The sequence below is a fragment of the Silene latifolia genome, chromosome X (genome assembly GCF_048544455.1).
Source record: "Silene latifolia isolate original U9 population chromosome X, ASM4854445v1, whole genome shotgun sequence".
Lineage (NCBI taxonomy): Eukaryota > Viridiplantae > Streptophyta > Magnoliopsida > Caryophyllales > Caryophyllaceae > Silene > Silene latifolia.
The window spans coordinates 125,525,674-125,590,162 of record NC_133537.1 but is presented as its reverse complement, the minus strand read 5'-3'; the positions used below and the strand labels follow the sequence as shown (position 1 = coordinate 125,590,162).

At 38.0% G+C, this 64,489-nt stretch overlaps 2 non-coding genes across 2 annotated transcripts; one reads left to right on the top strand and one right to left on the bottom strand.

Moving 5' to 3' along the window:
* Positions 1-14,166: 14,166 nt before the first annotated feature.
* On the bottom strand, positions 14,167-14,273 carry LOC141624365 (small nucleolar RNA R71). The gene has a single exon (XR_012534171.1). It is a non-coding gene; the product is annotated as a small nucleolar RNA R71 (small nucleolar RNA).
* Positions 14,274-52,062: 37,789 nt separating this feature from the next.
* LOC141624547 (small nucleolar RNA R71) lies at positions 52,063-52,169 on the top strand. The gene has a single exon (XR_012534354.1). It is a non-coding gene; the product is annotated as a small nucleolar RNA R71 (small nucleolar RNA).
* The last annotated feature ends 12,320 nt before the right edge of the window (positions 52,170-64,489 follow it).

Here is a 64,489-nt window from a genome sequence, read left to right as displayed (position 1 = left end):
GAGAATATGTTTGTAATGATCAATTCCCATGAATCCCCTATGATCCCATGACACTCTAGTGCCTTTTATCAATTGTTTACACCCCTTTTTAATCATCTTGCTTGTTTATTTTCATTGCTATTTAGTTTAGTGATCTTCTACTTCAAACCCCAAATTGTGACACCCTTAGACACCGCTATTTGCAATTGAAAATCTCATCTCAATTCCCGTCCCTTGGGATCCGATCTTTACTTGCCTCTTTACTAATTGTAGAGTTGTTTGTGGAGTTATAAATTGTGTTTTGGTTTAGGTGCTCCTGACGACAAGTACCGAAAACTAAACCTCCAAGTGAGTCCGACCACTTACCCAACGTAAAAAGAGTGTACCTCAGTGATCCGAACCTACCTCTAATGAAGAAGTGATTCATAAGTGCTAATTCTTGGTAAGGCTTAATCTCAATTTTTTTTAAAGGTGAGAGATCTTATCAATTTAATTTTCTATCACTTTTAAGTGAATAAAATTGGTGAATGCTAGACAATTATATCGATAACAACGAAAATAAATCAAACATGTAGCGACGATTTGGCATGAAAACAAGTAATCAAAAAAATCCGTATATGGCCACCTAGCTAATCTAATGAAGTAGACTATTACACTTCGAAAACCAACTCCTTGGTCCCTTAAGTCTTCAATGAAATAGCCTCCTTGTTTAGGATTTCGGAACTCCTTTCCGAAAATAACGTCGTCTTTAGGATACTCCGTCTTGAGAGAAACTCAATAAAACTACTAATAATTAAATTACATAGCAATATCCTATTATACAACTTTTAATAAAAATAAAAACTATTAATTAATTACAAATTGGCGATACGAAATCGCAATTAATTACAAACCAAACCGATATTCCCATACATTGCGGTTAATACCGATTTCTATCTACGGCCATATAAGGTAAAATTACATAAATTAAAATACATAAAATTCATTTATCCTAATGAATAACAAAATGCATTAAATTAATGTCATGCCAAATCGTCCAACTTACAAACAACGATCATGCGAGCTTGTTTAGCGGCATTTTTTTACCATTAAAAATTCTTAATCAATTCTAAAAACAATTTTAAGATATATTTCTCATTATAATCTGGTATAACATCAAAATAACTAGTTTCACTAATTACTTTGAGATTATATGGGTTTAAATACATTTTATGATAAAAACCAACATAATAATTCATAATTATTTTGAAAACATTTCATTAAATTAAAATTTTATGGAAAAATAAATTTGAAAGTTTTGTGCATTCTGGTCTTGTACCAAAATGTCATGCATGATAAAAAATTTGGTTATAAAATTTATTTAAAACAATTTTACAATTTTCTCGGTAAAACGATAATTTTTATGATTTAATTCTAAATTAAATCATGAAAATTGAAACAACTTCAAAATAAAAGTTTGTACATTTTGGAACAATTTTCAGGAGCTAAAAATCAAAAAATTTCGAGCCCAAAATTTAAATAAATATTTATTTGTAAAATAACCATTATTTATAAATTTTTATCAAATAAAAATCAATAAGCTACCTAAATTAATCACATTAATTTAAAATTTCTTTTTCTCATAAATAGAGCATGCATGTGATTTTTTTAAAATAAATATGCATAAAATTAACATGCAACATAATTTAATTAACTCTTAATTAATTTTAGTGCATTTTTACTCAATTTTATGCCATTTTAAGTCATAAAAATTACGGAAAATTCACGTGGTACCCTCGAACTTTGTCATTTTGCACGTGGTACCCAACTTTTTAAGTTTGTGTACATGATACCCTCTTTGTTTGATTTTCGTGCACAACATGCCATTTTTGTCGCTATAAAAAACTCAATTGCGCATAACTCCTAGACCGGAATTCAGAATCGGACAATTTTTTTTCCTAAAATGATTATCTCTTCATAATCTACGAGTTGAGGAAAAAAAATTGTCGACTGACATTTTATAGGGTTTTTTAAATGAAAATCTCAAATCAAACATATTTTTGATCTTAAATTTCCGAATAACCATTTTCGTTTTATCAATCTATAGATCGCGAAGAGATAATTAATTTAAAAAAAAAAAATTATTCAATTCTGATTACTGGTCTATGATTTATGCTCAATTTAAAATTTTAAAAACGATAAAATGAGTACATTGTGCTTCAAAATGAAATCTCAAGGATAACATGTGCACAAACTTAAAAAGTTGGGTACCACGTGTAAAATGCCAAAGTTTGAGAGTACCGCGTGAATTTTCCGTAAAAATTAATTATAATTGATTAAATGTTACAAAAATCAAATTTTTGACCCATATCATTTTAAGACCAGATTATATACATGCAAGACCATATTTTGTGATAAAATTAATCTTAACAAAAAAATATCAAATTTTATTAATTTATCTCATAAACTCATAAAATCGTCTTATAACTACATACATGTATGTAACATTTGCTCTGATACCACTTTTTAGTATTTAGATCCTCGTTAGACTCTTCTAGTGATATTAAAATTACTAGCTAATTTCATAAGATGGTCTAAATCTACATGCATGCAAACTAAAATAAAAATAAGGAAGAGAAATCCTCACAATGTAATATGGCAATATAATGGGCACAACAAAAGACTCCTTCTTTTGTTGTTCTTGAGCTAAAATTTTATAGGATGATCCTCCAAGAACCTTAGCTTTTAAAATAGAAAGTCTCCTAAGGTGGCACCCAAGAATCAACCCAAAATTACTAGAATTACTAACTAGATAATTTTAGTAATTAACCTTGTATTTATTACTACAAATATTATTACAAATAATAATATTTTGTGTATATTATTATATGTGAATTTATTGATGATTATAATCAACTTTTTATCAAGTTTTAAGAGAGAAAAAAGATGAAAAAATGGTCTCCTTTTTCACTCGACTAAAACCGGCCAAAAGCAAGGGAAATGGGTTTTTTTTTTCTTAAAATTTCATCCCTTGTAACATGTGAATAGTTGGGTATATATAGGCAAAAATAAGAGACCATCCATAGTGGATAATGACAACAACATGGACACTTGTTGCGCCCACAAAAAACTGGTCCACTAGGGCCTTATAAGGTCCATTTCGATTTTCGACATTTGCCTCATAAAATCTTATTAGTCTCATATTTGATTATCTTATATAATTAAATATTAATTTGATTATTTAACACTTAAATAATACAAATTAACTATTAATGACCACTTAACTATTAAGTAATCATTAGACCATTTTATCAATATAAAATGTGTCATTGGAACCCTTATTAGCTAATTTACAACCCCTTGTAAATTTAAATAGCTAATTACCTCCGTCTCAAAACATATACACATGTCGTAGAAATTTAATTAATGAACTATGAATTATTAAATTTCAATTAATATTTATTAATCAATTATCGAATAATTAAATAATAAATTCCCTTGGCCCGAGTTCGTAACTCGTCGTCAAATAATATTTACAAATAACTTAACTAAAAGTTAATTAATACAAGAATTAAATAATTTATATCTCATACAAATAATTAGTTTTTCCATTTTGGCATCATCCTATTGGTGTGACCTAAAGGGATCAGTTGATCACCGTCGTCATACGACAGTAATGTTAAACTCTTATCAGCCAATCATTACTAATTAACGATGACCAGCTGACAAATAAATAAAATAAATCCCTGATATTCCTTTTCTGAGATTTATTATGTAGACACACTGTTGTGGAGGACACTCACTCCAATAATTCCTATGTTAATGGTTTCGGTATCTTCGATTACCGAGCTCCTCTGATCATATTCTTCTAATCCCTTGACCAATTGGGGACGTGGGTTGTCCTCCTCTTCACTTCCGTCATGCTCATTCTAGACCTCATTCTCAATGTCACTACTAAAACAATTATTTTCAAAAATTGAATTGTAATGTAAATAAGACAGGTCGTAAGCAACTCGGTTCATATTATTATTAATAACTAGTTTAAAACCCGTGCAAAATTGCACGGTCATATATAAAAACATTTTAAGTATATATAATTAAATTATTATTAATAATTTTAAATTCCGTGAAGTGCACGAACATTCAAGCCAATTGATCAGAGGCCAGAGGTGGAATATCAAAAGTACCTGAGACTGGCCCCGGAATACTAGAACTGGGAGGGGGTACATTAAAAGGAAAGACCAGGGATGGGGTGGCTTCGACACCTAATTCCTTAGACGCAATCCTAGGACCTTTGTCAAACTCATACTCGGAATCAGACACTGACTCGGGATCATCCTTAAGTTTGAACATTTCTCCCTCTCATGTTGTGAGCTTAAAAAGGAGCCCTCTGTTGTCGGTCCACTTGATGGTTTTCCTCCATCTCATGATAGTCCTCATAGGATCTACATCGGTAATGAGGGTATAAGGGTCAAAACGATCACTCCTTATAATCATAGTCACCAAATCTTCGTTTGGTATCACTTCTTTCTTCTCTTCCCCAAAAAGGAGGCCCGTAGCCATACCGTCTTCGACAGGGGTCGGCATGTTCTTTTCTGGTGGCACAGTAAGCACGTCGTCTAGGATATAGTAGCAGTCCGGAATACTTCGATCCCAGGTACAATTCTTTTGTTCCTCCAGTCATAGATAGGCTCGGGAAAATCTAAATACGGTTCTGTTTCCCCAGCTTTCACGAAATACCAGTTGAGCGTTATTAGATACGGTTCCATTTCAAATCCTTTAGCCGATCTCGTCTTCTTCTTTGCAACGTCCTTTTTCTGTAGGCTCGTATCCAAGCCCAAACATCACTCCCTTTGGAACTAGTGGTTTCAGCATGAAGGCGTTTTCCCTTCGAGGGTTCATAGAAAAACCGAAATACTTTCCGGTTCTTAATATTGTTTCATATACATGGCTAGTAGTGTACAGATCCATACTTTCTATCACAAGACTGGACTCGATTGTCCTTAGTACTTTGAAACCACAAGTATCGTCAGTGGTTCCAACCTTAACTTCAGAGGTGATGTCTACTCCAACCACAGTGATGGGTGTGGCATCTACCACCACCATCGTCCCATTGAAGGGGATATTGATCTTCCGATGCAATGTGGATGACACGGACTCTATTGCGTGGATCTATGGTCGCCCCAACAATATATTAAAGGATGAAGCTATATCGATTACTTGGAAGTCGACCCTTCTTTCAATTGGGCCAGTTTGAACAACTAATTTGACGAGTCCAGACACCCGACGAACTTTCCCATCAAAGGCTCGAACTGTTTGAGTGGCAGGAGCGAGGTTGTAACACCCGCGAATTTTTCGTTTTGGCATTTATAATTTAATTGGCCGTTTTATTATTTTATTTATATTTTAAATACGTTTTTATAAAACTTTGGCTTTACATGTATAATAATATTAATTATGATAATAATATCCGTCTCAAGTATGTAGTAGATTATGAGACATGTTATAATGCTCATCGACTCATTTGGGCCTAGTAAATCTATTGGGCTCCTCTCTACTCATTTCCCTCCACCCAAAACCCCTAACAAAACCATAAAATCTCATCTTCCTCCCTCATTTCTCAGCACACTATTCACCACCTAACACCTCAAAACCTCCATTTTTACAAATCTCAAACCTTCGACCTTAAGACGAGAATAAAATCTTTATTTCTTATCAGTTTTCAACGTTTTTTGCGCCTATCTCTTCCTCTCCTCGTCCTCCATATTTCGTAGTAAGAAAGGAACCAACTTTCTTCCCCCACGGCACCCTTTTTCTAGTTTCAATTCTTAGTCTTAATTTGTGTTTTCTAATGTTTAGGAGAAGGATTAGTTGACCCGGAAGTGGATTCTTGCAAGTTAACGATTTCGTTTGATATTAAAGGTTTAGTAAGGTAACGGTGATGGGTTACACGACAAAGTGTCAAATTTGCATGCTTTGGTTGTTAATTTAGCCTTTCAAATGTTAAAATATAAGTTTTGGTTGTGTTTTGCTTGAATTTTAGTTGAATGGTGTTCTCATATGAATTTCTCACATGTTTGGTTGAAAGTTCCAAGCTTTCCTGTCTTAAATCCGAAATGGTTGAATTTCCGTCTCAAATACGATGTTTTTCTGAGTTAGAATCATGCTAGGATACGTAAACAATTATTGTGGAACGATTTTAGTTGGTTTCAAATTGTTTGGGAATCATTTTGGTGAAACACGAGTACTGGTTGTCCTAGCCGGTGGGCCGGCCGCCGGTACCTTACCCGGCTGGGAGGTCCCTGTAAAATTTCAAGCTTTTTCAAAGTGGTTGTTGTCCCAGCCGGTAGACCGGCCGCCGGTACCCTACTCTGCTGGGAGGTCGTTGTAACATTGTAATGGAATTTCAAGGTATATGCTGTCCCAGCCGGTGGGCCGGCCGCCGGTACCCTACCCGGCTGGGAGACCCCTGTAAGTTTTTAAAGAATTTCAAATGTATATGCGTGTCCAAGCTGGTAAGAGGGATGCCGGTACCCCAACCGGCTGGGAGATCACGGTAAGATTTGCAAGTTTCTAAATGTTGAGGTGTGCCCCGCCGGTGGGCAGGCTGTCGGTACCCCACCCGGCTAGGAGTCCCCTGTTGGTTTTTTCTTCACTTGTAACTTCTATTATTTCTTGATTTAATTATGCATCTTTCTCATGATTGGTAAGTTGTCAATTTAGGACTTGTTTACGTTATGATCATGCTAATTAATGTTGCTCTTCTTTGTGACCCGAGTGTGACGTGTTACATAGTGTGACGACTTGACATCTCTTATTTACCCCTTTCGGACCTTTGGTTATGGTTATGTGTGCCATGTTTCCGGATTGCGTTATCCTTTCGCCTTTCTTCGGACCTTTGGTTACGGTTATGTGTGACATGTTTCGAGTCCTGGATGCGATTGGTATATCGTTTGTCGAATCGGATAAAGCCCATCCCGAGAGTCTGGATCCAAGTTTATACTAGGACCGTATTATTATCGTCGTCCTACAAAGAGGTTGGAGTCTAGGTTGTTGTCTTGTGAGTCCATGCTAAGTATAGGTCTTACACTTGTTGAGTCAAGTCAATTAGAAATTGGTTGGCTTAGTTATTCTACTTTCTTGAATGCATATCTATTATTAATGTGTCATTCCTACCTCATTATGAATGTAATATGCCTATCTTATTATGATTATCATTTACATCCCCTTGTTCATTATTATTCAACCATGTTGTATGATTAATATGTTTAATTAAGTGCATGTGTACTTGTATTTTGACATATTGTGGCTGGGAGAACCCTCAGTTGCTCCCCACTGACTGTGGCGTTCATATTTACATGAATGACAGGTATTAGTTGGTGCATTTATGGGGTAAAAACATGTGTGAGCTAGCGAGCACCTTGACCGTTGGATCTTTGTCTATAGTTATGTTTAGACTTACCTTTTAGACTTGTTATTCGTGGGATATATTTTCCCCCTATTTTGCTAGGCTTGGTTTGTAATAACCTAAGTTTACCTATTGTTGCACTCGTTTCATTTTATTAGTGACTCCCGCATGTTAAACTTTAACTAGTAATAAGAAGTTTTAAAATTTTCCTAATTTTCCGCATTATCGCGGGGTGTCATAGAGGTCCTTTTTCTCGAGACCTAAGGTGAAAGCGGTTCTGAGAGGCAAGACGTTGACTGCTGACCCTTCGTCGACAAGGGTCATTAGAACATGCTTCTGAAAGCAGGTCACTGCGATATACATGGCGAGGCAACATTTCGGCCCTATGGATGGTAGATCTTCATCGGCAAAGGTTACAACATTAGTGAGTCGTGGTCGGCTTGAAGCAATGGAACTGACCATATCATTTGATGTTTTACCTGAGGGCACTGTCATTTTTATCAAAGGTTGCGTATGCTCAAAATAACTTAAAATCGGCTCCCAGATAGAGACATCTACCTTGGTCTTTTGTAGTTGCTTAATGAAGATAGCCTCTAAGGTCGACCCTTCACTAAAAACCTCGACCAAGGTGGAGTCCTTATCTCTAGCAGTGGTACCATGACTAGCTTTTCCTCCCGGAACGGACGGCCAGACCGAGTCAAGTGATTATACTCGAGGGCCTATTTCCTTACTTTTAGGATTTCATTTGGAGTAAGCAGAATAGTGGCACCTTTCTCGAGATATATGTCAGCTTCGCCATCTTCTCAAATTCCATTAACTTTGTTGGCGCTTTGGAGAAAGTATGAGGTGAAATCGATAGAAAAATCCCCAACTCGAACTTCGTTCGGTAAGCCTAGGAGAGTCAAGAACAATCAACAAATTGTTTTCCCACGTGGAAACCATTGAGACGACATATAGGTCAGATAAGGTAGGTCAAATCAGCATTGTCTTCGACAAATATTCCATTCGAGTTATCTCCGAATGGATTAGTTACATTATTAGGCTTGATACTTGCATCGGGAGCGTTCCATTCTCGATCATATCTTGGATTTCATGTTTGAGACGGTAGCAGTTTTCCGTATCATGTTATTTGCCTTGATGATAGGCACAATATGCGTCCAGCTTGTACCACCTATTTCGTTATTCTAGTGGTGGTTCAGGGGTTGGACCGATTGGGCTCCGCTTACCTTGGGCCGAAAGTCTTTCTAGAGTAAGTATAAGTGCACCCTAAATCAGTAAATACCCAGGGACTTGATCGTTAAGGGTTCCTTGGATATGATGAGTACTGGTAGGTGCTTTGGATTTGGAAGAAGAGGCCCGAGTGTACCCCTTTGGCGTTTCCCTTTCCACGGCGCGAAGGTCATCTTCGATTTTTCTTGCGCTTCTAGTCAATTCTTTGAATGTACTGAAGTTGAGCTATTTTAATTTATCAAGATAGGCAGATTGGAGATTCTTCACGAACTTGTCTACCATTTCTGTTTCATCGGGCTTTCTAGTCAACTTTACACTTTCAGCTCGCCAACTAGCAAGGAATTCAGTGAACCCTCTTTCTCTCTCTCCTCATTCACAACTACAAGGTTTCGCATGGTGGTTTGGATTTCAGAGTTATCAGCATAGTGCTTACAAAATTCTTTTGTGAGATCCTCAAATGTTTGATAGTTCTTCAAACGTAGAATGTAGAACCATGCCTTTGGATGTTCTTCCAAATATTGAGCAAAGATGGAAGAGAGCATACTAGTAGGTACTCCCTTGAGGGCAAGGTACTCCTTCTAACCCCTAACGTGCTGCAAAGGGTTCTTGGTTCCTTTGAACTAGGGAATGTCTGGGAGCACGAAGTTCTTAGGCAATTGGTCATGAATTGGAGAGTAGACCCCTAGCATTTTCGAAGGGAATACTTTGCCCTTAAGAGAGCTTCATCTGGTCTTCGATTAGCTTGAAACGCTTTTCAAGTTCAGTCAATTCAGTCGGGTCGGGTGGAGTGTCTTCCCCTCCGATCTTTGCTTCAAGAGCACCCAAACGATTTACCATTAGCTTCATGGTTTCTGTAAGCTTTTTGATGGCATCTTCCATTGTTTTTCTTCTGGTCCGAGGCGGCCTTTCTACAAGAAAACCATGAACCGATCAATATTTAAATTAAAATTCATGCGAAAACAAGGACTCGACTTGCGAACTCGACCTTTGACTCTAACTTGACCCAAAGATAGACTTAGACCCAGGAAATGAGCTAACTGGCTCACTCGAAAGAGGTCTCACGTGTGGAGAGGGGTTCTAGACCTAACAAGGACTATTACTCGACTCAACTATCTGTTAGACTTAGACTTGACACCGAATCGGTGTGACTAACCTGTGACTGAACCAACTTGGTCCATAGGTTTGTGACAAAAACTCCCTTTGTGCCTTACTTAGGACGTTTTTATGGTTTCACTCTGACCAAATGGTCGACGTACGTGACTAGGGCCCAAGAGGTGACTTGGGTGGCCCAAACGGGTCGTGTAGACGACTAAACACGGCTCACTTGACCCCTAGACATGGCTAAAATGAGATTTTAAATGGGCAGAATTAAACACGGCTCACTTGAGCCCTAGACACGACTCACTCAACACCTATTCTAGGTTTTGGGTGAGGTTTAGTGGGAAATCATTTCATAATTAATTTGAAAGTGGATGATTAAAATGAGATTTTAAATGGGCAGCATGCCTGCTATAAAAGGCTCATTTTTGGTCAAGAAAAATCCTACATCTACTTTGGCAGCATTCCGAGTTAAAAACATGTTTGTTTTGAAAAGGCATTTTCGAAAAAAACGGTTTGGGAAAACTCCGTTTTCGAAAATAGACATGGAAAACGAACAAGTAGCACATAAGCATTCACATATTAGTCGTGCATGAACCTAGAATCTTCTAAGTCTCGGCCGGTCTTCTAATTGGGTCTATGCCAATGACCTGCTTTGTCAAAGTTAGTCAATTTCCCCATAAGCAGAAGTGTGAAATATGGTAGACCTAATACGTGAAGACCTCAATAGTGCCATCTTGGTACATAAACCAGTATAGTGGACGTCACCTCCTGACTATTGGAATCGATCCAACGGGTAAGGTGCTCCTCCTAAAGTCTCATGGGTGAGAATGCAAAATGATCATACTAGTATCCTATGTTAGGTTCATAAACCCCTTATTAGACTGAACTAATCATTTTATAAAATATCCATAATATATATTTATGTGGATCTAGTGCATGCATAACAAAATAATGGGAAAAATAAGATAATCGAGTTTTCTTACATTGTAAATGTACCGGATTTTGGGCCCAAGTAAGGTCTCCTACCTTTACTTGTTCTTGAGCTTAATACATTGGAATGATCCTCCATAAACTCAAACTTTCAAATTAGAAAGTCTCCTCTTGAATGTACCCAAAACAATCCCCTAAATGTAATAATAATATTAACTAGATGTTATTATTAGATTCCTTAAAATATATTCTATATTATTTATTACTACTTCTAGTAATGTAATATGTAATATATGAATGAACAATTTTTATGTCTAAAAAAAAATGTTAGAGAGATGGAGGAGAAAAAGCATACATGCATACTCTATGCATGAGATAGGAATGAATGAATAAGACACAAGCTCTTATTTTGAGACAAGGGGGCCGGGTAGGGTGAAAGGAAAAGGGTCATTGCATGGCCTTGGTCTTACCCATAAAATGTAGGGCAAAGTCTAGTAAGTGTAGGTAATCATTATGTTTATTTTATCATAAAATAAAACATCCACTAACTCCTTAATTCCTCTATTTTTCGGCCCACCCATAAAATGGACATCCATTTTATGTTTGTTAACTTGTCATTTGTAATATGCTAGGTCATGTGTCACACACCATGTCCATATGTATTTTAATGCATATTGAACTCTTTAAATATCATTTTATAACAAATAAATTACTTGTGACAAAATAACTAGTAATACATGATTACCATTATTAAAATGGGTCATATAAATATAATTCACAATATATTGCAATTATAATTATTTATTCATTCTTAATTTAATTGTCTCACAAACAATAATTAATTTTAGTAATAAAATCTTTTAATTACTAAAATAAATCTTATTTAATCAAATTACAAAAAGATACAAAAATTCCCACTCACAAATGAATTGTTTAAATTTAAGGAATTGATTAACTTGTATCGACATACAATTAATCAACTTATCTATTAAGGGAATTGTCCTATAGGTGTGACCTTAAGGGATCAACTGATCACCACCTGATGTGACCATAATTAGAGCATATTTAGTCCCCGAATTAGCCTTGTTCCCATGCTTTTTAGTGCATATTTGGGTCATTTATTGTCTTTAGTCCTTTGTTTTGCATATTCTTTGAGGTTTTGTGTCCTTGGTAGGAAAGAAGTGCAAACCTTGCATTTTCATGGCAAAATGAGGCTAAATTGATTGAATTCAATGACCAAGCATCAAAGAGAAGACAAGATTAGAAAGCCTTTGTACATACTACAGTAGATGGGCAACGATGAGAAAAGATTCTTGCATCCCCGAGGAAATCCCCAAGGATTTTATGAAGAAAATGGAAGAAAAGAAGAAGGAAAGAAACTGTAAGACAATCCGGGCGGATTGTCCTCAAGACGCCCGTCCAGCACCCACAATCCGAGCTTCTTCCTCCACAAGACGTCCGTCCAAAACGCCCAGAATCCGCCCGTGTTCCCCAGTTGGACGCCCGTCCAGAAATACCCAAATCCACCCGTCCCGTGCCTAAGACGCTCTAATTTCCATACAGCTATTTCATCTTCTACAAGCTTCAAGGAAGGATGCGCATCTTTTTCTAAGACCGGCGAAAAAGAGACCGGAGTCTCCCTAGAGACCGGCGATTCCTCAAGTACTTAATCGTCATTTAAGCCCTTAGTAAACCCTAATTTATGTAACTAATCCCCACTATAAATACCCCATTAGTCTAATTAGAAGAGAATGTTCTTCTTAGCAATCTTTAGTGTAGTTAATATCAATCAAATCTCTCCTTAATCTTGTAATCAACATTTAATCAAGTTGTAATACAAGTTTCATTTCCTTAATCTCTCTTTTGTTCATCCTTTGTTTTGGGTAATTGAAGACTAATTGGGTTATTATTGGGAGATTGACAACCTTCCAATCTATCATCAAGTACTTCTATTATTCTTTGCTTTATTATTGGAATCATTAGTAGGTATAATTCTCTTAATCCCTTTTTAATTATTGTTAATCACTTTCATTTATTCATCATGTTTTACTTTGCTGGTATGATTGACAACTTTGCTAGCATGTTCAACATGATAATGAGTGAGTAGTTTCCTTAGCTAGGGTTAATGGGTAAATAGGGGAAACCAACATGGGGGATGATTCATGTTTAAATTAATATGTTTTCATAGTTTATTTGCTTGCTTGTTGTGATCTCAACTTATGCACATGTTATGTTTGATAAAATGCGAGCCTATGAATCCTTGCATTTTTTACCCATCACCTATCTTTTCAATGAGACTTGTAAGACATAAACCAACTCAAGTCTCATTAGACCATGCATATATTTGAGTAGGGAAGATTAAGTCGACTTGTAGGTGTTGTACAATCTAATCGATTCGGCTCCGGGACCCAAACTTTCCTAGGATTGTAAGATATCAACCAACTCGATCCATCACAACAATAATTGCTTGCTTGTAATTTGAGAATATGTTTGTATGATCAATTCCCATGAATCCCCTATGACTCCATGACACCCTAGTGCCTTTTATCAATTGTTTACATCCCTTTTTAATTCATCTTGCTTGTTTACTTTTATTGCTATTTAGTTTAGTGATCTTCTACTTCAAACCCCAAATTGTGACACCCTTAGACACCACTAGTTGCAATAGAAAATCTCATCTCAATTCCCGTCCCTTGGGATCCGACCTTTACTTGCCTCTTTACTAATTGTAGAGTTGTTTGTAAAGTTATAAATTGTGTTTTGGTCTAGGTGCTCCTAACGACAAGTACCGAAAACTAAACCTCCTCGAGAGTCCGACCAAAAATGGCGCCGTTGCCGAGGATGGTGTTAACTTGATTTAGATTTTCTTGTATTGTTATTAGTTGTGTCTTTCTTTGCCTTGGGGAAGTAAAACTCCTCAAGGTTTGTTCTAATTATTTTCGAGTTGTTTGATATTTTGCATGTCTAGAAGATCACAAGTTAACTTGTTACCCTTTGATCACGAAATTGAAAGGACTTTGACAAACAATAGAAGACTTACTAGGAGAACTTTGAGAGGTATTGGTGAGGTTGTAGATATTCAAACAAATACTATTGAGTTCATTAACCCTTTTGCAAGAGAAGGTGAGGAGAACCCAACACAAAACCCAACATAAAATCAACCCACAATGCCTAAATTTTCATCACATTCCGTACCAACCGAGGAGAACCTACCCAATGGTACTCCCACACCACAACACTTAACTGGAAATTTTATTGCCAAATCCGCATTTATCCAATTAGTCGAAAGAAGCCAATTTGGGGGGATGCCTAGTGAAGAGCCTCACTCTCATATGGAGACTTTTTGCGACTATTGTGATGCGATATCTCAAACCGGTGTAACTCAAGACCAAATTCGATGGGTCTTATTTCCTTTTTCTCTAATTGGCACCGCGAAACAATGGTTGAAAGGCCTAGATAAGGCTACTCTCGGAATTGATTCTTGGAAAAAATTGGCTCTAGCTTTCTACAAAAAGTTCTATCCACCGGAAACGACTAACATGCTAAGAGCTCAAATTACGGGCTTTAAGCAAAGAGATTAAGAATCTTTGTATGAAGCTTGGGAGCGATTCAAAGGAATTTGTCGCTCATGTCCTCATCATGGACTTAGCGAGTGGTTCTTGGTACAACAATTATGGAACGGTCTTTATGAAGACTCAAGGAACATTCTCAACATGGGATCAAATGGAATGTTCACCGAAGTTGATGACAATCAAACTTGGAACAAAATTGAGGAAATGGTGGTCCATAACTCACAATATAGTAGACCTCGCAAGGCTACTAGAGGAGGAAAACATGAAGTGGACTCTATTACTCAATTGGGTGCTCAACTTAGTGCTCACATTGATACCATCAATTTGAAGTTTGAAAAAGCAATGGCTAGACTTGAAGAAGCCTCAAAATCACCAAAGCATCATGTTAATGCCTTGACGGCATCTTCATCAATCCCAAGTGGGATATGTGAGAATTGTGGAACTTTGGGACATGATCAAAGTGAATGTAGAGGAACAAATGAACAAGTGAATGCTTTTCAAGCATACAAGAGTGGTACCCCTTATTCAAACTATTACAATGAAAACACCAAATTCCACCCAAATCTCTCATACAAAAGCCAAAATGTTCAAAACCCTCAACCAACATACACCCCACCTCCCATGAAAAACCAAAATCAAAGACCCTTTTACAACCAAAACCAAGGTTACCAAAATCAAACTCCATACAATCAACAAAATGACCAAGGTTTTGATGTTCAAAAAGCGGTCCTCCAAATGCAAAAGAATCAACTAGAGTTTTTCACTCAAATGCAAAAGGATAGTCAATCAAAGGAAATCACCATCAACAATATCCTAGCCCACACCAAAATGTTGGAAACTCAATTGACTCAACTAGCATCTTCAAACTCACAAAGACAAAAGGGGCAATTAACACCTCAAAGTAATCCCCCAAGACATGAAACGGTTAGTGCCATTCACTTGAGGAGTGGTACAAGGTATGAAGCACCGAAGAAGCAAGTTGAGGATGAAGTTGTGAAAGCTAGTGACAAAGAAGAAATTGTGCAAAACTCCAAGGATGGAGAACCATCAAAAGAAGAAATTTCAAAGAAAAATGAAGACAAGGTCAAGGAGAAGGAGCCCATTGTGATTAGACTTCCTTTTCCGAGTCGTCAAGCCAAGCCCAAATTTGATGACCAACTTGGAAAATTTATGGAAATTGTGAAGAATTTGGAAGTCTCGATTCCTTTCACGGAATTAATCAATCACGTGCCGGCCTATGGAAAATACATGAAAGACATCCTCACGAAGAAGAAGTCGATCCGGAAGCTTGAGACTATCGCCTTCACTAAGGTGAGTAGTGCAATACTTCAAGGGAGTTCACCTCCAAAACTTAAAGATCCGGGAAGCTTCTCAATACCGTGTACCATTGGCGACACCACGATCAACAAAGCCTTATGTGATCTAGGGGCTAGTGTGAGTGTTATGCCGTACTCGGTGAGTAAAAGGTTAGAGATGGGAGAGCTTAAATGCACCAATATCACACTCCAAATGGCCGATAGATCGACGAAGACACCATTAGGGATATGTGAAGATGTTCCCGTAAGAGTTGGGAAATTTTTCATCCTTGTGGACTTTGTCATTGTTGACATGGAAGAAGACTCCAATATTTCGATCATTCTAGGTAGACCTTTCTTGCACACCGCGGGTGCGGTGATTGATGTGAAGCATGGAGAGCTCACTCTAGAAGTGGGAGATGAGAGCATAACTTTCAATCTTGACAAGACCATGAGAGCTCCCCGTTTGCATGAACCATTATTTATGGTTGATCATTATATCCGGAAGGATGATAGGAAGAAGTCGGAATTCCAATGGAAAAAGAAAATTGATGATGGTCCATTCAAAGAGCAAGTGAATTGTATCAAAGAGAGCTTGAAAAGCTCACCAAAGTCGAGCAATGAAGAAGATGGCCTCATTGGCCAAGACAAGAAAGTGGAAGAGTTGTCTTTATCAACTCAAGAGATCTTTAGTGATCAAGTAGATGAAGTTTGTGGTCTTTGGGACGATGAGTTTGAAGGGATTTTCAATCCCTACATTGGCAATGCTATCGATAAAGACCAACATAAAGGACAACAAGGGCAAAGATCTATTGAAGATCTTTATCATGATAATGAACAAGATTTTGACTACTTTTTCAAGGTGTTGAGCAACATCAACAACACCTTGGACATGCCCCCATGACATCTCACTAAGGATGAGAGTTTGGTGGAGTCCTCTCCAAACCACCATTTGTAAATATTTCTAACTCCCTAACTCGCATTTTAATTCTTACATTGCATTTTTTTGTTATTTTTGGATTTTTATGCTTTGATCAAGATAATTATCATTTTTGAGAGAAGTGAGGGAGGGACTAATGATTTTAATTGATGTGTAGTGCTTTAGCTTAGTGTGGGGATAGCAATTGCCTAGGCTATTCATGCTTTAGTAGTGCCCCTACAATGAGGAACACGGGATTTGAAGAATGAAAAATGACACGGGATATGCAAGTGCATGGATGGAACTGAATCCGGGTAGACCAGGGAGAATCCGAGCGTCTTTGGTAGAATCCGCCCGTCCAATTTAACTGCAAAATTGAAAATTTGGGACTGTTGAAGAATCTGAGCGTCCCAGCAGAGAAGACGCTCGTCTTAATGAATCCGCTCGTCTTTGCAGAAAGATGCCCGTCTTTTTGCCAGTGCAAAATAAGAAAACCTGCTGTAACAAAATCCGCCCGTCTTTGAAAGAATCCGCTCGTCCCGCAGTCGAAGAATCCGAGCGTCCCAGCTGAAAGACGCCCATCTTTAGGCGAGAATTCCTGAACCAAGAATAGGCAGAATCCGAGCGTCCCGAAGGAAAAACGCCCGTCTTCCCCTGCAGTTTCGAAAATTTCGGGTGTTTTTAAATACCCCCTCCCACATTCATTTCTTCATTCATTCATTCAAAACACTACCCATAAACCCAAAAAAAAAAAAAAAAAAAAAAAAAAAAAAAAAACCTCAAAACCCTCATCCTCTCCACCACCAAAACAAGATTTCCTCAACCAAATTCAACAAAATCAAATCCAAACTTCCTTTTAACAACAATTAATCACTCCACTTCCAACAAAAATCAATCCAAGCACCAAAATCTTCAACCTTTGAGTCGATTTTTGAAATACAAAAGGCAAAGCCTTTCATCCTAAAATCGATTTGGGTATAATTGAAAATTGAAGATTTTCAATCTTTCTTGGTATAATCATCAATGGCAAGAACAAAAGGGTCAACAAAGGCACTTAAGGCAAAGACACTCTCAAAAAGGCAACAATGCCTTCAAGCAAAGAAAGCCTCATTGGTTATGGTGGTTGCTAGTGCAAACTTGGAAGTTCAACAACAACAAAATCCTCCCTTGGAAGCAACAACATCATCAACTCCGGAAATTGCTCAATTATCAAACTATCCGGAGGTAATTTTCATTTCTAACTCCCATAGGGATACATTTGCCAAGTATGCTAGGAAATCCTTTCTACCCACCAAATTCATATGTGAAGATGCCTTGAACAAATTGGGTGTCCTCGAGCAAACAAAAGCCTTATTTGAAGCCATGGGGTTGGGAAAATTGTTTACTACAAGAGAATTGACATACCCCTCCCTTACCTTGGAATTCTTGAGTTCATTGAAAGTGACTAAGGTAGAGACTAGAGAATACATTGATTTTCACCTTGCCAATGTGAATAGGCGCATCACCTTTGATGTTTTGAGTAAAGCATTAGGTCTTAGTGATACACCTCGCTATTATAAGAAGCACGAAAAATATGACGCCGCTCCTCTTTGGGAGGCGATTTCCGGGAAGAAATTTGAGAACTATCATGCTTGTCGCGCTCTTTTTGTCCACCATCCGGGCATTAGAGTGTGGCACAAGGTCATCGGGAATAATATCATTGCAAGAAAAGACACTAACCACTTTACCAAGCTCGATTGTGTTCTACTTGAGTCGGCCTTAAATATTGGAAGGGAATTCACCAAGCCTTACAATGCTCTAAGGCTTTTGGTGGAAAGATGGCTCAATGTTGATTGTGGAAAGGAAGGCACCGCTTTTATCGTAAATGGACGTCTAGTCACTCTTTTGGCTAAGTACTTTGATCCGAATTTCAACAAGGATAGCAAGTATGTGGCAAAAAGAGGGGGTCATCTCATTGACATGGATGCCATGATTAACAAGTACAAGTGGGTCAAGCATAATCCTCTTGACACCAAATATGGGTGGCTCACCAATGATGCTAGATATTTTACTTTGCCTTCCAAGATATGCCATTTGAGTGTTCATAGAACAAACTACCTTCTTCCCCTCTCAAAGGAAGCCGAGTACATCATCTGTCAACAAAGGGGTGAAATTGAAATGCCCTCCTCCTCCATTGTCACGCCACCCTATCCATTTAAATATCAAGAGTTCAAGCCCGAAGGTGTTGAAGTGGGCAATGACTACATGACTCTACTTATGCAAGAGATGCACAAACAAGCTTATAAGGATCGGGAAGATGCATACTTAGCCCAATATCCACCCCTCCTTCATTTAGCTAGGCAAGGACTACTTGATCCTTCATGTCTTTTGCCTAGATGGGCGGATAGGGAAGTCTTCTTTCCAAATGCGTCTAGGGGTGAGAGACCGGGTGACGATGAGGTTGTCGGTGATGAGGTTGTTGATGATGAGGGCATTGTTGAAGAGGTTAATAAAGAAGAGGAGGCTAGTGAAGAAGATGAAGAAGATGATGAGGAAAGTTATGAAGGAAGTGGGCATGGAAGTGAAGAGGGAAGTGGTGATGAGTCCACTTCTATTGAGGAAGATGATGACAATGATGATATGGTGGAAGACTAGCAAGCTTTGGAGGCTCCTACCCACTTGAGGTTTGTCTACTTCTTTCTTTGTTTTATTTATTTTTATCTTGATCATGGTTGGAGAGTCCTAGCAACATAGAGGACTAACACCTCGGCCCCATTGAGGTGTTCTTATTTTATTGTTCCCACTTTTGAAAATCCAAAATGACAAATTTAGTTTCATGCATTGCATCTTGTGTGCATGAACTACCCCAACTTTTAGGACATTAGAAATAATGTCTATCTCGGTTTGGGGAAGTACATGCATACGCAACGGGAGGTAATCTAAATTACGCTCTCCATCATAAACAAAAAACATGCATCATGTAGGGTAGATTAGTATAGCTTGCATTTAGTGTAGAATTCCTGCATCATGGTTGCATAGTTTCCCATCATTTTGGCCATTGAGGACAATGCCCATATTAGTGTGGGGATGGGGAATTCTTACTTAAATTTTATTCAAAAATTCAAAAAAAAAAATCAAAAAGTTTCGAAAAAAATCAAAACAAAAAAAATGAAAAAAATTGAAAATCCAAAAACAAGTTCATTTCCTTTGTAGTGTAGTCTTGTATATATTGTTGTATATATATTGTGTTTGTTCTATCCTTGTTCACATTGATTGACTACACCACATCCAAGACTTGAGGATATTGAAGACCGCATGGTATGATCTTTCCAATCTCCTTTTTCCTCTTTATGTTAATGACTATGTGGCTTTATTTTAATTGATGCAGTAAACAATGTGAATTTAGGACTTGCATTTAGATTATATGACATACTAGTTGGTAGAAGCTTTTGCATTAGGATGTTTATATGTTAGTTGCATCATGGCATGTTAGAAAATTTTGCAAAATTGTCTACTTGGGAAGCTTGACAAGTGTATATAGGCCCTAGTAGATGCTTTTTCTTCTTAAGACTTTGCTTGTTAGAATACTTGTAAAACACCCTAGGATGTGTCATGCTAGTATCCTTTGACCCATGGATTAAGGCCTAGTCAAGAGTACCTTGTGGTGTGATAACTCCTTGGCTACCGTTTATTCCAAGGTGACCCTTGAAACCATGCATCATTCATCCATGTTCTACCACATTTTTGTCATCAAAGGGAACGGGCACAAAAAGAAATTGATTTGAGTTAAATGAAATGAAAAGTGAAAGAAAGTTTGCAAAATGCATCAAATGAAAAGAGGAGCAAAAATAGAACTCCTATGCTTCAAATATAAGGCACCCTGACTACATATGGGGTGACTTTGAAAATGTTCAAAAAGAAAATGCAAAAAGTTGAAAAGTTGTCAAGTGTGGAATTGCCAAAAATCAAAAGAAATGGCAAAAGAAAGTGTTCTCAAATGTTATATGCCACAAGAAATTGGGGGGAAAAACATCAACAAAGCAAACTCCCAAAGTGAAACTCAAATACTATCGATCCCTTTATCCATCGTATCCATTTTTGTGCATGGTAGAGAGGGGACGACCCTTCTTCTTGTCTAGGCAAGAGGGGGAATTCCGCTATCCTCCAGTGTTTCTAACACCACAAGGAGTCTATTCTTGACAAAAGCATTTAACGATTGAGGGCAAAGGTACCCTAGCTTGACACAATTTGGAGGTGATTTATTGGTATCCTTCTAGGCTTAGTAGTTTGAAGAAATTGCATCTATGAAGGAGTGTGTACCCTTGAATTGCTTCCCTTGTAGATAATTTCCGCCACTTAGATGAGGAAAGTGGCAATTATTTTGTAGATGCATCCATTACTTGATTTTGAGTGCTTAATGTTTGGATGTGTCGCCATTTTGGCAAGACCCACCTTGCCTTGCAAGAAGGCATCCTACCTCATGGTTGTCTTGTTGTGAGTTGAAGGGGCGGAGTGAGACCCGCTAAGTGTCTCATATCCGCTATGTTATTAGGATAGTTTAAATAATGGTCCTAGTCTTTGTCAACTCTTTACTCGGGACGAGCAAAGGTTCGGTTTGGGGATATTTGATGTGACCATAATTAGAGCATATTTAGTCCCTGAATTAGCCTTGTTCCCATGATTTTTAGTGCATATTTGGGTCATTTATTATCTTTAGTCCTTTGTTTTGCATATTCTTTGAGGTTTTGTGTCCTTGGTAGGAAAGGAGGGCAAACATTGCATTTTTATGGCAAAATGAGGCTAAATTGATTGAATTCAATGACCAAGCATCAAAGAGAAGACAAGATTAGAAGGCCTTTGTACATACTATAGTAGATGGGCAATGATGAGAAAAGATCCTTGCATCCCCGAGGAAATCCCCAAGGATTTTATGAAGAAAATGGAAGAAAAGAAGAAGGAAAGAAACTGTAAGACAGTCCGGGCGGATTGTCCTCAAGACGCCCGTCCAGCACCCACAATCCGAGCGTCTTCCTTCACAAGACGCCCGTCCAAAATTCCAAAAACCACCCGTCTTCCCCAGCTGGACGCCCGTCCAGAAACACCCAAATCCACCCGTCCCGTGCATAAGACGCCCGGATTCCCTTACAGCTATTTCATCTTCTACAAGCTTCAAGGAAGGATGCGCATCTTTTTCTAAGACCGGCGAAAAGGAGACCGGAGTCTCCCTAGAGACCGGCGATTCCTCAAGGACTTAATCGTCATTTAAGCCCTTAGTAAACCCTAATTTATGTAACTAATCCCCACTATAAATACCCCATTAGTTTAATTAGAAGAGAATGTTCTTCTTAGCAATCTTTAGTGTAGTTAATATCAATCAAATCTCTCCTTAATCTTGTAATCAACATTTAGTCAAGTTTTAATACAAGTTTCATTTCCTTAATCTCTCTTTTGTTCATCCTTTGTTTTGGGTAATTGAAGACTATTTGGGTTATTATTGGGAGATTGACAACCTTCTAATCTATCATCAAGTACTTCTATTATTCTTTGCTTTATTATTGGAATCATTAGTAGGTATAATTCTCTTAATCCCTTTTTAATTATTGTTAATCACATTCATTTATTCATCATGTTTTACTTTGTTGGTATGATTGACAACCTTGCTAGCATGTTGAACATGATAATGAGTGAGTAGTTTCCTTAGCTAGGGTTAATGGGTAATTAGGGGAAACCAATATGGGGGATGATTCATGCTTAAATTAATATGTTTTCATAGTTTATTTGCTTGATTGTTCTGATCTCAACTTATGCACATGTTATGTTTGATGAAATGCGAGCCTATGAATCCTTGCATTTTTTACCCATCACCTATCTTTTCAATGAGACTTGTAAGATATAAACCAACTCGAGTCTCATTAGACCATGCATATAGTTGAGTAGGGAAGATTAAGTCGACTTGTAGGTGTTGTACAATCTAATCGATTCGGCTCCGGGACCCAAACTTTCCTAGGATTGTAAGATATAAACAAACTCGATCCATCACAACAATAATTACTTGCTTATAATTTGAGAATATGTTTGTATGATCAATTCTCATGAATCCCCTATGACCCCATGACACCCTAGTGCCTTTTATCAATTGTTTACATCCCTTTTTAATTCATCTGGCTTGTTTACTTTTATTGCTATTTAGTTTAGTGATCTTCTACTTCAAACCCCAAATTGTGACACCCTTAGACACCACTAGTTGCAATAGAAAATCTCATCTCAATTCCCGTCCCTTGGGATCCGACCTTTACTTGCCTCTTTACTAATTGTAGAGTTGTTTGTGAAGTTATAAATTGTGTTTTGGTCTAGGTGCTCCTAACGACAAGTACCGAAAACTAAACCTCCTCGAGTGTCGGACCACCACCGTCAAACGACAGTAATGTCAAACTCTAGTTAGCCAATCATTACCGATTAATGTTAATTAGTTGACGTTATAATGAAGCATCCCTTACATATTCTTATTATGAGATTTAATTATGATTTTTAATCATGTGATCGCACTATTGTTAAGGACACTTACTCCAACAATCTCCCACTTATCCGAGACAAGTGTGCGTCACTGATGGGTGATGTCGTCGGGTCACATCCAATCAAACACATTTATAATACTCAACAAACAACTAGTTAGCGGTAAGTCGAGGTGGATCCATGGGACGGTGTGCTTTGGGTTTTAAGTATATCTATCTCAATTTATGCTAGTGTCACAATTTGTTTGGGTTTGTAGTTGTGTTCTAAATAATGAAAGTAACAAAGTAAAGCAAACAATGAACTAAGAAATGTAAACAAATGACTTAAAAGCACTAGGATGTCATGGGGTCATAGGGGATTCATGGTGTTGATCATACAAACATGTTTACAAAGTTGCAAGCAATTAATGTTGTGGAGGAACCGAGTTGGTTTATGTCTTACGGTTCATAGGAAGAGTTGGGTCCCGGAGCCGAATCGATTAGATTGTACAACACCTACAAGTTGACTTACTTTCCTTCTATTCAACTTCTATGAATGTCTAACAAGACTCGAGTTGGTTTATATCTTACAAGTCAAGTTGAGTAGATAAGAGATGGTTGTAAATGCAAGGATGCATAGGCTTAGCATTTCATCAAACATAACATGTGCATAAAGTTGACATCACAACAAGCAAGCAATTTGATTGTGAAAACATATTAGATTAAGCATGATTAATCCCATGTTGGTTTCTCCTAATTACCCACTAATCCTAGCTAGGAGACTACTCGCTTATTATCATGGTAAACATGTCATTAATGGTGTCAATCATCACAACAAGTATAAACATGATAATAGAATGAACAATAAAGAGTAAGAGTAAAGGAATTATACCAAACTTGAGATGATCCGAATAATAAAGCAAAGAATAAAAGAAGAAACTTGATTGATTGATGAAGAGTTGTCAATTCTCCAATAATAACCCAATAATCTTCAATTACCCAATAATAAACTTGAATAATAAACTTGAACAATAATTAAGGAAAGATTAATGTGTAATTTGTGGAAAGATTAAAGAGTAATCTATTCTAATCTATTCCTAATCTAATTTAAGAGGAATTACTAATGTGGAGGCTCTCTACTCTAAAAACTTCATGCTTTGATTATCTACAAGTGAGGCATATATAGTAGAGCTTCATCAGGTTAACTAAGGCTAAATTAGTAATTAAAATTTGTGAGTTCTAAGTAGGGAATTGCTAGTCTTTTCGGAGAGATGAGCATCTCAGCTGAAGACGCCATGATCCGCTCGTCCAGGAGGGGAATCCGTTCGGATTGTTGCAGGGGTGGACGAGCGTCTTTAGGCATATCCGCTCGGATTGTAGCAAGGGAATCCGAGCGTCTTCAAGGCTTGGACGCTCGGATTATGCTTCTTGGACGGGCGTCTTGTCTCTTTGGCCGCTCGGATTCTGCTTCAGAATCCTTCTCTTCGATTACTTCTTATTATTGTAAGATTAGTCTTTAGTTCTCGCCTCCTCTTCATACTAGTCCACCTAATGTCGTCAATAAGCTTCCAAATATGCACGAAAGACGGGAATTTCCACCTTATTATCTTCTTTCCTACAAAGCATACGAAATGCACTAGAAAACAAAATAGAAAGCATTTGACGGATAAAATGGCTATGGAATGTTATAATAGTGTGCAAAATAGGCTCAATTAGGGGACTAAATGTGCGCAAACATGAGTCACATCAAATATCCCCAAACCGAACCTTTACTCGTCCCGAGTAAAGAGGTGACAAAGACTAGACCTTTATTTAAACTAACCTACTAATATAGCCGATATGAGACAATTAGCGGGTCTCACTCCGCCCCTTCAACTCACAACAAGACAACCATGAGGTAGGATGCCTTCTTGCAAGGCAAGGTGGGTCTTGCCAAAGTGGCGATACATCCAAACATTAAAGCACACAATAATCAAGTAATGGATGCATCTACAAAAGAATGGCCACTTTCCTCATCTAAGTGGCGGAAATTATCTACAAGGGAAGCAATTCAAGGGTACACACTCCTTCATAGGTGCAATTTCTTCAAACTACTAAGCCTAGAAGGATACCAATAAATCACCTATGGTGTTAGAAACACTGCAGGATCGCGGAATTCCCCTTCTTGCCTAGACAAGAAGAAGGGTCGTCCCCTCTCTAGCATGCACAAAAATGGATACGATGGAAAAGGGATCAATAGTTTTTGAGTTTCATTTTGGGAGTTTGCTTTGTTGTTGTTTTTCCCCCCAATTTCTTGTGGCATATAACATTTGAGAACACTTTATTTTGCCATTTCTTTGATTTTTTTTTTTGGCATTTCAATACTTGACAACTTCAACTTTTCTTTGCATTTTCTTTTGAATATTTTCAAAGTCACCCCAATTAGTAACGAGGGTGCCTTATTTTTGAAGCATAGGAGTTTTCATTTTGTTACTCCTCTTTTCTTTTGATGCATTTGCAAACTTTTTCTTTTCTTTTCACTTCAATTCTTGAACTCAAATTTGAACAATTTTTGTTTGTGCCCATTCCCTTTGATGACAAAATATATGGTAGAACATGGATGAATGATGGTTGCATGGTTTCAAGGGTCACCTTGGAATAAACGGTAGCCAAGGAGTTATCACACCACAAGGTACTCTTGACTAGGCCTTAATCCATGGGTCAAAGGATACTAGCACGACACATCCTAGGGTGTTTTACAAGTATTCTAACAAGCAAAGTATTAAGAAGAAAAAGCATCTACTAGGGCCTATATACACTTGTCGAGCTTCCCAAGTAGACGGTTTCACAAAATTTTTCTAACATGCAAACTACGTGCCATGATGCAACTAACATATAGACATCCTAATGCATATGATTCTATTAACTAATATGCAAAATAATCTAAATGCAAGTCCTAAATTTACATTGTTTATACCGCATCAATCAAAATAATGCCACATAGTCATTAACATAAAGAGGAAAAAGAGTTTGGAAAGATCATACCATGCGGTCTTCTATATCCTCATGTCTCGGATGTGGAATAGTCGATAAATGTGAACAAGGATGAACAAACATTATATGTACAAACAGTATATACAAGACTACACTACAAAGGAAATGAACATGTTTTTGGTTTTTTCAATTTTTCAAATTTTTTTATGGGTTTTGTTTTTGAAACAAAAATACATGTTTTTGTATTTTTCAAAATTTTTCAATTTTTATGTGTTTTTGGAATATAATTTCCCATCCCCCACTTTATTTTGGACATTGTCCTCAATGTACATGTAGGAGTAGTTATAAAAAGGAAAACATGTTTTTGGATTTTTGATTTTATGGAAATAAAGTACAAATACAATGATATGATATGAATGAATGCATGCTCTAACTAAATGTAATTCTATATGACATATATAACAAATGAATGCAATCTAAACTACACTAGGTGATACATGTTTTCTAGTAACCTATGGTCACCTATGATCAAACCTTCCCAAACCGATTTAAACACTATTTCTAGTGTAGAAAAGAATAGGATTGGTCATTAATGATTATGCATGAATTCTAGTCTATATGCAACTATCTACATGAATCATGTGAGATAAATACAATGCAACTTATACTAAATGAACTAACTAATGCAAAAGCAATATGATATATAATACAAATGCGAGCTAAAGCTAAACTAAATGCAATGTATATACAAAAGAGAGAGGGAGAGAAAAGTATCATACAAATGGAGGTGATGAGGTATTCATCTTTCACTCGTCATCATCCTCATGTTGGGGGTAGCCATACCGGTGAGAACTTCCTCCTTGGTCATACCCTCCTCCTTGGCTAGAGTGCCCTCCACCACCAAGATTCCAAGCTTGGTCCCCTTGATTAGGGAACAAAAGGTGTGGTTGGGCCCAAGAGGGCCGAGGGCCGTTAGGGTCAATATACCCTTGTTGTGCCATTTGATAGTACTGGGGATAAAGGGCCATGTAGTTGTCGACCCTTCCTTCATGTACCCCGAGGTCAACTATATTCATAAGGTTCATCAAGTCATTAATACCCGGGGTATTGGGGATTTCCGGCCGGAATTGTGAATAAGGAGTAGGGTATGGTGGGATAGGCACATAAGAAGGTGGGGGAATAGGCCTTGCCAGTATCTCACGAGGTATTTGTTGTTGGCGGGGTGCTTATTCCATTTGAGGGGGATTGCCAATGATTTGGATATCAAGGAGGTAGCTCGGCCTAGGGGAATACGGGCTCAATCTTGGGTCGGTGCCCGGTATATTCCATCCCAAAAGAATGATGGAGGTGCACCCTTTTGTGAACCATTCTACACTCCCTTCTTGGGTGTAGGCACACCACCGGTGGTGGATGAAGACGGAGTCCTCATCGATCAAAGTACTCCCCTCAAGAGGAGCATAATTCCCACGGGAGTTGAACCCGGGGCAAAGGAAGTTAGCCAAAATAGTAATTAGACCTCCCATTACGAAGGTCTTGAGTTGGGTGCTCCCTTGAGCAAAGTCATGAAACCTTGTAAGCATCTCAAGGGGGGTGTTGAAGTTGTATCGTCTCGTCCCCCGAACATTTAAATAGGACTTAAGGAATGTTAAATCAATGAGAGTGCACCTATCTTGTTCATACCTCCCATTGATGGTGCCGGCTACAATGCGTTCGGTGATCCGAATCACCGGATGTTGAATGACAAAGGTATAGCACTGTTTTTGATGGACAAAATCCCTCCCGGAAGTAGCCTTCCAAAGTAGGTCCACATCGAAATCGGCGGGTTTATCGGTATAGTCGGTCAGCACAACAAGACCAAAAATGTGAGCGAATTGATCAAGTGTAAGGCTATGGTCTAGGTTGCACAACCTAAACTCCATGCTCACATTGGTTCGAGTGTTCGTGATAATACGAAGGCTACTAAAAAATTCCAGGGTGATAATAAGGTACTTCTCCTCATGGGCATGAAAAAGTTTTTCAATCCCTAAGCCATCAAAGAACATCTCGGTGTGGTACCTTATCCCAAGGGTTTCTAACACCTTAGTATCTATAAACTGAGTGGGTTCATAGTTCTTACCTAGCAATTCGACAAACTTCTTGCGGTGGGCATCGGAGGTGAAGAGTATCTCCGGGAAGTACTCAAGTTGCTCTATCCCTCCTCTCATGATGGGGCGGAATTTCCTTGGCGGCATTATCTCTGGTGGGGATGAAGAGGATGAACCCTTGCGTTTCCTACCGGCGGATTCAACAAGTTTCTTAGCCTTGCTCTTGAGATTCATCATCTTGAACTTGGAGAAATGGGGTTTTTGTTGGCTTTTGATGTGAGGGGAGTGTTTTTGGGGATGAAGATGAGTGATTTAGGGTTAGATAAGGTGAAGAAATGAGGGAGAAAGAGAGTGTTTTTATAGAAAAAGGGGGAAGGTGAGCGGACACGGATGGGCCTGGGCGGATAATTCGAGAAAAACACCAGAATCCGAGCGGCTTCATTGCGGGACGAGCGTCTTGCCTCAGCAAAATCCGAGCGTCTTACAGAAAATCCGCTCGAATTTTGTGACAGGAACTTTGCATTTTCTGAAGTAGGCGGAAGACGAGCGTCTTCTGTCTTAGACGAGCGTCTTACTTTGGACAAGCGGCTTCTCGAAAATCCGCTCGGATTTCGTGACAGTTCCAAAACTTTGCTTCAGGTGTCTTTCAGGACGAGCGTCAAAGATGCAAACCGAGCGTCTTCTTTTAGGACGAGCGTCTTTTGCCAAATCCGCTCGAATTCTGTCAGCGCGGAAGAGTACCGTGATGAGGGCTTTGGACGAGCGTCCAACCCTCGGGACGAGCGTCTTTCGCTATTTTTCTTCCTTTTCTTTCTTTTCTTTGCAAAATCATACCCTTTCACCAACTTGATGTTCCTACCTTATCTTTTTCTGAAATTTTCTCGATAAAAATTTAAGAAAACTCTCTCTCACTACTCTCATGCAAGAAATTAAATAAAAATGCAAAAATGTACAATATTATACAAAGTAAGATTTCAAGAAATATCATACAAATGGTGGTTTGAGATAGGACTCCACCAAACTAGTTCAAATTGTAGTAATTCTTGTCCATAGATCTCAAGGCTCTTAATATAAGATCAAAAGCCTGTGAACAAGCTCCAAATAAGCACAAGTATGGGTTGCTCCATTTAAACATGAAATTTGGCCAAGGAAGCTTGACATAAGTTCTTTGTTTCACCTTGTCCTTGGTACTAGAGCTTTCCCAATGCTTCCAATAAATAAGCCCATGATTCTTGTCAACACTAGGTACGAAGTATGGTTCATTTTCATCCGTAGACTTCCACTCACCAACTTCTTCTTCAATTTTGGTGATGATGATAGCACTTTGATTATTCAATCCTTCCAAGCCGGAAGGAGAATTGTCATGGCTTTGATGATCGAGTTCCTTAGAAGTTGTCACTGTGGGTGCCAAATTTCCACAAGTAACTTCACGTGCAAGTTTTTCTTTGAGCTTTTCCACCAAGTATCTTTTGTATGATGCCTTGACCTTTTGAAGAAGGTCCACCATATCCTCTTCAACAATCATTGGCTCCATGGTAGGTGTCAAGTAGTCCTCATGGGAGATAGGGAAAGGACATTCATCTTCATGATAGGATATCTCGAATGTCTCAAGGATAGGTTCCTCAAGCAAGGTGATATTACAAGTCCATCCCTCTTGGTCCTTGTAAGACACGTATTCTTCATAAGCCCTTTCTATGGTTTTGTCATCATTGCTATCTTCATATGAATCATAAATAGGGGCTTCATGCAATTCTTTCTCCAACATCTCAACATTCACATTAAAGGACACACCCTCATACTCACAAAGGCTAAAAGTATTTGGCTTACTCAACCTCGTGTCTTCTTCATCAAACATCACACTTTCATACTCACAAGAGCTTAAGGAGATTGGCTCTTCCCTCTTCTCATTTTCCATGTTAAAGGTTACTACTTCAAATTCACATTCATGATGAATGTCCAAAGAACGGTGGGGAGTGATTGCTTGGGATTCTTTCATTTGGGCGATTTGAATCTCCAATTCCTCACCTTGGGTAACAATGCCTTGAAGAACATTGTCGCTCTTTTGGCTCACCTCTAGCATTTGTTTGAAGAATTTTTGTTGATCTCCCATCATTTGGAGAATCACATTTTGAATGGGTTCATCTTCTTGTTGTGGGTGGGTGTGAAAGTGGTTGTATTGTGGTAATTGAAAGTCATTATGAAGTGGGTATTGGGTGGGTGGTTGTTGTGGATATTGGATGTGGTGATTTTGGTGGGAAAAATTGGGGTAGTGGTTAGGATTTTCATTGCACAAATAGTAAGGTAGGTTTGTGTTGACTTGCTTCTCAAACTCCCCATACCCATAATCATACTCAAAAGATCCACCACATACTCCATATGTAAAGTCTTGAGTCATCATAACTAAGACAAGGAAACAACTACAAGCATGGAAACTACACAAAAATGGTAAGAAAAATCCTTGAGGAACAAGTTTCTTGAGGTGAAAGCACAATTAAAATAGACAAACAAGTAAGAACTTAATCACATAGCACCGTCCCCGGCAACGGCGCCATTTTCATGGGTGATGTCGTCGGGTCACATCCAATCAAACACATTTATAATACTCAACAAACAACTAGTTAGCGGTAAGTCGAGGTCAATCCATGGGACGGTGTGCTTTGGGTTCTAAATATATCTATCTCAATTTATGCTAGTGTCACAATTTGTTTGGGTTTGTAGTTGTGTTCTAAATAATGAAAGTAACAAAGTAAAGCAAACAATGAATTAAGAAATGTAAACAAATGACTTAAAAGCACTAGGATGTCATGGGGTCATAGGGGATTCATGGTGTTGATCATACAAACATGTTTACAAAGTTGCAAGCAATTAATGTTGTGGAGGAACCGAGTTGGTTTATGTCTTACGGTTCATAGGAAGAGTTGGGTCCCGGAGCCGAATCGATTAGATTGTACAACACCTACAGGTCGACTTACTTTCCTCCAATTCAACTTCTATGCATGGTCTAACAAGACTCGAATTGGTTTATATCTTACAAGTCAAGTTGAGTAGATAAGAGATGGTTGTAAATGCAAGGATTCATAGGCTTAGAATTTCATCAAACATAACATGTGCATAAAGTTGACATCACAACAAGCAAGCAATTTGATTGTGAAAACATATTAGATTAAGCATGATTAATCCCATTTTGGTTTCTCCTAATTACCCACTAATCCTAGCTAGGAGACTACTCACTTATTATCATGGTAAACATGTCATTAATGGTGTCAATCATCACAACAAGTATAAACATGATAATAGAATGAACAATAAAGAGTAAGAGTAAAGGAATTATACCAAACTTGAGATGATCCGAATAATAAAGCAAAGAATAAAAGAAGAAACTTGATTGATTGATGAGGAGTTGTCAATTCTTCAATAATAACCCAATAATATTCAATTACCCAATAATAAACTTGAATAATAAACTTGAACAATAATTAAGGAAAGATTAATGTGTAATTTGTGGAAAGATTAAAGAGTAATCTATTCTAATCTATTCCTAATCTAATCTAAGAGGAATTTCTAATGTGGAGGATCTCTACTCTAAAAACTTCATGCTTTGATTATCTACAAGTGGGGTATATATAGTAGAGCTTCATTAGGTTAACTAAGGCTAAATTAGTAATTAACATTTGTTAGTTCTAAGTAGGGAATTGCTAGTCTTTTCGGAGAGATGAGCATCTCAGCTGAAGACGCCATGATCCGCTCGTCCAGGAGGGGAATCCGCTCGGATTGTTGCAGGGGTGAACGAGCGTCTTTAGGCAAATCCGCTCGGATTGTAGCAAGGGAATCCGAGCGTCTTCAAGGCTTGGACGCTCGGATTATGCTTCTTAGACGGGCGTCTTGTCTCTTTGGCCGCTCGGATTCTGCTTCAGAATCTTTCTCTTCGATTACTTCTTATTATTGTAAGATTAGTCTTTAGTTCTCGCCTCCTCTTCATACAAGTCCACCTAATGTTGTCAATAAGCTTCCAAATATGCACGAAATACGGGAATTTCCACCTTATTATCTTCTTTCCTACAAAGCATACGAAATGCACTAGGAAAACAAAATAGAAAGCATTTGACGGATAAAATGGCTATGGAATGTTATAATAGTGTGCAAAATAGGTTCAAGTAGGGGACTAAATGTGCGCAAACATGAGTCACATCAGTCACCAATTCTCTTGTTCTATTACAATCTCCCACTCAATGCAAGGTGTCTTGCAGGTCGTACTTGCATTTGATCATATCTTGAGTGGTTTCCTCGATCTGGAGAGTAACTGTATGACCGGAATTATCTACCGCAGATACCTTCCGAGCGTGGCCACGCATTTTCAGTTCACTACTCCTCGAGTGGCCCTGAGATTTTAGATAACCCTGATAAGGGGGTGGACAATTCCTATCGCACTATTCCTTTCGTACACCCACAGTTCATGATAACCCAAAAGATGCACAATCACCCCTTTTGACAGAATGGCTTGGGTTAAAAATCAAAGTCAATCAGAAACTGTGCTGACTTGGGCGAATAGTCTTTATTCAAAGAATTCACTCAAAAGAATACTATAGTAGCTCTCGCCACGACCAGGCTTTATAATAATTACCAGAACTCTATAAGCGGTCACTGACCGACAGAGTGTCCCATACAGTCTGCCTATGAGATCGACTAGTCATCCCATATGACTCTATGGCACTTGAACTTGCCATCAATCACATCACACTCTAGTCACTTCGAGACGTCACCTCATATAAGCAACTAGGGGCCAATACTATGTTAATCTAGTTCACTTTAATAGGGTTCAACGTTGTCCTTACAACCTATTTGGATATAACAAAGTAATAAAAGAGTTTTTAATAAAACTCAAACGATGAATGCATTATCACATATGTAAAATTTATACCATGTCAATTACTACATAATCTATAATCCATACTTAATATTGTATATAACTATACATCTCAACTCAATTGAAATGACATGACTTATCATGCTTAGCCTATGAAAAGGCTTTGGTTAGCAAGTTTTAGCAACACTTTGCACTTTCCCTAACTTTACTATATACTATTTCCTATTCTTGTGAATAATCTTGTATTATAAGAAGTTCTTTGAGTACCTGTCTAGATCCAATCTAGACATAGGCCCTCATGCCTTTGAATAACTCCCACTGTCCTCACAGTGTATAAGGATAGGATCTTCGGTTATTGGAGCGAACTACTATAGTTCCCCAATTCATAAAACCGAATCCTAATATCATTCTTTCCTTCTTGCATATCTCATTATTGTAAGCGTACTCAATTTCCGTTGTGTACATCTCATTGTTCAACTACCTAGGATGTTTTTAGTAGATATCCTCCTTAAATAATATATCCAAGATGGTTCTCTAACCAACCTTATGTGTTTAGAATATGGTTTTTGTGTAAATCCTTGCACATAAGTCCATCTCAATTCTAAATGCTTAGCTTCATATCTTTAGTACTTCCTGAGTACTAACGAATGAACTATGTGGCTATATAGAGACTTCTCTCAAAAATTTGATTTGTAACTTTTCGTCATACTCCAAGTATAATAAATTTAAGAATGGTGATACGTCTTAGCGTAATGAATTAATCCCGCAGCGGAAGCATGTGGATTCAATTTCTACATGTTCAATACTTTTGAACTTTGTCAACATTCTTATTAACATAAGAATATTCATTCAACTCTAATATCCTCTTAGAACTATCTTTATAGGTCTGGATACCTTAGAGATGTATTATTCTTCTCCTAAGTCTTTCATCATTCAAAATGATCAATATGTCCCTTACACATAAGACTAGTAACACCATATTACTCCCACTAAACTCCATGTATAAACAGAACTACTCGACAACTCGAGTAAAGTTTATCACATATGCAATTCAACTCCTTAACTTCTACTTTAAAACTTTTTCTTAAGTTTTCATCCTACGTTAGGATAGTTGCGATTTTCGAAAACTCATGCAAGATGATTTTAAAATCCAACTGTTAAATTATATTCGAATTCAATGAGGCATTGTTCTTGCGTGCAAAACCCTTTGTTAACAACCAACCAAGCTAAATAAACATTTTCATGTTTATGTTCATTTCGGACTTTTGTGGAGTTGAAACTAGATAAAGCATCTTAATAAGTTACAGGTTTGTTACTTCCAAAAATAACATGACTCCTTTCCACTTAGGTTTCGAATAAATAATCACTGATTTTGACCAAGAAGGAACATCTTCACACGTCTTATTCTCAGTTTGTGGCTCTTGAACATTTTCTCCCACTCTGTCTTTAAGAAATAATTCTCTTTTCTTTAATAGACAGTATCACAAGCCACAAAACCTTTGTTCTCGTGATCATGTAGGGAAAATGAGCACATGTTTACTATTGAAACAAGCTACAACTTAGGTGCTAGGCCTAACCATATCTCATATGAATTGTACTTGATTGCTTTAACTATATTCTGGTTTAGTGAAAAAATTAAAAATGCTTGACAAATTTGCAACAGAAACTATCTCCAACTTTATAGTAAAGATTCAATCATATCGTATAGGATTCTTTGTAACTTTATAATACACCTTATCTTGATAGGGCGTGATCATGAAAGTGATCTTGTGATACCATAACACACTCTGTATGGTGCAGATGAAAGTCATCACTTTATTGTTCCCCATTTTAACAAAGTAACAATACTTTGGTTATATAATATGTAGGTTAGATACCTTTTAAACATTCATTGAACTTATTCAAAGAATTTTTCTTCTTACCTCATTAAGTGGATACCTAGTATCACCTAATTCGTTGGTAAAAGAGATGAAGAAGTAATAACCTTTTCTGATTGAAATTGTATTCGACCATACACTCCAAGTGTAAATAAGACGAATATCTTTCTCTATTCATAATCCTTTTCCAAAAAAAAAAGTCATGAATTAACTTGCTTTGAATACAAGATTCGCATACACCAAAAGATTCCCAATCAAATGGTTTGGGAGACTAGTCAAAACTAATTTCTATATGTGATTTTCAGTCAAGAATTGAGAAAGGATTGGGGTCACCAACTTGGGTCTTGTATATATGACATTTTATTTCTAGTTTGAATATAATTACCTTCATTTTTATGGTCTCACCATAAACTTAATCGTGGTATATTAGGGCACATCGCTTGTTTTAATTGCATAATAGAGAAACCCTTTGTGGTTTTCTACAAAAAACATGAATTATATTCTTATTTAGAGTTAGTGTACATCATAACAATTATTGAGGTACATTTCTAAATACAAAACTAAAATGAATACACTATGGTCGTGATCCCTCGTGGGGTTTAGTTTTCAGTACTTGTCGTTAGGAGCACCTAGACCAAAACACAATTTATAACTTCACCAACAACTCTACAATTAGTAAAGAGGCAAGTAAAGGTCGGATCCCAAGGGACGGGAATTGAGATGAGATTTTCTATTGCAACTAGTGGTGTCTAAGGGTGTCACAATTGGGGTTTGAAGTACAAGATCACTAAACTAAATAGCAATAAAAGTAAACAAGCAAGATGAATTAAAAGGGATGTAAACAATTTATAAAAGGCACTAGGGTGTCATGGGGTCATAGGGGATTCATGAGAATTGATCATACAAACATATTCTCAAATTATAAGCAAGTAATTATTGTTGTGATGGATCGAGTTGGTTTATATCTTACAATCCTAGGAAAGTTTGGGTCCCGGAGCCGAATCGATTAGATTGTACAACACCTACAAGTCGACTTAATCTTCCCTACTCAACTATATGCATGGTCTAATGAGACTCGAGTTGGTTTATGTCTTACAAGTCTCATTGAAAAGATAGGTGATGGGTAAAAAATGCAAGTATTCATAGGCTCGTATTTCATCAAACATAACATGTGCAGAAGTTGAGATCACAACAAGCAATCAAATAAACTATGAAAGCATAGTAATTTAAGCATGAATCATTCCCCATGTTAGTTTCCCCTAATTACCCATTAACCCTAGCTAAGGAAACTATTCACTCATTATCATGTTGAACATGCTAGCAAGGTTGTCAATCATACCAACAAAGTAAAACATGATGAATAAATGAAGATAATTAACAATAATTAAAAAGGGATTAAGAGAATTATACCTACTAATGATTCCAATAATAAAGCAAAGAATAAAAGAAGTACATGATGCTTGATTAGAAGGTTGTCTATCTCTCAATAATAACCCAAATAATCTTCAATTACCCAAAATAAAGGATGAACAAGATGGAGATTAAGGAAATATAACTTGTATTAAAACTTGACTAAATGTTGATTACAAGATTAAAGAGAGATTTGATTGATATTAACTACACTAAAGATTGCTAAGAAGAACATGCTCTTCTAATTAGACTAATGGGGTATTTATAGTGGAGATTAGTTACATAAATTAGGGTTTACTAAGGGCTTAAATGACGATTAAGTCCTCGAGGAATCGCCGGTCTCTAGGGAGTCTCCGGTCTCTTTTTCGCCAGTCTTAGAAAAAGATGCGCATCCTTCCTTGATGTTTGTAGAAGACGAAATAACTGTCTGGGAATCCGGGCGTTTTTGACACGGGATGGGCGGATTTGGGTGCTTCTGGACGGGCGTCCAAAGGGGGAAGACGGGCGGATTTGGGTTGTTTTGTCCGAGCGTCCAGCTGAGGAAGACGCTCGGATTGTAGGCCTTGGACGGGCGTCTTCAGGGCAATCCGCACGGATTGTCAAACAATTTCGTTCCTTCTTCTTTTCTTTCTTTTTCTTCATAAAATCCTTGAGAATTTCCTCGGGGATGCAAGGATCTCTTCTCATCATTGCCCATCTACTATAGTATGTACAAAGGCCTTCTAATCTTGTCTCTTCTTGATGCTGGGTCATTGAATTCAATCAATTTAGCCTCATTTTGCCATGAAAATGCAAGGTTTGCACTCCTTTCCTACCAAGGACACAAAACCTCAAAGAATATGCAAAACAAAGGACTAAAGACAATAAATGCCCCAAATATGCACTAAAAAGCATGAGAACAAGGCTAATTCGGGGACTAAATATGTTCTAATTATGGTCACATCAAATATCCCCAAACCGAACCTTTACTCGTCCCGAGTAAAGAGGTGACAAATACTAGGACCATTATTTAAACTAACCTAATAACATAGCCGATATCAGACAATTAGCGGGTCTCACTCTGCCCCTTCAACACACAACAAGACAACCATGAGGTAGGATGCCTTCTTGCAAGGCAAGGTGGGTCTTGCCAAAATGGCGACACATCCAAACATTAAGCACATAAAATCAAGTAATGGATGCATCTACGAAAGAATAGCCACTTTCCTCATCTAAGCGGCGGAAATTATCTAAAGGGGAAGCAATTCAAGGGTACACACTCCTTCATAGATGCAATTTCTTCAAACTACTAAGCCTAGAAGGATACCAATAAATCACCTCTAAATTGTGTCAAGCTAGGGTACCTTTGTCCTCAATCGTTAAATGCTTTTGTCAAGAATAGACTCCCTATGGTGTTAGAAACACTGGAGGATCGCGAAATTCCCCCTCTTGCCTAGACAAGAAGAAGGATCGTCCCCTCTCTACCATGCACAAAAGTGGATACGATGGATAAAGGGATCGATAGAATTTGAGTTTCATTTTGGGAGTTTGCTTTTGTTGTTTCCCCCCAATTTCTTGTGGCATATAACATTTGAGAACACTTTCTTTTGCCATTTCTTTTGATTTTTGGCTTTTCAACACTTGACAACTTTTCAACCTTTTGCATTTCTTTTTGAACATTTTCAAAGTCACCCCATATGTAGTGAGGGTGCCTTATATTTAAAGCATTATGAGTCTATTTTTGCTCCTCTTTTCATTTGATGCATTTTTGCAAACTTTCTTTCACTTTTTATTTCATTGAACTCAAATTGATTTCTTTTTGTGCCCATTCCCTTTGATGACAAAAATGTGGTAGAACATGGATGATGGATGCATGCATGGTTTCAAGGGTCACCTTGGAATAAACGGTAGCCAAGAAGTTATCACACCACAAGGTAGTCTTGACTAGGCCTTAATCCATGGGTCAAAGGATACTAGCATGACACATCCTAGGGTGTTTTACAAGCATTTTAACAAGCAAAGTCTTAAGAAGAAAAAGCATCTTCTAGGGCCTTTATACACTTGTCAAGCTTCCCAAGTAGACGGTTCCACAAAATTTTTCTAACCATGCAAACTATATGCCATGATGCAACTAGCGTGTAAACATCCTAATGCAAATGATTCTACCAACTAATATGCCATATAAACTAAATGCAAGTCCTAGATTCACATTGTTATACCGCATCAATCAAAATAAAGCCACATAGTCATTAACATAAAGAGGAAAAATGAGATTGGAAAGATCATACCATGCGGTCTTCATGATCCTCATGTCTCGGATGTGGCGTAGTCAATCAATGTGAACAAGGATAAAACAAACACAATATATACAACAATATATATATGACTACACTACAAAGGAAATGTACTTGTTTTTGGATTTTCAAAATTTTCAAATTTTATGGTTTTTCGAATTTTTTTTATTTTTTTTGGATTTTTGAATAAAAGTTAAGTTAGAATTCCCCATCCCCACACTAATATGGGCATTGTCCACAATGACCAAAATGATGGGAAATTATGCAAACATGATGCATGAATTCTACACTAAATGCAAGCTATACTAATCTACACTACATGATGCATGGGTTTATGTTTATGACGGAGAGCGTAATTTAGATTACCTCCCGTTGCGTATGCATGTACTTCCCCAAACCATGATCAAGATAAATAAATAAAACAAAGAAACTAAATTTCTAATGTCCTAAAGTTGGGGGTAGTTCATGCACACAAGATGCAATGCATGAAACTAAATTTGTCATTTTAGATTTTCAAAAGTGGGAACAATGAAATAAGAACACCTCAATGGGGCCGAGGTGTTAGTCCTCTATGTTGCCAGGACTCTCCAACCATGATCAAGATAAATAAATAAAACAAAGAAAGAAGTAGACAAACCTCAAGAGGGTAGGAGCCTCTAAAGCTTGCTAGTCTTTCATCATATCATCATTGTCATCATCTTCCTCAATAGAAGTGGACTCATCTCCACCTCCCTCTTCACTTCCTTGCTCACTTCCTTCATCATCTTCTTCTTCATTAGCCTCTTCCTCTTCATTTACCTCTTTATCAATGCCTTCATCAACAACCTCATCACCGACAACCTCATCGTCACCCGGTATCTCACCCCTAGATGCACTTGGAAAGAAGACTTCCCTATCCGCCTAACTAGGCAAAGGACATGAAGGATCAAGTAGTCATTCCCTATCTAAATAAAGGAGGGGTGTATATTGGGCTAAGTATGCATCTTCCCGATCCTTATAAGCTTGTTTGTGCATCTCTTGCATATGTAGAGTCATGTAGTCATTGCTTGCTTCAACACCTTCGGGTTTGAACTCTTGATATTTGAATGGATAGGGTGGTGTGACAATGGAGGAGGAGGGCATTTTAATTTCACTCCTTTGTTGACGGATGATGTATTCGGCTTCCTTTGAGAGGGGAAGAAGGTAGTTGGTCCGATGAACACTCAAACGGCATATCTTGGAAGGCAAAGTAAAAGATCTAGCATCATTGGTGAGCCACCCAAATTTGGTGTCAAGAGGGTTATGCATGACCCACTTGTACTTGTTAATCATGGCATCCATGTCAATGAGATGACCCCCTTTTTTCGCCACATACTTGTTATCCTTGTTGAAATTCGGATCAAAGTACTTAGCCAAAAGAGTAACTAGATCTCCATTTACAATAAAAGCGGTGCCTTGCTTTCCACAATAAACATTGAGCCATCTTTCCACCAAAAGCCTTAGAGAATTGTAAGGCTTGGTGAATTCCCTTCCAATATTTAAGGCCGACTCAAGTAAAACACAATCGAGCTTGGTAAAGTGGTTAGTGTCTGTTCTTGCAATGATAGTATTCCCGATGACCTTGTGCCACACTCTAGTGCCCGGATGGTGGACTAATAGAGCGCGACTAGCATGAAAGTTCTCAAATTTCCTCCCGGAAATTGCCTCCCAAAGAGGAGCGGGGTCATATTTTTCGGGCTTCTTGTAATAACTAGGTGAATCACTAAGACCTAATGCTTTACCCAAGTCATCAAAGGTGATGCGCCTACTCACATTGGCAAGGCGGAACTCGATGTTTTCTCTAGTCTCTACCTTAGTTACTTTCAAAGAACTCAAGAATTCCAAGGTAAGGAAGGGGTATGTCAATTCTCTTGTAGCAAACAATTTTCCCAACCCCATGGCTTCAAAGAAGGCTTTTGTTTATTTAAGGACACCCAATTTGTTCAAGGCATCTTCACATATGAATTTGGTGGGTAGAAAGGATTTCCTAGCATACTTGGCAAATGTATCCCTATGGGAGTTAGAAATGAAAATTACCTCCGGATAGTTTGATAATTGAGCAATTTCCGGAGTTGTTGATGTTGTTGCTTCCAAGGGAGGATTTTGTTGTTGAACTTCCAAGTTTGCACTAGCTACCACCATAGCCAATGAGGCTTTCTTAGCTTGAAGACAGTGTTGCCTTGTTAAGAGTGCCTTTGCTTTAGGTGCCTTTGTTGATCCTTTTGTTCTTGCCATTGATGAAAATACCAAGAAAAGAGAGAAAATCTTCAATTTCCAAGTATACCCAAATCGATTTTAAGATGAAAGGCTTTGTCTTTGTAATTCAAAAATCGACTCAAAGGTTGAAGATTTTGGTGCTTGGATTGATTTTTGTTGGAAGAAGAGTGATTAATTGTTGTTAAAAGGAAGTTGTGATTTGATTTTGTTGAATTTGGTTGAGGAAATCTTTTTTTGGTGATGGAGAGGATGAGGGTTTTGAGTTTTGGGGTTTATGGGTAGTGTTTTGAATGAATGAATGAAGGAATGAATGTGGAAGGTGGTATTTAAAACACCCAAAAATTTTGAAACTGCAGGGAAGACGGGCGTCTTTCCTTCGGGACGCTCGGATTCTGCCTATTCTGGGTTCAGAATTCTCGCCTAAAGACGGGCGTCTTTCAGCTGGGACGCTCGGATTCTTTGATTGCAGGACGAGCGGATTCTGCAGAAGACGGGCGGATTCTGATACAACAAGCTTTCTTGTTTTGCACTGGCAAAAAGACGGGCGTCTTTTTGCAAAGACGAGCGGATTACTGAAGACGAGCGTCTTCTCTACCAGGACGCTCGGATTCTTCGACAGTCCCAAAATTTAAATTTTTCAGTTAAAATGGACGGGCGGATTTTGCCAAAGACGCTCGGATTTCCTGAAGACAAGCGGATTCCCCTTGAAGACGCTCGGATTCTCCCTAGTTTACCCGGTTCAGTTCCATCCGTGCACTTGCATATCCCTTGTCATTTTTCATTCTTCAATTCCCGTGTTCTTCATTGTAAGGGCACTACTAAGGCATGAATAGCCTAGGCAATTGCTATCCCCACACTAAGCTAAAGCACTACACATCAATTAAATCATTAGTCCCTCCCTCACTTCTCTCAAAAATGATAATTACCTTGATCAAAGCATAAAAATCCAAAAATGACAAAAATGCAATGTAAGAATTAAAATGCAAGTTTGGGAGTTAGAAATATTTACAAATAGTGGTTTAGGGAGGACTCCACCAAACTCCCATCTTTAGTGAGATGTCATGGGGGCATGTCCAAGGTGTTGTTGATGTTGCTGAACACCTTAAAGAAGTAGTCAAAAGCTTGTTCATTATCATGATAAAGATCTTCAATAGACCTTTGCCCTTGTTGTCCTTCATGTCGGTCTTTATCGATAGCATTACCAATATAGGGATTGAAAATCCCTTCAAGCTCATCATCCCAAAGACCACAAACTTCATCTACTTGATCACTAAAGATCTCTCGAGTTGATAGAGACAACTCTTCCACTTTCTTGTCTTGGCCAACGAGGCCATCCTCTTCATTGCTTGACTTTGGTGAGCTTTTCAAGCTCTCTTTGTTACAATTCACTTGCTCTTTGAATGGTGCATCATCAATTTTCTTCTTCCATTGGAATTCCGACTTCTTCCTATCATCCTTCCGGCTATAATGATCAACCATAAAACATGGTTCATGAAAACGGGGAGCTCTCATGGTCTTGTCAAGATTGAAAGTTATGCTCTCATCTCCCACTTCTAGAGTGAGCTCTCCATGTTTCACATCAATCACCGCACCCGCGGTGTCTAAGAAAGGTCTTCCTAGAATGATTGGAATGTTGGAGTCTTCTTCCATGTCAACAATGACAAAGTCCACCGGGATGAAAAATTTCCCAACTCTTACGAGAACATCTTCCCATATCCCTAATGGTGTCTTCGTCGATCTACCGGCCATTTGGAGTGTGATATTTGTGCATTTAAGCTCTCTCATCCCTAACCTTGTACTCACCGAGTGTAATACTCCGTATTTATGGTCTTGGGGGTACTCTATCGAGTAGCCCTTACTCTGTCGAGTAAGGGTATGTTGCAGAATAAAATAGTTTCTGACCTGTTGGGCACTCGATCGAGTAGCTCGGGCACTCGATCGAGTAGGGGGGTACTCGATCGAGTACCTTGGGTACTCGATCGAGCGCCCGGTTTTACGGGGGAGTTTTCGCGGGTTTTGTTAATTATGCGATTAGGGTATTTAAACCAATTCGTCTTTGTTTTAAAACACTTTTACCAAAACCTAAAACTTGTTTAAGGAAGAAAGCAGCAGTTCTTCTTCCTAATCGCATCCTTAACGATTCCCGGAGTTCAGACGGTCGATTCTCGTTGTTTTTCGTGTTGTTGGATTCCTTGCGTCGAGGGTAAGCTTTTAACATAAAGTTTTATAATGTTTTGATAAGGTAGTTGAAACCCTAATTTAGCAATTGGGGATTTTATGAGTAGGAATTGAATGGTAGTCTTTATGTGTTATGTATGATAGGAGGAGAGTTCGTAGAGGAGCCGTTTTGAGACAGCTGTTTAGATCGTCTGCGTGTTTGCTTTCCAGGTAGGATTTCCTACTCAGTATTAGTCCCATAATGGGATATTGGTGATGTGTTGTAGTTAGTTATTTGGTATGATTGTGATTGTGATTGTAATGTGGTTATGGTTGTTGATGGCTCTCGAGATGCGTTCTCGGAAAGTGGGGTCACTTGCGGGAGTGATCTCACGCCTAGTTTCGCCTTCTCGTGGAACCCGCCACGAAAAGGGATGTGCACATTAATGATACAGGGTTATCGCTCGTACGATGAGCGGGGCTTAGGTGGGAACGGCTGCGGTCCCCCACTGGGCAGGGCGGTCCAAAGGGACGATCGATGATTGAGACGGTTGGTTGGTGTGTGTGTGTGTGTGTGGCGATTCACTTTGTCTGTTTGCCTTATTACCGTTGTCCGTATTGATTGTGTGATTAGTCGACCCCGGTGTTGTTTTGTAAAACTCGGGGATCCATTCGGGATGGTGAGCGGATATTGAGCGGTATAGAGATGGTACTGGATAGTCAGGGGATGGCCACGACATGACGATAGAGTCTTCCGCTGTAGTTTAGTCTTTATTTACATTTCATTGAGAACAGATAGTTTGAATAATGTATTGCACTTTCGATTTGGTTTCGAGGATTGTATTCTTTCATTAAACTATTATAATAAATGTTGTTTCTATTTTGTCTATTTGATTATCATACCTCGGGCAACCGAGATGGTGATGTCTCCATACCCGAGTGGTCCTGGTAAGGCACTTGGAGTATGGGGTGTTACAAATGGTATCGAGCGACGATCCCGAAACCCGTAACCAATGAACTTAATGAACATAGGGAGTCAATTAAAATGAACCCGGGGTAAAAGTTGTAGGAGCTAGTGCGAAGGCTTGGGAGACGTCCTAAAGTCGCTGGGGTCGCCCTACAAACTTTGAACCGGTCACATGGGGGAAATGTGTGTTGAGTCATGTGTGTGCTTAGTAACTTGTGCAACAAGGTGATGAAGTATGTTGATTGTTTGGTGTTGAAAATAGGAGGTTGAGCATGTGAAAGAAAATAATTATATGTTGAAACATGTTAATGAGATGATAACATGTTGAATGATTTATGATGTGGCTATTATAGCATGATGATTTGATTTTATTGATAAGTAGAATAGATGCGTAGCATATTGATTATGATATCATGCGATTTTTATAAAGTTAGCAATGCTAGTATGTGACGTAATATGCGGGTAGCTTTTACGTATTAGTGGTACTTGATCGAGTAAGACCGACTCGATCGGATAGGTTTTTGGCGAAATTGAGTCCGAATCGCGTTTTGGGGCACTCGATCGAGTAACTAGGGGTACTCGATCGAGTAGGGGGTCACTCGATCGAGTAGCCTATATACTCGATCGAGTGGGTTAGAGATCAGAAGGTCTGTTTGGTTCTGGAGTTTGGGTACTCGATCGAGTACATAGGGGCACTCGATCGAGTAACCCGTCACTCGATCGAGTGGGTTTGGATACTCGATCGAGTAGGTTCTGGGCAGCGAGTTTTCGTGTTTTGAAGTTTAGTGCGCATGTTCATGTTTACCCTTTCTTGTATACGTATAGTTTCAAGATGCCGCCCAAGAAAAATGCCTTGTACGCTAGAGCAGAGCTTATGACTATGGATGACATCGTTAAGATGTTAGAGCACCAGGACGCTCTTACTGAGACCCTGAAGAAAGTGAACGAGGACAAGAATAAGGAAAAGGAGAAGGAAGTTGACCATGCTAAAGTCAGCCTTTATATTGCAAGGTTCAACCCAAAAGAGTACAAGGGAGTTGAGGAGCCTAACCTTCTCGATAGTTGGCTGAGGGAGATGGAAAACATACTGGACTTAGTCCATTGTCCGGATGAGATGAGAGTGGATCAGGCTGCATTTTATCTGAGGGAGGCAGCTGGCAAGTGGTGGGATTCGGTGAAGGTGAGTGCTAAGGAGTTGTATACCAACCAAGGATTACCTGCTATACCTTGGGAGGAGTTTCGTAGGGCTGTGAGGAAGGAGTTCGTACCAGAACATGTGAGGAGTAAGTTGAGGGAGGAGTTCGACAAGTTTAAGATGACTTCTGAGATGTCTGTGGCTGAGTACTACAGACAGTTCAATGAGAAATCTAGATATGCTGAGGACATGGGTTTGAGTGACGAGAATTTGGCTTTGAGGTTTGAGAGTGGACTAACCACGAAGATTATGGATAAGTTACCCGTGGGAGTCCTCACTGATGTGAAGGAGGCATATGAGAGGGCTGGGAGAGCTGAGAGACTAGTGGAGATGGCTCAGGAGAGGTCTGGTGGTGAGAAGAGGAAGTCGGAGAGCGAGGGTGGTGGCCAATCTAATTACAAGAAAGGCAACCACAATCAGTCTAAGGGGTTTTCTTCTGGATCTGGGTTTAGTCTTTGGAACTTCCTTTGGGAGAGGTCGTGGGAGTGTGAGCAACAGGTGGGAGTGACTGCTTTAGTTGTGGTGGCGTAGGCCACAAGAGAAATGAGTGCACGAGTGCACCGGGATCTTTCCGAGACTGCGCAGAGCTTTGCGAGCAACGCACCGGCGGGATCATGGCCAAACCGGGGAAGTCAGAGCTACCAGAGTGGAGGCAACCGCAACGGCGGTAATTCTTATCAGAAGACACCGATGAACAACAACAACAACCAAGGGTCGGGTGCTAAGCCGACCGCATCAGCTAGTACTGTCCAGGGAGGTGGGCAGAAGACCAGTGGCAAGTTGTTCATGATGGAGAAGAAGGCAGCTGAGGAGGATGCGCACGTTATCACCGGTACATTCCTTGTTAATGGTATTCCTACGTTTGTTTTGTTTGATTCGGGGGCTTCTCAATCGTTTGTGTCTTCGAGTCATGTAAAGCGATTGGGTTTGAGAGTATATGAGTCTCATTAAAGAGCAAGTATTCATACCTTCGGGTGAGTCTGTATCGTGTGGGAGGTTGTTTAGAGATGTATCTTTAATAGTTGGTCAAGTCGATTTCCCTGTAGACTTGCTAGAGTTTCCTTTTAATGGTTTTGAGATGATAGTTGGGATGGATTGGTTAGGAAAGTATAAGGCTAAGATAGACTGTCATCAAAAGAAAGTGTCCCTAAGAGGTCCTAAGGGTGTAAGTGTGTCTTATCGTGGGTTTCTAGTTAAACCCAAAGTTAAGTTGATTGCAGCTGTCACCTTGAAGTCGTATCTGAGGAAGGGATGTCCTCTGATTTTGTGCCATGTGAGAGATGACCGGATAGAGAGCCCGGCGATTGACGAGATACCAGGTGGGAGAGTTTGCGAGATGTTTTTCCGAGAGGAGATTCCGGGTTGCCACCGAAGAGGGAGATAGATTTCACCGTTGAGTTGAAGCCAGGGACGGGGCCAATCTCTAAGGCACCGTACCGTATGGGTCCTAAGGAGATGGAGGAGCTTAGGAAGCAGTTGGATGATTTGATAGAAAAGGGGTACATTAGACCGAGTGTATCGCCTTGGGGAGCACCGATTACCTGTCGTAAAGAAGAAAGATGGGAGTATGAGGCTGTGCATAGATTATCGGGAGTTGAACCGTGTGACGATAAAGAACAAGTATCCTTTGCCAAGGATAGATGACCTGTTTGATCAGTTGAGTGGTGCAACGGTCTTTTCTAAGATCGATTTGAGGTCGGGGTACCATCAGGTGAAGATTAGAGACGTGGACATACCGAAGACAGCTTTCACGTCGAGGTATGGCCATTATGAGTATGTGGTGATGCCGTTTGGGTTGTCTAATGCGCCGGCAGTGTTTATGGACTTGATGAATAGGATCTTCAGACAGTTCTTGGATCAGTTCGTAGTGGTGTTTATAGATGATATCTTAGTCTACTCTAAGACTAAGGAGGAGCATGAGGAGCATCTGAGGATCGTGTTGCAGACTTTGAGAGATCATGAGTTGTATGCTAAGCTGTCTAAGTGTGAGTTTTGGTTGGAGAAAGTTGCTTTTCTAGGGCATGTAATTTCTAAAGATGGAGTAGCTGTGGATCCGGCGAAGATTGAGGCAGTGACAAAATGGGAAGCACCAAAGAATGTTGCGGAGGTTAGAAGTTTCTTGGGTTTAGCTGGATACTACAGGCGGTTCGTGAAAGATTTCTCCAAGATAGCTAGACCGATGACAGCGTTGATGAGGAAAGAGAACAGGTTTCGTTGGGATGAGGGTTGTGAGACGGCGTTCCAAACATTAAAGGAGCGTTTGACCACAGCTCCTGTCTTAGCATTGCCTGAAGGAAGCGAGAATTTTGAGGTTTATACCGATGCTTCGAAGAATGGGTTGGGATGTGTGTTGATGCAGAATGGTAAAGTGATTGCCTATGCTTCTAGGCAGTTGAAGCCTTATGAGGAGAACTACCCTACTCATGACCTGGAGTTGGGTGCTGTGGTGTTTGCTCTCAAGATTTGGAGACACTACCTGTATGGAGCAATCTTTAAGGTATTTTCGGATCACAAGAGTCTCAAGTACATCTTCACGCAGAAGGAGTTGAACATGAGACAGAGGAGGTGGATGGAGTTGATTGGCGACTACGACATGGAAATCATCTACCATGAAGGGAAGGCCAATGTTGTTGCTGATGCTCTGAGTAGGAAGAGTGTACATTCCTTGTGTACAGCTCTATCTTTGATGAGGCTGAGGGATGAGGTAGCGAGCTTTGGGATTCATATGATGCAGAAAGGAGATGCTATGGGAGATATGACAGTGCACATGGAGTTTTATGATGATATTCGAGGTAAACAAAGCTTTGGATCCTAAGATGGTGGAGTGGAGAGTCAGGGGTGGAGAAAGGGACAGTGTCCCGCTTTTCCATTCATACAGATGGTAGCTTGAGGTTTGATGGTAGGTGGTGTGTCCCTAATGACGAGGAATTGAAAAAGACAATCATGACAGAAGCGCATTGCACACCATATTCGGTTCATCCGGTGGAGACAAGCTTTATAAGGATTTGAAGAAAACGTTTTGGTGGCCTGGGATGAAGAAAGAGACAGCCGAGTTTGTGTCCCGTTGTTTGACATGCCAGAGAGTTAAAGGGGAACAGAGAAGACCACAAGGTAAGGTTCGGTCTTTGGAGGTGCCTGAGTGGAAGTGGGAATCCATTTCCATGGATTTTATTGTGGGTTTACCTAAGAGTCAACAAGGTAACAATATGATTTGGGTGATAGTGGATCGCTTGACCAAGTCGGCTCACTTTGTTCCAATGAAAGATACATGGACTAAGGCACAATTGGCTATGGCCTATCGAAAGAACGTCTTAAGTTACATGGAGTCCCTAAGGACATAGTGTCCGACAGAGATGCGAGGTTTATATCGAGGTTTTGGAAGGAGTTGCAGGAATCGTTGGGAACGACTTTGAAGATGAGTACAAAGATTTCATCCCGCGACAGATGGGCGACGAGAGAACAATCAAGACTTTGGAGGACATGTTGAGAGCTTGTGTGATGGATTTTGGTGGTAGCCGGGAGCAGAGGTTGGACTTGATAGAGTTTTCTTACAACAACAGCTTATCACACCAAAGATAGGTATGGCACCGTTTGAGGCGTTGTATGGGAGGAGATGTAGGAGTCCGATCTGTTGGGACGATAGTCTTTGAGGCAAAGGGTTTTAGGACCAGAGATGGTACATGAGATGGTAGAACAGATTAAGATGATCGGAGAACGGATGAGAGCGGCCCGGATCGACGAGAAGAGTTATGCAGATCTACATCGTCGGGACATCGAGTTTCAGGTTGGGGACAAGGTTCTTCTGAAAGTGTCCCCTATGCGTGGAGTTATGAGATTTGGGAAGAAAGGCAAGTTAAGTCAGAAGTTTATAGGGCCTTATGAGATCTTAGAGCGAGTTGGGGAAGTGGCTTATCGGTTGGCTTTACCGGCTGCATTGGAGAGGGTGCATAATGTGTTTCATGTATCGCAGCTGCGGAAGTATGTGAGTGACCCGTCACATGTGTTAGAGGCAGAGAGCTTAGAGTTGGATGAGTCTTTATCATATCTTGAGGTACCTAAGCAGATCCTAGACCGAAAAGTTAGAAAGACTAGGAGTGGTGAGACAGTTTTGCTTAAGATCCTTTGGTCTAACCACGAGACCGAGGAAGCTACATGGGAGGCCGAGGACATAATGAAAGAGCGCTACCCTTTCCTTTTTGATCAGGTATGTATGGTTACGGGGACGTAACCTTGTTTCTTTTAGGGGGGTAGGAGATGATCGCGAGAGTTTTTAGGAGTTCTATACACCTTTTATATGTTGTGTCGGGATGTTTGGCTTGGGTTTGTATCATGTTTTTGTTTGATGGTTGAGTCGGGAATGTTGAGGGAGTACCTTTGTTTTTTGTTGTGGTTTGAACTTCGGGGACGAAGTTCCTTTTAAGGAGGGAAGACTGTAATACTCCGTATTTATGGTCTTGGGGGTACTCTATCGAGTAGCCCTTACTCTGTCGAGTAAGGGTATGTTGCGAGAATAAAATAGTTTCGACTGTTGGGCACTCGATCGAGTAGCTCGGGCACTCGATCGAGTTGGGGGGTACTCGATCGAGTACCTTGGGTACTCGATCGAGCGCCCGGTTTTACAGGGGAGTTTTCGCGGGTTTTGTTAATTATGCGATTAGGGTATTTAAACCAATTCGTCTTTGTTTTAAAACACTTTTACCAAAACCTAAAACTTGTTTAAGGAAGAAAGCGGCAGTTCTTCTTCCTAATCGCATCCTTAACGATTCCCGAGTTCGACGGTCGATTCTCGTTGTTTTTCGTGTTGTTGGATTCCTTGCGTCGAGGGTAAGCTTTTAACATAAAGTTTTATAATGTTTTGATAAGGTAGTTGAAACCCTAATTTAGCAATTGGGGATTTTATGAGTAGGAATTGAATGGTAGTCTTTATGTGTTATGTATGATAGGAGGAGAGTTCGTAGAGGAGCCGTTTTGAGACAGCTGTTTAGATCGTCTGCGTGTTTGCTTTCCAGGTAGGATTTCCTACTCAGTATTAGTCCCATAATGGGATATTGGTGATGTGTTGTAGTTAGTTATTTGGTATGATTGTGATTGTGATTGTAATGTGGTTATGGTTGTTGATGGCTCTCGAGATGCGTTCTCGGTTGAGTGGGGTCACTTGAGGGAGTGATCTCACGCCCTAGTTTCGCCTTCTGTGGAACCCGCCACCGAAGGGATGTGCACATTAATGATACAGGGTTATCGCTCGTACGATGAGCGGGGCTTAGGTGGGAACGGTGCGGTCCCCCATCGGGCAGGGCGGTCCAAAGGACGATCGGTGATTGAGACGGTTGGTTGGTGTGTGTGTGTGTGTGTGGCGGTTCAAATTGTCTGTTTGCCTTATTACTTGTTGTCTGTATTGATTGTGTGATTAGTACGACCCGGTGTTGTTTTGTAAAACTGCGGGGATCCATTCGGGGATGGTGAGCGAGATATTGAGCAGTATAGAGATGGTACGGATAGTCCGGGGATGGCCACGACATGACGATAGAGTCTTCCGCTCGTAGTTTAGTCTTTATTTACATTTCAGATTGAGAACATGCATAGTTTGAATAATGTATTGCACTTTCAGTTTGGTTTCGAGGATTGTATTCTTTCATTAAACTATTATAATAAATGTTGTTTCTATTTTGTCTATTTGATTATCATACCTCGGGCAACCGAGATGGTGATGTCTCCATACCTGAGTGGTCCTGGTAAGGCACTTGGAGTATGGGGGTGTTACACCGAGTACGGCATAACAGTCACACTAGCCCCTAGATCACATAAGGCTTTGTTGATCGTGGTGTCGCCAATGGTACACAGTATTGAGAAGCTTCCCGGATCTTTAAGTTTTGGAGGTGAACTCCCTCGAAGTATTGCACTACTCACCTTAGTAAAGGCGATAGTCTTAAGCTTCCGGATCGACTTCTTCTTTGTGAGGATGTCTTTCATGTATTTTGCATAGGCCGGCACGTGATTGATTAATTCCGTGAAAGGAATCGAGACTTCCAAATTCTTCACAATTTCCATAAATTTTCCAAGTTGGTCATCAAATTTGGGCTTGGCTTGACGACTTGGAAAAGGAAGTCTAATCACAATGGGCTCCTTCTCCTTGACCTTGTCTTCATTTTTCTTTGAAATTTCTTCTTTTGATGGTTCTCCATCCTTGGAGTTTTGCACAATTTCTTCTTTGTCACTAGCTTCCACAACTTCATCCTCAACTTGCTTCTTTGGTGCTTCATACCTTGTACCACTCCTCAAGTGAATGGCACTAACCGTTTCATGTCTTGGGGGATTACTTTGAGGTGGTAATTGCCCCTTTTGTCTTTGTGAGCTTGAAGATGCTAGTTGAGTCAATTGGGTTTCCAACATTTTGGTATGAGCTAGGATGTTGTTGATGGTGATTTCCTTTTCTTGACTATCCTTTTGCATTTGAGTGAAAAACTCTTGTTGATTCTTTTGCATTTGGAGGACCGCTTTTTGGACATCAAAACTTTGGTCATTTTGTTGATTGTATGGAGTTTGATTTTGGTAACCTTGGTTTTTGTTGTAAAAGGGTCTTTGATTTTGGTTTCTCATGGGAGGTGGGGTGTATGTTGGTTGAGGGGTTTGAACATTTTGGCTTTTGTATGAGAGATTTGGATGGAATTTGGTGTTTTCATTGTAATAGTTTGAATAAGGGGTACCACTCTTGTATGCTTGAAAATCATTCACTTGTTCATTTGTTCCCCTACATTCACTTTGGTCATGTCCCAAAGTTCCACAATTCTCACATATCCCACTTGAGATTGATGAAGATGCCGTCATGGCATTAACATGATGCTTTGGTGATTTTGAGGCTTCTTCAAGTCTAGCCATAGCTTTTTCAAACTTCAAATTGATGGTATCAATGTGAGCACTAAGTTGAGCACCCAATTGAGTAATGTAGTCCACTTCATGCTTTCCTCCTCTAGTAGCCTTGTGAGGTCTACTATATTGTTAGTTATGGACCGCCATTTCCTCAATTTTGTTCCAAGTTTGATTGTCATCAACTTCGGTGAACATTCCATTTGATCCCATGTTGAGAATGTTTCTTGAGTTTTCATAAAGACGGTTCCAAAATTGTTGTACCAAGAACCACTCGCTAAGTCCATGGTGAGGACATGAGCGACAAATTCCTTTGAATCGCTCACAAGCTTCATACAAAGATTCTTCATCTCTTTGCTTAAAGCCCGTAATTTGAGCTCTTAGCATGTTAGTCTTTTCCGGTGGATAGAACTTTTTGTAGAAAGCTAGAGCCAACTTCTTCCAAGAATCAATTCCGAGAGTAGCCTTATCAAGGCCTTTCAACCATTGTTTCGCGGTGCCAATTAGGGAAAAAGGAAATAAGACCCATCGAATTTGGTCTTGAGTTACACCAGTTTGAGAAATCGCATCACAATAGTCGCAAAAAGTCTCCGTATGAGAGTGAGGGTCTTCACAAGGCATCCCCCCAAATTCGCTTCTTTCGACTAATTGGATAAGTGCGGATTTGGCAATAAAATTTCCGGTTAGATGTTGTGGTGTGGGAGTACCATTGGGTAGGTTCTCCTCGGTGGGTACGGAATGTGATGAAAACTTAGGCATTGTGGGTTGATTTTGTGTTGGGTTCTCCTCACCTTCTCTTGCAGAAGGGTTGATGAACTCAATAGTATTTGGTTGAATATCTACAGCCTCACCAATACCTCTCAAAGTTCTCCTAGCAAGTCTTCTATTGGTTGTCAAAGTTCTTTCAATTTCGTGATCAAAGGGTAACAAGTTACCTTGTGATCTTCTAGACATGCAAAATATCAAACAACTCGAAAATAATTAGAACAAACCTTGAGGAGTTTTACTTCCCCAAGGCAAAGAAAGACATAACTAATAACAATATAAGAAAATCTAAATCAAGTTAACACCGTCCCCGACAACGGCGCCATTTTTGGTCGTTATCCCTCGTGGGGTTTATAACTTCACCAACAACTCTACAATTAGTAAAGAGGCAAGTAAAGGTCAGATCCCAAGGGACGGGAATTGAGATGAGATTTTATATTGCAACTAGTGGTGTCTAAGGGTGTCACAATTGGGGTTCGAAGTAGAAGATCACTAAACTAAATAGCAATAAAAGTAAACAAGCAAGATTACTTAAAAGGGATGTAAACAATTGATAAAAGGCACTAGGGTGTCATGGGGTCATAGGGGATTCATGAGAATTGATCATACAAACATATTCTCAAATTATAAGCAAGCAATTATTGTTGTGATGGATCGAGTTGGTTTATATCTTACAATCCTAGGAAAGTTTGGGTCCCGGAGCCGAATCGATTAGATTGTACAACACCTACAAGTCGACTTAATCTTCCCTAATCAACTATATGCATGGTCTAATGAGACTCGAGTTGGTTTATGTCTTACAAGTCTCATTGAAAAGATAGGTGATGGGTAAAAAATGCAAGGATTCATAGGCTAGCATTTCATCAAACATAACATGTGCATAAGTTGAGATCACAAAAAGCAAACAAATAAACTATGAAAGCATATTAATTTAAGCATGAATCATTCCCCATGTTGGTTTCCCCTAATTACCCATTAACCCTAGCTAAGGAAACTACTCACTCATTATCATGTTGAACATGCTAGCAAGGTTGTCAATCATACCAACAAAGTAAAACATGATGAATAAATGAAGATAATTAACAATAATTAAAAAGGGATTAAGAGAATTATACCTACTAATGATTCCAATAATAAAGCAAAGAATAAAAGAAGTACTTGATGCTTGATTGGAAGGTTGTCAATCTCCCAATATAACCCAAATAATCTTCAATTACCCAAAATAAAGGATGAACAAGAGAGAGATTAAGGAAATAAAACTTGTATTAAAACTTGATTAAATGTTGATTACAAGATTAAAGAGAGATTTGATTGATATTAACTACACTAAAGATTGCTAAGAAGAACATGCTCTTCTAATTAGACTAATGGGGTATTTATAGTGGGGATTAGTTACATAAATTAGGGTTTACTAAGGGCTTAAATGACGATTAAGTCCTTGAGGAATCGCCGGTCTCTAGGGAGACTCCGGTCTCTTTTTCTCCGGTCTTTGAAAAAGATGCGCATCCTTCCTTGAAGTTTGTAGAAGACGAAATAACTGTCTGGGAATCCGGGCGTTTTTGACACGGGACAGGCGGATTTGGGTGCTTCTGGACGGGCGTCCAGAGGGGGAAGACGGGCGAATTTGGGTGGTTTTGCCCGAGCGTCCAGCTGAGGAAGACGCTCGGATTGTAGGCCTTGGACGGGCGTCTTCAGGGCAATCCGCACGGATTGTCAAACAGTTTCGTTCCTTCTTCTTTTCTTCCTTTTTCTTCATAAAATCCTTGAGGATTTCCTCGGGGATGCAAGGATCTCTTCTCATCATTGCCCATCTACTATAGTATGTACAAAGGCCTTCTAATCTTGTCTCTTCTTGATGCTTGGTCATTGAATTCAATCAATTTAGCCTCATTTTGCCATGAAAATGCAAGGTTTGCACTCCTTTCCTACCAAGGACACAAAACCTCAAAGAATATGCAAAACAAAGGACTAAAGACAATAAATGACCTAAATATGCACTAAAAAGCATGGGAACAAGGCTAATTCGGGGACTAAATATGCTCTATTTATGGTCACATCACACTATAACAGTTATATGTCCATGGATGAAATGGCAGCTACCCTAGTTCCATTCATGTAAATTTCTGAATTTATTCTTGCTTGTCGTCACACGATAATGCGAAATATTATGACAAAATCCACAAATTTGTATCAAATACTCATGATGTGGTAATTGGAAAGAATGCAATGTCAATGTCATAGATATTCAGGAAGGAATATGTTGAAGTCACATGACCAACTTCCTAGATCTTTACTTATTTGGGGTTTGTATCTATTTTAGTGTCTAACACCTTCTCTTTCGAGTCTAGTTCTATCCTTAACAATTAAAATAGGAACTTTACTTCTTATTGCTCCCACCCACTTCAAGAATTTCTACTTGATGAAGACTTATCTTCATATAAATTCCTAGTTAATCATTCACAAGGATGAACTCTATCGTGGTATTTGGTCAATCAAAATTTCTAACAAATCAATTTACCAATTTAACATTGTCATATTCTTAACAACTTAAGTTCTTGATGAAAAGTGTTTAGGTTGAGCAATAAGACTTTTGAACCATGGATGCATAGAAGATATAATCAAAACATATTTTGACTAATGATTACCTCTAGTCATATTTATTCACAAGAAATCATACATAGGTATGTTAGGAATTTTAAGATGTTAATCTTATATGACATAGGACTACTCTTATGGAGTTCTATGGAATTAAACGATTCCTATGGAGCTAGTCCACAATCTATGATACAGTTCAATTTTAGAAAGATATACTTTGTCATTAGCAATAGTAGTTTAGCGGAGACTCGTGTTACAATCGAATGATATCGCATATGAGTAGGAGTAATGAAATAGAACAACATTAAAAAACAATGAAATACTGGGAAAAAACAACATTCATCGTAATATATAAAATATTTAAGTATGTTTTAGCATTTATATAATGACCTTCACCCTATTATATAAACGATTCTGAAACACAAAATTCATATTAAATCTTGGATGTGAGCCTACGGGCCCTCTACACCTCTTGCTAATATAATCTTGGTGGGTTAACCCTTTTAACCGATTCTACAATTAGAACTCTCGGTCGATGATTTTACGTTAAGTTCATCTTAAGCCCGAACTTATTGGGACAACGGTCCCTCTAATACTTTCGTTGAGATCAGCCAAATTTTGGAGTGTAATAACATTTTATTACCCCACTTACCCAACGTCAATAGAGAGCACCACGAAAAATCGTATTGTACCCCTTATGAAATTGAGATTCATGGGTTCCTACAATTTGGTAAGGCTAAGTCTCAATCTTTTAAAATGAAGGTCTTGTCAATTTATTATCTATCAAATTTAAGTGAACTAAATTTTCGAACTAACATAATTATAATTGACACGGTCGAATACTCGATATGATATGCATGTGTTGTTAATGACGATTTGGCAATGCATGCAACATATAATGAAAAATGCATAAGCAATAAATAAACTTCCTAGTATGGCCTTCCTAAAATAGAAAATCTAATATTATATTTACAAATTCGGAAACCAATTTCTTTGGTCCCTTGAACTTCATGTGACACGCCTCCCAAGGAAAACACCGTCTTGACCGGAACTCCTTTCCGAATGGCTCCGTCTTTAGGAAACTTCGGAATTACAAAAATAATAATAAAAATATATAGTTATTCCTATTATACATTTGTAATAAAAATTTAAATCTATTAAATTACAAAACGGTGATGCCAAATCACATTAAAATTACAACCAAATCGATATTCCCTTTCATTACGGGTAATACCAATTAAAAACTAAGGCCATACTATGATAAAAATTACATAATTCAAAATTATATAAATAAAATATGACATTCATCAATGAAAAATGCAGCATTATTATATGATCTAACTTGCCAAATTAATGTACCAAATCGTCCTATTTATACCTAATATCGTATATAATCCGGTTTTATGGAAATGCGTGATAATAACTTATTAAAATCACAAATCAATACTTAAATCAAATTTAAGCCCAAGTTAATTATTTTAACTCTCTTAGGACTCAAAAATTAGTCTTCACTCAATTTTTGACTGTAATTCAACTTGATTTTTCAATTATTGCTTATTAAACTTCTTATAATCATAACAACTATGAAATAATTCCCAACTAATCATAAAAAATTGGAAAAATTCGAAATCACATTTTTGTAAATACTGTAATATTACCAAGATTCCAAACTCAATAAAATTTGCCCAGAGAATATTTATAATTTATTTCATTAATAAATCGTGTAAATCATAACTTTTACCATTTAATTCCAAATTAAACATAAAAATTATGGAAAAATCAAAATCAAAATTTTGAACATTCTTAAATAATTTCCAGAACTTGGGAATGACAACATTTCTACCAAAATTTCGAATTACTTTTTATGACTAATAAAGTTGCCCTTTTATCGATTTTATCACATAAAAAATAATAAACATACCAAATCAATCAAAATTAATAATGCAACTTTAGATCCGATGTTCATATTATATCTACAACATTAGCGAAAAATTTCATGCTATAAAATTTATTTTTGCTATTTTTGCTAAAAATAGTCACTATTTATATCATTTTAACCATTAAAATTATACATCATGCATAATAAATCACATTTATCCAAACTTTTACATACAATCTGTAAAATATACATGTGATATCATATTAAAATTTCATAGTCTATTTCAAAGTTTAACTATTTTAGTCATTTAACCTTCATTTTAGCATTTTTATCTCATAAAAATCATAAATCATGCAATATTAATCACATTAATACGAAATTTTACGTACAATACATAAAATATGCATGTGAGGTGATACTACAATATCATGGCCAGTACTGAAGTTTAACTATTTTTAGTAAATAAAAGTTCATTTTACTCAATAAAATGTAATTATTTTACTAAAAATCATTAAAATAAGCAATAATCATCCATAAATCATCACTATGACCTAAAAACATTTTAGAACCAGAATGTATAACATGCAAAAAATTTTGTGGCTTTTATCCTTATAAATCACAAAATATCTAGTTTTAATTAAGTTACATTTAACTCAAAAAAACAAACCGATTATGCATGCAACACCAAAGCTCTGATACCAATTGTTAGGTTCATAAACCCCTTATTAGACTCATATAATTAATTTATAAAATACCCATAATATATATTTATGTGGATCTAGTGCATGCATAACAAAATAATGGGAAAAATCAGAAAATCGAGTTTTCTTACATTGTAAATGTACCAGATTTTGGGCACAAGTAAGGTCTCCTACCTTCACTTTTTCTTGAGCTTAATACATTGGAATAATCCTCCATAAATTAAAATTTCAAATTAGAAAGTCTCCTCTTGAATGCACCTAAAACAATCCCTTAAATCGAATAATAATATTAACTAGATGTTATTACTCGATTCCTTAAAATATATTCTATATTATTTATTACTACTTTTAGTAATGTAATATGTAATATATGAATGAACAATTTTTAGTCTAAAAACAAATGTTAGAGAGATGGAGGAGAAAAAGCATACATACATACTCTATGCACGAGATAGAAATGAATGAATAAGACACAAGCTCTTATTTTGAGCCAAGGGGGCCGGGTACGGTGAGAGGAAAAGGGTCATTGCATGGCCTTGATCTTACCTATAAAATGTAGGGTAAAGGCTAGTTAGTGTAGGTAATCATTATGTTTATTTTATCATAAAATAAAACATCCACTAACTCCTTAATTCCTCTATTTTTCGGTCCACCCATAAAATGGACATCCATTTTATGTTTGTTAACTTGTCATTTCTAATATGCTAGGTCATGTGTCACACACCATGTCCATATGTATTTTAATACATGATTACCATTATTAAAATGGGTCATATAAATATAATTCACAACATTTTGCAATTATAATTATTCAATCATTCTTAATTTAATTGTTTCACAAACAATAATGAATTTTAGTAATAAAATCTTTTAATTACTATAATAAATCTTATTTAATCAAATTACCATATGATAAAAAAATTCTCACTCAAAAATGAATTGTTCAAATTTAAGGAAGTGATTAACTTGTATCGACATGCAATTAATCAACTTATCTATTAAGGCAATTGTCCTATAGGTGTGACCTTAAGAGATCAACTGATCACCACCGTCAAACGACAGTAATGTCAAACTCTAGTTAGCCAATTATTACCGATTAATATTGATCAGTTGACTATATAATGAATCATCCCTTACGTATTCTTATTATGAGATTTAATTATGATTTTTCGCACTATTGTTGAGGACACTTACTCCAACATCCTATTGGCCATTATTTTCCTTTTTAAGTTACACAGTCCCCAGCAGAGTCGCCAAAATATGGATGTGGAAAATCGGGGTCCAAAAAAAGGAAAGGTTTTCGTTTGAAAAGAGTCGCCACCAAGTTTTAGGAAAACTCGGAAAACCTCTTGGAAAATGGGTTCGTTGTGAAAGTACGTGATGGGAAGTTCTTAATAAAACACGCACCCCCGCCCGTTAAAAACAGCCTTTACTAAGGAACGTGATGGCTAATGGGGTAATACCATGATCGATATATGAAGTGCAACCATGTTCTTTGAGCCTAGCATGTGAACTTGGTTTCTAATCGTTTAATGCATCTAAACTACTTTGTCAAAGTGATTTAGCATGCGAGGTTGATTTGAACTATCTAAAAAAACATTCATAACATGGCTTATATAGGAATGGGGGAGCCGTTAGGGAGCTAACTGTTACAACCCATGAAATTCTTGCCGACTCATGCCCAAACAAGTGAAAATAGATACAGCTCGATCTATATACAATTGCTAAAATAACACCATGACACAAAGCCTAACTAAGGGCCGCACTTGACCTTGAAAAACGTGCCAATGGGGAAGCCATGTCTCATATAGGCCTTCGTCCTTGGCTTCCTCATTGCTTGTTGCACAATCGCTTCGGTTTAACCAATTAAATATGATCGATTCAATTGATTAAAACAAAGGTTTTGAAAATTGCTTTGACTCAAAATAAAGGACTAACTAGACCCTTATTAGAAGTTACAAATTACATGACTTGAGTATTAAATTACAACGACGATTAATTACAACGATTAAATAAAAATAACAAATAAAATAAAACCGTAACAATTAAACAATCGAATAAAAGAAGCAAGAAAAAGAGGCACGAAGGCCGAGGCATAAACAACACAGCTCACGGCCACACACGGCCAAACTTGGGTGGTCAACTGACTATTCTAGTTATCGAGTGCAATAGAACGGGTGTTAAGCATGCGCCTTCTAACTGGCGAGAAAATTGTCATAGGAAAGATGAATTCATTAACTTTAAAGAAGTTCATTTAATCCTAGGCGAAAATTCATGTATGACCTAATATGAATGTCTAATTCTTTTAATTCGTATTCTAAAAATTAATTTAGGTCAAGTAAACAAATAACGATTTAATAATCACGATACGAAAGAAACGTGTACACAACAATGCCTCACGTGGCACATTAATCAAGACCGACACAAAATTAATTTGAGAGACACGTTGACTAGGAAGAGGATCAAAAAATCAGTACCCAAGTGCCGATATTCTACTCTCAAACTCTTGCCATGCTAGAATTAATTATAACAAACAAATCATATTATTACTTCGTAAGAAATTAAATAATTAATCATATGAGCCATCTAAACTAATTATTTCAAAATTAGACATGTGAACATGAAACTTGGACAATCAAACCATATGATCGAGAATCACGGGACATATGAGAGGCACTGCTAAGTAACAGGCAATTTAAATCTAATAATTTCATTATTAAATTAAATCTAAAACAACGCATTAAATTAACATGTGAATTTCATTCAAATAATTAATTTAATATAATTGGGCTAAAGATTTTGACTTTAAACATGATTCATTCTTAATTAATTGAGTTAAAATATTAATCAAACTAATCATGTGACAATTGATTAAAACATACTATAATTAAAACAATTAAACATGCTAACATACTTAAACATGTGATTAACGAAATTACTAATCCTAATCAGCATATAAACCACAACATATTATGACAAACAAATTATAATCAACATACGATAATTAGCATACGATAAATAATTAACAAAACAAACGATAATTAAAAAGCATGCTAAGAAAACGTGTAAAAAGAGGAGAAAAGAGAGATTTTGCACCCTCAACCGATGAAATAAATTTCATTTATTTCAAAAACTCGTAAATAATTTAAATTTCATTTAAATTAAAAAAAACCGATAATTAGTACCCGCATTGCATTGCAAAATGAAATGCACTAATGAGAAATGTCAATAATAAACATGTGTCCTATCATCATCGAGTTTTGTGTAGAGTTCAACAGCCCAACAAATAAACTCTAGGGGGGGGGGGGGGGGAATAGAGTATGTGCCCTTTTTTAAATTTCTCGAGGATAGTTATGTACTTCTAATTCGTGACTTATCAGTTAATTTCAAATGTATGAAAAATATAGTGATTGTCACAAACGATTTGATAACAATGTAAAACAAACGGTATGAAAATGATAAATAACACACGATATTTTAATGTGGCTCGGCCCAATTGAAAAACCTACGTCCACCCCTTTTTATTAATTGTTTATCATGAGCGCCTAATCCGGTCTAGCGTACAATAAACAACTAACCCCCGCGACTAACCCTAATCATGCTAATGAAGGATGTTAAGCCTTCGGTGTGTGAGAGATGTGAAGCTCTTGATTTGTGAAGGACGTTAAGCCTTCGTGTTTGTAGGATGTTAAGCCTACGGAGCGTAAGATGTTAAGCTTACAAAGTTTGAATATGAAATACAATCGAATCTAAAACAACACAATCAATTGTCTAGAAGAGGATTGTAAAACTATTGATACCGTCGTAAAGTATCAAAATTTAAATTTATAAATTCGAAACTACTACTGTAGACAGCGGTAGCACGAGTCGAACCACAGGGAGGAAGGGAATTTCAGTTGTTCTATATTTCAGTCTAGAAGTAACAAATAAGGGGGGTGTTTTGAGTTGTTCTATACTAATGGCAATAAATGAACTATAAAAGAAACTGGATTAAATCAAATATAAAAAGGGTGCTAAGATGGTCGGTTCACTATAGCTATGACGGCGCATGTCCGGGGTGAGTCTAAAATAAAGTCGTGTAGATGGGTAAATAACAAGTCCTCTCGATCCAAGTTAACCAGTAGCTCCTTTCGGCCTATGCTACTACCCTCTAAGTCTCACTAATGCTAGCTCTCGCCCTGAAAAGTGATTCTTAAAGCCTAAATTACCTGTCTTTTGATCTTAGCAATTTAGTCGTTCTAATTCATTAATTATTTCCCTCCCCTATCTCTCGATCTTAATGGGTTGGTCAATACTGAGCATCTAACAGGTTCCCTCTCGGTCTCGCTGTCAAATATTGCACTTAATAAATTAAAAACGGTGCTAATCATACACGCGTCAGTCGATCGACCACTATAGGCAGTCGATCGACCAATGCCCTAATTCAGGTCACCTAATTTTACGCCATCCACGCTATAGATTCCCTACATCCTAGCACAGGGTATTTAGCTACTCATACTAGAAATAATGACAACAACAAAATTTACTAATAAAACAATAGAATTCATGATTAAAATAGCTAAACAAACAATTAACATGAGACGATAAATTGGCTTTCGGGAAACTATTCTAGCAATTCTATACTACGAACGAAATAGAAGTATGAAATTGAATATAAGGACAGAAAAATACCGAATGGAATTGCAGAGAAAGGATCAAAACCGAAAGCGAAAGTAACTTTTATTGACGGAAATTAAGCTAATGAATGAACCCTAAAATTTGATAATCAAAACTGAATTCCCAAACTGAATACATCAGGTTACGTTATATAGGAATATAACGTAACACATTCCTAAACCTAATATACAATGGGCTTTCTAATTCTCGTCTTTAAATTCTCATCAGACTCGTGGAGTGGTCGATCGACCACTTGGACCAGTCGATCGACCAAGAGCGCTGTACAGAATTGCATTCTGACGAATTCTACAGCACGCACCGATCTTAAAACAGCTGCCATTTCTTGGTTACTTGGTCAAATCAGGCGTTCTATGTGGCGTTGGAAAGCTAAGAGGATAAGCTTTCACTTCCAATTGGAATCACTCGATTATCTGCTCTAGAACTCGAGATATAGCCATCTGAAGCAGGCTGCAATATCAAGAAGCATTCTGACGGTCTATAGACCATGTAGGTCAGTCTATAGATCGCTGTAGATGGCAATCCGCTTCAAAAACTCTCGCAAATATGTCTTTCAGGCCTTGAAATGCACACCAAGTTCGCTTCCCGAGTCACTACTCCATGTCAAATGCAATGCTAAGTACTTAGGGACGGATTCGGCTCGATTTCCGCTGGATTCTTCGCATTTCTGCAATATTACATAAAAAGGCGGAAGTCGACGAAAAGGGGCAAATAGTAGAATAAACTACTAATAATAGACATAAAATCCGTGGAAATAAAGATGTAAAACATCATATTATAGACACGCATCAACTATGCACTTTGAAAAGATAAAATTTTGACCTGAAAAGTACGTAGTTTAAAGATTTCAACTTTCAAAAGCAATTTGCAAAATGAACGATTAAGAACAAACCTTAAAGCAGCGGAAATGATTTTGCAAAATATCAATTTAATCAAAGTTCGTATAAGTCGTTGATGTGGGCGTGTCTTTGTACGCCCAATCAAACATATTTATATTCTCAACAAACAACTAGTTAGTGTTTAAGTCGAGGTCGATCCACGGGACGGTGTGCTTTGGGTTCTAATGAAGGAAAAGTAGATCTATATACTAACATATTCATATATGTTTTATTTTAATTTGTCATAAAATTAATTAGTGATCTTATGCATGCAAACTAATAAACAATACAAAGAAGAAATCTTCATCTTACATTGGATTTTCGGTTCATTTGGGCACAAGAGAAATCTCCTTCTCTCTTGTTCTTGTGCTTTCCTCAATGGATGAACAAAGATCCAAGTGTAGGATCTCTCCCAAACCTTAATACCCAAGATATACCCTTAATAAAAATTAATATTATTAATACTAGAATAACATTAATCTTTTAAATAAAATGACCCAAAAATATTTGGTCCTCTCTAATTTTCGGTCAAGAGGAGGAAGAAGGAGGAAGAGAATATTTTTATCTCACTAAAAATATTTGTGTGTAGTTAGAATGAATTATTTTTATACTAGATATCATGTAGTGTATATTGGAGAAAATAAGAGAAAATCCTTGGCTCCTCTTTTCTCCAAAAACCCGGTAGGGTGGGGGAAGTGTGGCCAATGCATGCACAATGTGTTCTTTACAAGAATGTGTAGGTGTGCATGGCTAGCAATATGTTGTTAACATCATTATGCTTTCCATTAACTTTAATCAACATAATATATATGTTAATTCCTCCCAATATTTCGGCGAAATTGAGATAAAATGGATTCCATTTTATCTTTGTCAATTTGTCAATATGTCACATGTGACATGTCACATAAAATTGTTATGTATTTTTAACATATTAAAATCAACGTATTAATTAAAAATACGTCATATACAAAAATCGACTTAGTAATTCATAATTACTTGTACCAAAATATTTACCAATTATAAATCACAATAACTTGTATTTATAATAATTCATTCAATCTCAATTGTTTCCTTAAACAATAATTTCATCTGAGTAATGAAACAATTCGATTACTCAGACCGTATCTCATTTAATCAGATTATAATGAAATACGTAAATTTTAATTCCAAAATCGTCCGTCAATTTTTCAAGTAATTTAATTAACTCGTAACGTT